The 72,089-nt window shown below is 26.3% G+C and overlaps 3 protein-coding genes and 2 long non-coding RNA genes across 6 annotated transcripts; 4 read left to right on the top strand and 1 right to left on the bottom strand.

The window, feature by feature from the left end:
* Positions 1 to 15,400: 15,400 nt before the first annotated feature.
* Positions 15,401 to 23,661, top strand: LOC126549995 (uncharacterized). Its single transcript, XR_007604021.1, has 2 exons — positions 15,401 to 15,728; positions 22,999 to 23,661. It is a non-coding gene; the product is annotated as an uncharacterized LOC126549995 (long non-coding RNA).
* LOC126549994 (uncharacterized) lies at positions 21,551 to 23,158 on the bottom strand. The gene is made up of 2 exons (XR_007604020.1): positions 23,060 to 23,158; positions 21,551 to 21,986 (listed from the first exon to the last, which is right to left on the bottom strand). It is a non-coding gene; the product is annotated as an uncharacterized LOC126549994 (long non-coding RNA).
* Positions 23,662 to 33,013: 9,352 nt separating the features above from the next.
* LOC126550364 (uncharacterized) lies at positions 33,014 to 39,634 on the top strand. 2 transcript variants are annotated; one of them, XM_050201747.1, is made up of 6 exons: positions 33,014 to 33,396; positions 33,559 to 33,672; positions 35,579 to 35,660; positions 36,747 to 36,868; positions 37,750 to 37,885; positions 37,983 to 39,634. In XM_050201747.1, the coding sequence occupies exons 2-6, from the start codon at positions 33,589 to 33,591 to the stop codon at positions 38,099 to 38,101; spliced, it is 543 nt and encodes a 180-aa protein (XP_050057704.1). In that variant the 5' UTR covers positions 33,014 to 33,396; positions 33,559 to 33,588; the 3' UTR covers positions 38,102 to 39,634. The 2 variants fall into 2 exon arrangements, with proteins under 2 accessions (XP_050057704.1, XP_050057703.1); XM_050201746.1 differs by having other exon boundaries at positions 33,455 to 33,672.
* A 5,619-nt stretch (positions 39,635 to 45,253) lies between these two features.
* Positions 45,254 to 50,392, top strand: LOC114123602 (uncharacterized). The gene is made up of 5 exons (XM_050201734.1): positions 45,254 to 45,499; positions 46,175 to 46,265; positions 47,169 to 47,317; positions 49,881 to 50,013; positions 50,082 to 50,392. Exons 1-5 carry the CDS (start codon positions 45,368 to 45,370, stop codon positions 50,177 to 50,179), a joined length of 603 nt encoding a protein of 200 aa, XP_050057691.1. The 5' UTR covers positions 45,254 to 45,367; the 3' UTR covers positions 50,180 to 50,392.
* A 10,907-nt stretch (positions 50,393 to 61,299) lies between these two features.
* LOC114123598 (uncharacterized) lies at positions 61,300 to 70,438 on the top strand. The gene is made up of 5 exons (XM_050200520.1): positions 61,300 to 62,204; positions 66,125 to 66,215; positions 68,269 to 68,420; positions 69,876 to 70,002; positions 70,076 to 70,438. Exons 1-5 carry the CDS (start codon positions 62,127 to 62,129, stop codon positions 70,177 to 70,179), a joined length of 552 nt encoding a protein of 183 aa, XP_050056477.1. The 5' UTR covers positions 61,300 to 62,126; the 3' UTR covers positions 70,180 to 70,438.
* Positions 70,439 to 72,089: the final 1,651 nt, after the last annotated feature.

Here is a 72,089-nt window from a genome sequence, read left to right as displayed (position 1 = left end):
TAATATTGTATAACACTATTATTATAACTATTATTCTTTTTACTAAAGCAGTGTAGTCATTTTTGTTCAGATCGATCTACATAATTCTTATATTCAATAGATTATGGGCCCAGACACTTGTGGGTATCATAATAATATTATGTTCATTTCCACTTTCAAGTGGTGGTCTTATCGTTCAGATCAAATATTGTTTAATTTATATTTATATTTTACTCTGAATTCAAGTAATTTCACGTCGACAAAATATTCGCATATTTTATTCCATCGTGAAATAATTAAATATAATTTAGTACAATAATAATTGTTTGTATTTAATATTAAATATATTTTTTGCTTATAATATTTATTTTATATTTTACCTCGAATAATAATTATATTTTTTAGTCTAAATATAAGCAATTCAACATTATTTATACATTTTCAACGTTAAATGCAATTTCTTTTTTTCTTTTATTATTATTCGATTTATTAAAGCGTAAAGCTGTAAGCGACGGCAAAGTTAATGATCAAATTTATTTAAATGAAATTATTGAACATTAAATTTTCTCTAAAATCATAAAATATAAATGCGTAGAAATCTTGACTTTAGTTTCGATGCTTTGTAGTGATACAATTCTCAATTATTACACGTTACATTTATTCGCTGCTCTGTTAAGTGTATTGAAATAAATATTAAAATATTTACATTTTTTAACAATCTTCTAAAATAAAATTCGATGAACCGACATATTTTTTGTGGATGACTAAAAACCAAAGATAGTACATTAACTTTTGTATTTATGATTGCTATGGCTTATGGATATAAATATATAATATACCTACTTTCTATCTTAGAATAAAATGTTGTGATAATATAAAAGATGTATCTATAGGAATCAAATATAATATTTTTATTGTATGATTATATTATCACGAATAACACAGTTTTGACAACAATTATATTAATAAAAAGCCATTAAATATATGTTTTGCTCGTTAGTTAATAGCAATAATGCTGCTAAATTTAAAGTTGGACTTTTAGTTAACTAATTAAAAAATACATAATATTATATTTTAATTACAAAATAATATTATCATTGATATATGAAGCCAGATAATATGAAGTCTTTACGTATTAAGCAGTAATATTTTTTTAAGAAATTCCCCTAATTTCTAAATTCAAATTTGGATTCATTGTATTTGTTATTTGAGTTGTTAAAGTTTAAAATATTTGAATATTATTAATTATTCGCATCAAGTTTTATATTTTGTATTACATTTTAGGCACCTCATTCGAGATTCACATCCTTGATTATAGGATTAACTGTTGACCAAATTTCAGAACCATTAGTGCCATGTATTTGGCAATGGATTACTTACACACACACACACACACTTACATTATTATAGATTTACTATATAAATATATATTTTTTATTGTTTGTCGATTATCATTTTCACGATACCCACAATCAATAATGTACCAGAACAAGGTACTTATTTAATTCGGAACACATTTTTATCAATAATAATTAATATTATAATAAAAATAGGTGTATATAGGAATACTATACAGTTTAAAACTTTATTATTACAGTGTAAACTAAATTAAGCTAAAATAACTACCTATAGCTATTATCTATTAATTATTATGATTTTTTCGATCATCTGTAAATTCTTAATATAGCCATAAATAACATTAAGTATATTTGCATATTATGGAATATACAGAATATACAATATGCTGAATATTATAAACATAGTTTAACATGTATATATTTTGATATTAACGCGTGGTATACAACAAGTACGGAATATGGAAATATTTAGGTAATAAAAAAAAACTAGGGGATAAGAAAATCTATGATAAAAATATATAATATGTTAGAATGTGGTACGACTACGTATATAATGTATTTACAAACATAATTTATAAAATAAGATTATTCTCCAAAGCCATATCGTTGCATTTTTAAAGAGCCTTAATGGGTGTTCATTAATGAATCTCCATGACTGTTAGCGGCTGACTCGGCGACGATGTGCGCGTCAGACAATGCGCACAGGTGTGCGAGAGAAAGATAGAGGGATATAATAACACAGAGGAAGAGACAGAAAAAGAGAGAGAGAATGTAAGTAAACAAGAAACTGTGAAAAAGCGATGAAAATTTGATTGGGTAAAAACAGATAACTTGATCACCGTATACTACATACTACGGAAATAAACCTCATAAAAAAACTTGTAAAATGAGAGGACGGGTACCTAATCTAAACTTTCAGGTTGTGGTATTGTGATAAATTTAATTTTCCAAAAAGCGATTTACTAAAAGATTTTTTAATTAAAATATGCTGGCTTTCTCTCAAAGTTAAATGTAATTTAAATATGCTTTCCATGTTTCAAATACAGTAGTTAAAAATGATAATTATTTTTCAAAGGAAGTAACTATATAATATATATATAATTTTTATATAAATGCCCATATTTATATTTTATATATATAATATATATATTTAATAAACATTTATCTTCTTTGAACTTTGTAGTATTAAACCATGTTATTTAAGCATTCAATTTCAAATAGAAAATAGTTTACTCCGTAGATTATGGCGGTAGAAACAACCTACAAAGAGCTTAGAAGGCGTAATATTATAACAACGCATATACATCAAAACAGAAAACAGTCACCTTGAAATTTGACTATTCATTTTTACTTGCACATATTTGTTCAATAAGTTTAAAAAATGTTATGGTAACTTAGGAAGGGCAATAAAAAAAAAACTAATAAGGTGAGAGCTGGCAAAATGTCACCCCAGCCCCGGATAAGAGATGTTTTAATGTTTTGCTTAATCGAATGGTCACGATTTTGTTTACGCAAATAAAATAGAAAGAGCAATTCACAATTACGTGAATATAGACATTGAAAATCATTATTTTTTCAAATTCTGTAAAAACAGCAAACGAGTGTTTATAATAATAATTAATAATATAATATCTAACTCTACCTAATATGCAGTTAATAATAAATATTTTCCGCCAAATCACGGCCATATTACGTTATTAAAGTATAATAAGTTTCACAGTGATATTGATTTTTTCCTCCCCATATAATAGCTAGGTACACATACACATATATATATAGGTAATCCAGTAAATTTACATTCACTTCTGTCAAACTCTAGATTAAATTTTGTATTTATAATGATATTATGTATTTTTTAAACTCGGCCTCTTGTGCATAAATACATAAATATATATATATATATATACATTATGTACATAAATATTATATTGCTATACCTTAGTTCCCCGAGGCGTTGTATATATAATATATATTATAGGTATACAAAAAAACCATAAGGTTGTATATACATAGAGCGAGAAAGTAATCGAGAGACGGGGTACAGGAGACCGTCTCGTGAGTCGTGAATACAATACTATATTAATTTCAAAAACTAAATTAAAATAATTAACGTCCATTTTAAAATACAAAATACATCTATATTATACATACATAATTAGTTTTGAATTTAAATAAAACAGTTGAAACTTTTTTTATAATTATTATTATTTTACTCACGATTATACGAATACTTTTTACGCAAATCCAACATTTTTTGCGATGCTGTTAAAATATTCATAAAACGTCAATAACATTAAATTATCAAAACGATTGTTTCGATTAGTTCCGATAAAGTTATCATCTAAACTTTAACACATTGATGGAATTTGATTAACGTTTAAAAATGTAGTACAAAATTCGTATTTTACTCAAAAAGTCATAAACGTACGTCATATTATACTTATTTCCACCCGTCGCTTTTAATTAATGTATAATAATTTATAGATACCTACTCGCAGTACTTTTCTGTCAATTTTCAGACTTATATAATGGCTATTGTGTACAATAAAGACTATCATAACATTAATGTTTTAAGTAGGTCCTTTTAAATATTAGTTCATTAAATACACGACGAATCATTTACGTTCGATCGAATGAATTCGTCAAAAAATTCATTGACTTTTGCGACGTCTTTTGTATAGTTAAGGTCCTAAAAATAAAACAAAAAAATAGTAAATAATAGACACCACTCTTGATCATATTTTCTTTCTATTTGAAATTTCCATGTTGCACACAATTCGTAATACATAATAGTATAATAATATATTATACTATAGCTGCATAGTGAAACTATTTTGTCTGTTATATTATTTTTAGCTTTATTTTTATTTTATCTTTATTCTGAGAAATTCGGGTATCTCCACCGACCACCACCTGTCGCGTTTGACTATTAAACCAAAGTTAAACTATAGAATGTAAACACTAAACATTCGTGCGACAGGTTCCATGTGACATTTTTCAACCGACGGCGGTAGACAATTGAAATATTGTACTAAAATAAAAAGGGAATGGTAAACAGAGTAGGTACCAAAATAAATATCTTCTATTTTTTAAAATATAATTTCATAATATGGTTAAATTATAATATTATAACGTATATGGCACGTACCTATGTATGTTTATAAATTATTTTAATTTTCACAAGTTATTTAATATTAGGTTTACTCGTACTATAATATTAAATATTATTATTTTTCGTTTTCGTTTTTACTATTGAATAGTTATACTAATAACATATTATTATTACGAAAATGCTATCGTATGCTGTTTGTATACAACTGCATATTTAGTTAAAAATAAATTATAAAGTTGTCGGTATAAAAAATTACTACTTTGTGAAATCGTGTGACAAACTGTGCAGTATTACGATTGTCTATATATATTAACCTACAATATTATAATATAGAGTAGGTATTATGAATATTTTATAATGTAATGTACCTATCTCTAATTTGAAATATTTGAAATGGGGTCGGTATAAACAGGAAATGAAACAGCAAATCAACTGACATCAAGACAAATGGTGCAGCTTCAGACGATGATGAAACCTATTTCAAAATACGTGACTTACAATGAACAACGCGAAAGAGCATAATACGCACGTTAATATTTTATTAAATTATTTTCTGAAACAACTAATAATAATTATCAGATTTAGGGTCGCCAAAGTATATTACAACATTTGAACACAACTCAAATATTTGTTATTATTGAGCAGTCAATGCTATATTTTGATCTTGGACACTGCATTAAGGTAATCTAATTACGAAAAAAAATGACAAAGGAAAGGGTGACACGTGTTAAGTGGATGTTATAATAATATGCTACTTATGAGGATACTCACCGACTTGTAAGGAAGGTACCTACATAATATAATATCATCAACAGCGAACTGCCATAAAATTACTCAGCACTCAAAAGCCTACAACGGGAGAATCTCATTTCAGAAACACGAGTAATTATTTAGGCACTCAATTCTAAAATTCATTCGTATAGCTAAAATATCCAACTTAGCATAATGTTAATAAAATCTGATTTAATATAGTTAATTTATTGTAACTTTTAATTAAAATTGTACGAATTCCAGTGTATCAATTTTCAGTGGCCTTGTTACTTGTAAGTATACAATTTAGCGATGAGACTTATTATTTTTAAAATAAAAAGATTAATAAGATATAATATACAAATACACTGTAAATTCGGATCATTATAATCAAGTAACTTATGTATTATTGTTCATACTAGAACTCACCACTCACACAAGTCTTAAAAATCGACACTATATTTTTTTTAAAGTTAGATACATATTTGTATTGAATTTTTCAGTGTCTTACAACTTTCAATATTGCAGTTTAAATCATGTGTACAAAAATACACCATAATTTTTACTAAATATTTATCTAATAATATAATTAATTCCATCGACTCAATATTACGTACTTATTGGTAAACTATAAGACTGGAGAAAGGTTATTACTTATTATCTTATTGCGGTAAGGATTGATAATATTCTATAGATAATAGACGTGTACAAGATAAGTTTTATTATTATTAATTTGCATAATATGGTTTTTATCAGTGTTTCCCAACTCGGGGGTATGTGCATATTGCTAGGAATGCTCAAGCTGTTACTACGAAATAAAATTTGTATTTATTTAATTACATATTATACGTTTGTTCTTTGATTATACTATATATATTACATATATATACTATACTATACTATACTATATTTTTTCAGTTTATAGGAGCATAGTACAATTTGTTATTCAATCACTTATGGCTGTTGATCGTAATTCGTAATGAAATAACTTGTTCACGTTTTTTCTATCACGTGTCTATAATGAGGTAGCTATAACTCTATATAATATATTATAACACTATGTATTAATATTTATATTTTATATACTAATGTGCTATATTATGCCTATATGTGCTATGTATTATATTATTTTAATATGGTTGGATTTCTTCCGGTTTCCGTAAAAAAAGTATTAAGAACATGATTTTATTTATTTATGGATTTTTATTTTCTCAGTTACTTTTCACTTCAAAGGGTTCGCTTTTATATACAAAAAAAAAAAATTAGAGTTATTCAGGTGGGCACCGTACGTGATGGTCTAACACTTTTGTAGAAAACCTCATCACAGTCATCACAAAATATACCTATGTGACTATATGTCTATATATAATATTATACCCAGGTCTCAGGCACACTCGCGTCTTTGATGTTTGCATTATACGTATAATTATTATTATTATTATTATTATTATAAGTATATTATGAAGATTTCCCACTAGACGACCAACTTAATCCGATACAGATAAAAACCACTAATAAATTTTCAATGTGCATGACATTATGCATATTATTATTTATTGTGTTACTCGATATCGTATCCATATTGGTAATAGGTTCTGTTGAATTGTTGAATTGATTAATTACCGTATGTACATTAGAAAAAAAAAGAATCATTTCCATACAAATTGTAACTGATTTTACATTGTAAATAGATACATCATGATAAAATCATTAATGTATTATATTATTAATTAAAGCACAATGTCAATATTAATTACCATTGATACTTTAAATTTCTAACCAAATGTTTAAGTTATTGTTTTTTATTATTAAAAAATTAAAACATTTCGACTATTTTTGAACTTTTTATAGGCATGACAATTTTTCTTTTTTTTACTATAATTGTTAATCAATAAAAATTGCAAACTATTTTGTAGTTAGAAATTCATAAACACTTTTTGTTTTATATCTTAATTTTGACAATTTAATATACGATTTCTCATAATTAGTTGTTTTTGAAACTATAAAATCTAAAAAATATGTAAAGGAAATTATTTTTCATACACATTTTAAGTTACAATATGGACGAAATTATTTATTTAAACAATAAATAATAATATGTAAGTATTACTCGATGTTATTTCAGATATTGGTCTGTGCTGAAGCAGCTCAATAAATATGGACCATAGGTGCCCATAGTCCATAGTATAAATATTTAATAATTTATAGAAGCACACTCGCAAGCATGTACCTATTATATATATATATCTAGAAATTCAAATTAGTTTTTTTTACTGCGCTTTTAAAATTAATTTTAATACGTCGGTACAATAGATAGTAAATATATATTACATTCCTAGAGATTATATTTAACTAAAAACCTCCAAAAATGTTATTGTTCTTATGTCTTACCTCCGTAGCTATTAAGTAATTAATAAGTAATACCTCTTAAAGAACAACAATATATTAGTTTTAAAAAAGACTATAGATTTTGTATAGCTAAGTTAGATTATATTAAATTTATAAGTTATACGAATATAATACCTGCCATGTACATAATACGTTATAGTAGTACAACAGAATTATACTGAAGAATAAAGCAAAAAAGTACCAATATCTTAGTATAAAAAATAAAAATAAATTAAAACTATTCCAAATTGGTACGTAATAGATTTATTATTTATTTTTTGATGTGAAACATCTAATGGCGCGGTATGGTAATGAGACCGACTATGGCGTGGCGACGCCCCACTCGTGGCTCATAGGCTCAATTCGCCGAATCTAAATGGAAATTTTAGTAATTTGATATTTTAGTTTGGTTGCTATTATCTATTATAGTTATAATATTAACAATAATATTTCCATTCTGTTCGATGAATCAATTTTAAAATTAAAAATTATTTATTTTAATGATTTAACAATACTATACCTATTGTACAATAATTGTTTGTTTTAAAGGCGATATACAAAATTACCTTTTGAATTAAATTTATAATTAATTTAAAGTGGGGATGTAATGTATAAGATAGGAATAAGGACCCCACTATTTACTTGCCCCTGGCCCCGCGAAACCTTGCGCCGGCACTTAGTACCTACTGGAATCTAGAAAAAAAAGCCCCGTAACAACTAAATACATTGTGGTCCTTTTTATTATAATTTACATAATTAAATATAATCATAATATAAATTATCATTTATTATGTATTGTAAAGTATACAACAAGTATAGCTGCAATCTTCATTTCACATTGTCGATAAATTGTCATTTGTCATTAGTACCTACATAATTTAATATAATTTAAGGGTAAAAAATTTAAAATAATTGTCATTTGTGTACAATTTAATATATATTGTGTACCTATATGGTTATAGATACCTATATGTAAAAAAAGTGTTGCATAATTATTAATTATATTTAAATAAAGATACCTCCATTGTAAAATTAAAAAAAAATGTATTATGTACATATTTATAGTTGGTACGAGGCTCTTTTTTTCCATATCCGGTGGTTTTTTTTCCGAATACCACTTACTGGCTACCATTACTATACCTTATAGACTTAATTACTTTGTTGTAATTTAAAAACATTATACTTGATGAAAACTTTTATATATTTTATATTATTATGAATTTTACCAAACGCAATAACGTTTTTGATATATTTTAATGTATTATTATTTGTTTATACTATGAATTTACTTTTACAGTTTTTCTGTACTTACAAAAAGGTGGTATATGTTACAGTATAAATACAGATTATTTTAGTAATCTAATATTAAAAATAAAATAAATAACTTTAATAGCTACCTATATTTAAAAACATAATATAACGAAATATACTTAGTGATATAGGCCTGCAACAGATGGTCTCCGCATTCCGCTCACAATCGTTTTTCGTATACAATGATATTATATCATTGAATTCAAATTTAACATAATTATATAGTAGTGATTCACTTGATACTTAATGTCCAGCAAAGCGATACCCACTTTCTTAACTTTTGTTTTTGTTGTATCGTATCGACAATCGACTTTGAATTTTTTTTTTTTTTTTAATCGAATGTTTTATTATGTTTTGAATAAATCCCAATGTCATTTCTAAATTTAATATATATTATGCTATTATATTTTATTCATTTAAACGTTTGCTCTAAAAAAACAGAATAATAGTTGTATTTCAAAATCTATTTGTTAGGTAATCATTTATCAAACCAAAGCGCGTATACCAAAGCAATTATTTACATACTTAAACGTGCTATATACTTTATGCAGTAACAAAACTTATTTATTCATGTTGTATTCTCAAATATAAGTAATTTAAAAACGCAAATTATTCTTGAATATTTGACTTTTAAATTAATTTTTCTTAATACAATTTTTATACTGCATCATATCAACATAATAATGTCGTTTTCAGCTCGAAAAATCGTGAAAAACGAACATAATATATTATATTTATACAGTAAAGTATTAAACGTTACTCAAATATAATTCTGATTAGATGTTATAAAACGCGATTGTCATGTAATATTTGTATTAAAAATTTGTGAACCACAATTGATGTCACGGTTTTTTATTTTATTTTTTTTTTCGATACTAAAAATGCAAAACCACAATAAATTCAACTGATCGTGTCACACGCGTCGTTCAATATTATATATTGGTACCTATTTTGTTATCCTTTTGATCCGTTTTGTTTTGTTTCGTTTACCCGTCTTTTTATTATTTTACGCAGACCATCCGAATCTCGTACTAGATTATAGTAATATATTTCTTGTCCTAAAAGTATATGTATCATAAAAAATTTCTGACGAGTTTACGGTGCCGGGTGCGCATCGTAAATTCAATGAAGTACCACATACGAAAGATGATTACATATGATTTGGAAAGATCACGTTGTACTTTTCCTTACTTGTTTTGATTATTTTTTTCCATAATTCACTATTGTTATACAATAATTAAACATATACATTTTTATGCATTATTATTTTCTTCTCTTATAGCGTTTTTTAAACATACTTAAAGTGTTTGTTTTATACTCTTATCAATAACTCGTTGTGCTTATTAAAAACCACGCTTGTACAAATAGGTAAGCCTACCTATACCTATTTACAAACTACTACAATTTTTTCATTGTTTTTGGGATTAAGCGCTAGTCTCTGACGTGGAGACCCTTGAAAAGTAAACCTTTATTTATCATAAGAAGAGAGAAGAAACGACATTTACATACATTTTATAGTTGATTGTACCTACTACCTATATGCCAAGTAAGCACAAAATATGTCAAGAATAATATGTTGACAACTTAATACAGATTTTTTCTTATTTTGAAGTTAGGATTTTTCTTAGTTTATTTTGTGTTTGTGGTTATATTCAAAGTAGTAAATAAATATGAATGTTTTTTAAAGTGTAATAAAAACTAAAACAAAAAAAAAACCATGCCATAATTAGCACAATAAGTGTTAAAATATTTTTTATGTATAAGATAAAAATTTGGTAAATATTTAAAATATCTACAGTTATTTGTTTTTGAATTACAACAAAATATCAAAAAATCAATTGAGGAAAAATAGTTGTTATACAGATGAATAGTTTGCAATATCGTAAAAATATTGACTTCAAACGCTCATAAAAAAATAATGTGACTTCCCAGTATTTTTTTATTTTTTATTTTTTTTTTGTTTTGTTATAAGTAGATAAATGTGTGAGAAATCTTATACGAAATTTCCAAATCTTAAATAACAAAATAAAAAAAAATGTTTATGCATTTCAAACTATTATAATATAAGTTGCAAATGTTTACAATTTTGACGATTTTGTCACAAAGAAATATTATGGGTAAGATTTTTCCCCAGTAAAATTTTCTACCAACGTTTATAAAAAAAAATATATATATAAATAACTTAAAAATAAATTTTAATATAAATATTTGTTGAAAATTCCAAGTATTTAAGCTCATTCATTTTGGAGTTTCAAACAAAACAATTAAATCGATTTTGTTAAAAAAAATTTTTTTTTTTTTGTTTTACCTATTATATTATTTTAAAAATACACATCCTTAATTAAAATAAATATATCCATCTCTCCACTCAAAGTATAAAACATTTGTTTTATGATTTGTTTATGATAATATTATACAACCAGCTCACTTGGAAGAATTAACACCGATGATTCATCTTTCATGAAATTTTAACCAGTAAGCGACGTTGACGCAGTCCTTACCTAACCATATAACGTAATATATATATATATATATATATTTTGATGTATGTACAAAACCTATAGTACCTACTGCCTAGCCTATGTAACATTATAGCTACTCACAGGTTTTAGTTAAGTTTAGCTCTGGTGCGGTGATTTCGACCGGATCTTATTTTATATATACTATGAAGATAGGTATACATTGTCAAAAGTAACGGAGGATACATAGGTATATAGAGCATATAATATCTATATTCTAGGTGTATATATTATATTATTAAACCTAATGGTTTAGTCGACTAATGTCGTTTTGGAAAACTTTTAATAGCCGGTTTGGCAAAACTTAGTTTCAAGTTATCTATACAATTTGTCCCCTCAAGTAATACTAGCTCTTTATACATAATTGATTAATTTGATTATTTTGTTAATATACATACCTAATGTATACTATAATGTTAATATGTTATATTAAAAGTGATAAAATATTTGTCACCATACCATAGTATATTATTATATTATTATACATTCTCTGTAAAACGTAATTTTTTTATTGAATTAAATTCCCTCGTATGTACAATATATAATATCCATACGAATGTACCTAATTTGCATCTTGTATTTCATACAAAATTAATAACTCATCTCACCAACCCTTTTTAATAATACAAAATATCCTCATCCTTCAAAAAAAAAAAAAAAATCACACCAAAATACGATGTTATATTATACAACATAATATAAAAAAATTAATCAGAGAACTTGCTCTACTATATTAGGTATATTAGGTGTCGAGTGTATAAGTACCTCGTCATTGGGTAGGTTACATATTGCAATAAATGTATTAAATTTGAATTCAATGATAAATCATTGAATGAGATGAAAAACGATTCTGAACGGATACGGTGTATAACCTTATATTTCTAAGCATATTGTATTATATACTATTTATAAAGCTATTTGCAATATTTTTTTTTATTAAAAATACATAAATGGAACTAATTTTGGCCCAAAACAAATGGCATATTATATTGAATAATCATTATTAATTATTATAATTTTGTTTGATAAATAATATAACTACTTACCTGTTATTAGCTTATAAATAAATACATCATACTGTAAAATTGTATGAATAGTTTCGTAGTATATAAATAGCTTAACATTTTTCTAAATACTTTTAAAATTGCATTATGTGTAAAAAAATGATAATTTAGTAATTTCCGAATGTTTAAAGTTTCGACCATAAAAAAATTTTGATTACGACAAAATAGTTAAAAATTTTTATACGTTAAAAAAAAGTATGCAACTTTACTGTTTGCTTTTTAGATTCTGAACGAAGTGATGAATGTATTGATTTTACAATGATGTGTGTTTTTTTTTTTTTTTTTTTGTGTCTGTGTACAGCATAACTAGTCGAAATAATGCTCCAATTTCAAACAATGGGGGTGGTTTCCGATGTAAAAGTGAATATCCTTGGTGCATTATAGAGGTAAAAAGTTAACATTTTCCAATAGTTTTCAAAAAAATCGAGAAAAACAAAAAAAAAATGACGGAAAAACGGCCATTTTTACGCAAAACCAGTTTTCGACCAAATCGATTTTTTTTTATGGTTGTAAATCAAAAACTAATCACTGAAATTACTTGAAATTTTCACCAAATGTTAATGTCAGTGGTATCCGTATATAGTTAAATTTTCAAAAATTTTGATTTTTTTTGAGTTATTTATAGACCACTGAAATCTTCGATTTTTTTGAGAAATTTTTTTTAAAGTGTCGATAAAAAATTTTTGGATGACCAAAAAGTTCTGAAAATTTGGTACAAGGTTCTCCATAAATTTTTCTTCAAATATCTGTAAAAAAAACTCTACCGGATTCAGACAAAAAATTTTTATGAGTGTTTGAAATTTAAATTTTTACAAAACCGCGTTAAATAACAGTTTAGCCTCAAACGATTTTTGATATTTGTTATTATTCAAAAAGTATAAGTCGTAGATACTTGAAAATTTTACCAGTTATTAAAATTCGCGTTTTCTTTACGTGATTTAATTTTCAAAATATTTTGACTTTTTTGAGCTATTTATAGACAACTGAAATTTTCAATTTTTCTGAAAATTATTTTTTTATGTGTCGAAAAAATCTTTTTGGCCCTATCAAAATACTTGAAAATTTAATGCAAAGTTCCCCATAAGTTTTTATTATAGTGATTAAAAAATTATAAGAATACATAGGCACAATTTTTTTTTATTAGCATTTGAAGTTCAAATATTGACAAAAATTCGTCAAAACTATGAATACTTGGAAATTATTTTGTAGGTATATTTCATAAAAATTTTTGTATAAGTAGCTAAGAGTTGAAAATTTAATACAAGGTTTTTCATTAGTTTAGCTTACAATTATTATAAAAGAACTTAAATTTTGTTGTATTCAGGCCATTAAAACATAAACCACCTTTTTCACCAACCACTAGAAATTATATCCTAGGCTGACAAATCATCTTCGTTCAGAATCGTTTTTCGTATACAATGATAACTATCATTGGATTCAAATTTAACACTCCTATAATATATAATAATGATCCATACGACACCTAATGTACAGCAGAGCGGTACTCACTTGCCCGCTTTTTAAAATTTATTTATGTAATAAAAGCATATATATACCTATGAGAAATCGTTATTTATTAAATTTTTTAACTTAAAGTATTAACATTAAAAATGTGTACGAATTGCCAGTACATTATAAGATGTATCTAACACTGCTATTTTTGAGTTACAATCAAAAACAAAAATGATTTTGTTGAAAACTTTTTTTAGTATATAGGTATTATTATAGGTACAAATCTGTTAAATGAATTTTTCTTCTTTTTCTCTACATACATGTAATAATATAAGGATGATTAAAATGTAAACAGTAATATAATATTGGTTAAGTTCATATAAATATAATATTATATTATGCTGCCACAAGACGCCTAGATCGTCTATTCCAGACTTGAAACGTCTTCCCCTCTGTTTTAGAGCTGTAGGTACCATAATTTATTTATGCGCTGTATTATTATATGGAGAACGTCAGGTGTAAATACTATAGGAATAGCTTTACTGTAACTCAGCTGTAGCCTAATGGTCGTACCCAAATTGGATAAGAAAACCCGAGTACCATTAAAAAATCGAATTGTAGATATATGTTGTCAACCTTGACTTTTTTTTTACTCGTACTTTTTTTATGCGCTGATGGTTTCAGGGTACCTATTCCAATTTTACGACACCTTGGCAAAGTACCTTTGTTCTGTTTTCGTTTTTTTTTTTCATTTCCCAGAATAGAGTAAAAACATTTTATTTTGTTGACCCAACGAAGTTAAAGTATAAACGAAAAAACGAGATCACCAACTTGGATATAATTCTGTCCCATCCTCACTGACAGAAATGTCTGCGCACGCCTATGGCGTTAAGGTACACATGATGATGCATTTTATGTACAGGACTCTGTAGCAATATTATGTGTGCATTGTATTATTATTTTTTTATAGAACGTGTTTAACTGGCGAGATAAATCTTAAAATGTTTATTATTATCTCAGAAATAATTAATAAAACCAAAAAAAAAAAATCAATAGAAGATGTCATTCCCCGCCGGGCCACCCTGACTGCATTCCGAACAATGAGAGTCGCTTATCCTAACGGATGGTTTTGTCGGGTAATTGATTGTATAATAATACAAAATAAACTCCAGCACCCGCACGTGATCATAATATCATTATCCATTGGTAATCGCTTAAAATAATATGTGCGTCCGATACAGTCGCGGGCCATTCACAGAAATCCATTCGTCACGTCGTCGACGGCCAAGAACGATCACAGAAAACCTGCGTATACGGTATAATTGATAATTTAATCAATTAACGGCCGTATTGATTTCTATACGACCTCGGCATAACACAATGAACAGCCTATATTCGTAATGGGCGAGCCGTATGTGCCTATGTACGTAATTGTGCTATGGACAGAACTCACTGTTCTACGGGATTCTATGGATTGCGGTTGTTGTTTATCAACAGAGTTAGCTCGTTAACCGAGCACCTCCATGCGTTAAATTAATTTTACTTACGAGTCATGTTGCTCAACTTTACGAGTATTTCGTCACGTACCATAATGTCGACAACGTTTGTATATTTTCATTTTTCATTCATTATAAATTTGTAGAACAACAAATTGAATCCAGAGAGTTACTATGTACAGTGGACAACAGCCAACTGCATATAATATCCTGTTCATCCACCGCCGATTTTAGTGACATAAATATTATTGGAGAGATTCAAATTGAAATAATGACAACACCGTGTTCAATCTCGAAAGGTATACATAAAAATATATCTCTATAAATCCGAAATGTTTGATCAAAAACGTATTCAAATTAAAATATTAAAATATGTAATTAATGTAAAATTCAGAAAATCGTGCGTTTTTACTAAATTATTACATTTCAAGGAAAATTTGCATTTTAAATTATTATGATGAGCTTAGCTATCCTAAGTATGTATATTATACATCACAATATTTTACCATTTTTTATCAGTTAAAGCATTAAATTAAAACGTTTTATTATTATCCACTGTTGAACTACAATATTATGAGATTGATAAAAATAATATATATATATATATATATATGAAAATAAATTAATTTTTACCCATAAAACATTTTTAAAATATTATTTTAGTTGATAAAAAGAACATCTATAATAAATTGTAGGTATTGTATTTTTTTTAAAGTTATCTAAGGATAAATTTGACAATAAGACTATTTTAGTACGCAGTCATGTCGTATTTAAGGGATTCTTAAGTTATATTCAACAACATATATTACAAGCAATTGTGTTCTAAGCAGATAAGTCGCTTGTAGATTCTATCCATATATACCTATTATATTATTAAAATTTAAATATTCTGTAGCAATAATATTAATGATTATTAAATAACGTAACAGAAGATAAATGGATTTTTTTTTTCGTATAACAGATTTATTATTCATTTACCGTCGTAGATAAATTATTATTAATATCCAAACAATCAGATTAGTTGATTAATTAGTAATTGCATGTATTAAATAGGACGAAAATTGAAGTTAGACATTAATAAGTTATAGGAATAATATATACCTATTATCATTTATCATTCTGTTACACTATACCCCGTATAGACCGGGGTGGCCAATTTTCGGCTCTCATCATAGTCAGATGTGGCTCACGTCTTATTTATAAAATCAAAATTGACTTAAAATTGTTATGAACTTTTAATTTTTTTGGTAAACATTTATGGACATTTATCGAATTAGCTATACAAAATGTATTTATCAACATTTTTTGCTCTTGGCATAATTGTATTATATGGCTCGCGAACTCGTTCGTGTTGGTCACCCTTAGTATAGACTATAGGTCAGTATAGGAGTTACCTGTTTTAAGGTACATATTTTATAATCCATAAGACAATAAATATGACTACGTTACCAATAAATTATATACGTACAATATATAAATGAAATCATGGCGTTACGGTTATTATTTTCAACCCGCTACAAGAGTCAAAGTTTTTCAAAAGGTATATTTATATATAATATATAATTATAATTTTCAACACGTCAACGTTAAGAATAAGCTAAGAAGGCCACGTAGTCGTTATGACGTTCTGTTTAATGTTACCTATATATAATATAGGTTTAATACCAAAAAGTGAGCAAAAGTTGTTATCACCGTCAATTTGAATGCATAGAACGTATAATATATGAAATAAAGTATATGTTGTTTTCCACTTTTCCATCTACAATGTAATTATTTTAATTGTAGGGTATACCTTTATGACTGGTGCTTACTGTTTAAGACCTACGAAGTTGTAAACAAGCCACTCAATTTCTACTGATATTTTGTTTTAATGTCATCTATAATATATTAAAAAAGTATGTGAAACACAACTTAAGAAATCAAAAAGTTTCTATGCAGTATTAGGATTTAATAGCAGATTATATATTTAACATTAATGTTGACGTGCTGTTTGTAGCAACTACTAAGTATTTTCAAAGCGTTTAGCATATTATTGTAAATAATATTCCATATTTTGACGAGAAAGTTATTCATTTGAATCAAGCTATCACACACTGTCTTTTTAGCTAAATTTTGTAATTAGTAGATTATTAAACTCATAGTGTTGATTATAATAGCTAATATTATAAATCGTAATTCGAAGATGATTGTATAAGAAACAAATAAAATGACTAATGGAAAATTGAATAAAATAACAGAAAATAGCAATGCAAAAACCATTATTATAAAAATAGTTTGAGTAGTTTTCAAAAAAATCGGGAGAAACAATAAAAAAGTGACGGAAAACGGGAATTTTCACGCAAAACCTATTTTCCACAAAATCGATGTTTTTATATAGTTGTAATTCAAAAAAAAAATAACACTCACAAGTAGTCAGTCCGAAAAAGTGTGCAGCGATTTTTCCAATTTGATAGCGAAACAATCTGGATCATTTCCCAATATTTCAGTGATGTGTGGTACAGGCGATTGTTGTAGAACCGACCGTTGTCTTCTGCATCGATGTAACGAATTTCTGAGGGACCGGCAAAACCAGACTTGGCGAGGTGCCACTTCACCGGTCCACCGAAGAAATTATGGTGTTCGATGCGGAACATTTACACGGCGTTTGGTGCAACCGATGCAACAAAATCTTAATGCATTCCGTTGCAGGTTTTGGTCAAAGACCTAAGTTGAAAATGCATCAACAAAACCGACCTATGCGCCCACTTGTTTAGATCCAATAATCAACCGCAGTACTGTAACTGATGAGCCTAAGGGAATCACGGTTGAAACCCTGCTGTTCGTTATGGAAACGAACAAAAAAATCCGTCTGTCGCATGTTTTGTTGTGCTTAACGTACTATAAACTAAAATATATAGTGTGTAATGTCCTAACTTATGACTAATAATAATAATATAGTATTATGATGGCTATTAAAAATAATATTGATTTACACATTTACAAATAAATGGTTTTCTTGTTTAACTTAACTGTTTTTTTTTCATTATTATTAGATAAGCAAGTCACGACACCACTGCTTTTTTAGACTTTTTTGAGAATTTCCTAGAATATATGCAAATGATAGTTAGACGATAAGAGGTTGGGGTGGTGAGTTAATTTGTTATTAAATCGCTTATACCGGAGCTTTGCTAATTCATTGACAGCGGGTATTTGAAGTCCTAATAAATGGTATTATTATATAATTGATAATTGGTACTGGGTATATTGTAGTAGTTTATATAATTTTTTATCTAACTCTTTACCTATTCAACAAATTTATAATTACTTTAATTATCAAAATAATGATACTAGAATAACGTATGTTGAATAAAATATATAATTACATATTATAGACATTTTATAAAAAAAAAACATTTCTGCGTTTAATATACAATGAAATTTTTAAAACTGTATGAAATAAAAAAAAAAATCAATAACAGATTATCAATATTCTGTACACGGCCCCAAAACTAGGCAATTAATTTAATCTGCGAAAATATCAAGTCGTCCAACAATAACCGTTCGAGTTACAGTCGTCGTACGTTGCGTACATATTATATGCGTTTAAATGAGAACAAAAACAGAGTTTACGGGCAAGGAGTTTATTTGCGACTTTCAACAAAACGGTTTCGCTGAACTCACAACGATCATAAATCCCCGCGTCCGGCCGTATTTCATTTCTTTAATCATATTAATATAATGCGGAGAACTTTTCAACTGCCGAATGATTGCCACTACAGCCGCCCACCGTGGTCCGCACTCGTTACGATTTATAATATATTATTATTATATAACAGTTGGTCTAACGTCATATATTTGTACATTATTATTTATTATACACGTCATTTGTACGCGTTTGAAAACATTATTACTGACGTATATTTCATAAACAAACTTTTAGCGAGCCCGTTTCAAATCCTCATTTAGACCGGCTTTATGCATAATATATATATTAAGCATAATAAATGTTTTCCAACAACACTAATTAAGCTATAATTGAAATTTAAAAGTAATAATAACAATATAACAATATTATATTTTATTTAAGTATCTTCAATTTTACCACCGTGCTGTCTAATTAGTCATAATTATTATAGTTTACTTTTTTTCTTTTCTTTTTTTTTATATAACGATTATACATAAGTAATTATACACATAACTAATAACTACCTACTAGAAGATATTGAAAAAATACAAAAAAAAATTTTATCTTTATTTGAAATCAATAAATTATACCTAATCTATATTTATAATATATTGTACTATAAGCTTAAATGTTAATAGAAAAAGGTCTGACAAAAGGCTTAATAGTAGAAACCGTCCACTAAATAGGTTAATATTTATATGAATTAGTTTATATTAATCAATTTATTTTTTAAAAAATGTATTATTTTATTAATTTTTATAATTCAGACTAATTCTACGACTTCATTTACATACTTGGTAGGATATATTGTTTTATTTTCTTTGTCTTTTGTGCTGACAAGACAAGATTCAATTAAAATACTTTTACGTTGTTTTTTTAATTTTTTGTTAATAACTGTATGATGTTCCATAAATTAAACATGTAAGAGATTCTGCTTTGAGTATTAAGTTAGTAAATAGTAATAATATGAAGTTAACTTTGTATAGCCAACTCTCAATCCACTTAATATAGTGTCATAATAAATGTTCGTTGTATTTTATTGACCACTTGTGGTACCTAACCTATCATTAGCGGAAAACGAGATTTTTAACTAAATACCGTCCCTCGTTCGCAGTGTACTGCACAGTAGTGACTAACACGAATCAACATTTTTTTATACACGATGAAGTACAAATTTTGCTCTTCTAAATAACTCGTCGTAGGTTCATATTATTATGATTATAGCAAAAATTTATATAGGTATGCCGACAACGACAAACTTATAATAATTCATTATGGCTATTATTCTTATAATTATAATTATTATATATATTTTATAATATATAATATCATATAATGACAATCAAATTCGTCAATGGATTGAGTATGTTACGATAAACGGGTGCAAAAATCATAATATTATTAAATACGTAATCTAGATTTATAGTTTATACACCTATATACCTATATACATACAGATATATACGTATAGTACCATAGTACTCGTATGAACATTGTATATTAAAAGAACACAATATGTTGGTTTGAGTATCGTATACTTATATCGTGTACGCGTGTTGTAAGTTATATATTATATTGTTGAGTGCCAATATCAATTTCGAATCCAGTAAATCCAGAGTGTTATTTTAAATGAAAATTACAACTTAAAAACAAATAATGTGTTTATTATGATGCATGAATGGAATACATATAAGTATATAACTAATACAAAAGTCGCTGAGTGTCGTGAAGGTGCTCAAGTCTCTGCAGCTATGGTACATCTACCGTTGCTGCTCTTTGGGCCCCCTTATATTATATGGTGCGACTCTTGTTTACATCGACCCATGGGCGCCCATTGGGGGAGGCAAGATGGGGCACTTGCCCCCCCCTGGACAAAAAATATTTAAAACTTGTAGCTCAATAAATATTACCATAATATTATTATTATCTTTATTACCTTACATTTGAGAATTTTTTTATTTTGACCCCCCTAAAATGTTTTTTATGGGCGCCCATGCATCGACCCGCAGCCTTCTGGGTGGAATCAGATGTCCTTGTACTTGTTATTGCAAATGAGTATCTGTATTTTATAATGTACTACAATACTATATTATAATTATTACCTATAATTGAAATGTGAAAATAAATTGTTGAAAAGTAAGTGACCACACTCGTAAATGCATTCTTATTGCAATGTAATGATTGGTGCGTCTACTTCTCGTAGCCCACAACACCTCCCCATAAAAAAAGTTTATGTCTCCAAGACAGAAATCTTTACAATTCATCTTATGACTTATATGCACTCAGTTACACGTACAATTGAAGGGTTCCGTGCAACAACGAGTCAAGTAGGTTAAGCGTGTTTTCATTGTGGAAAAAATAATCACAACTTCACAGATTGCAGGTACCGTAGCTATAAGTGTACAATTTGTAATAAAATAGGGTATTTAGCTGTAATTTGCAAATCAAACAAGAATGTAAATAATGTTGAAGTAGAGCAACTGTTTAATGAGTTTAATCTTTTAAATATTAAAAATGGTCAGGTTAATAATGATACAATTGTACAATTGATCAATTTTTTAAATTGTGTCTTGTCGCTGCTTTGTATGTAACGACGTAACGTGTAATAATGACCACTTTGACTTCGACGGATGCGATGGAGGTAGAGACTTCATCGATGACGCCGAGATCTACAACGGCAGAGGTAATCGAGTCAAATTCAAAAACAGCTGCAGACGGGTCAGCGTCCGCGTCGTCGTCTTCAGTGGCGGTGGTTTCCATTTCGGGGTAGACGTCCGACCCGGACGAAATCGTGACCATCTCCCGGCAGATTCGTCGCGCACTGGAATGTCCAATATGCCTGATGCTCATGTCGGCCATATCGTGCTACTGCCTCAACGGGCACGCAGTTAAACTGCAACAGAGCATATCTCAATATATGTAATTTTTCAGTTGACACAAAAAACACATTTTCAATGATTAACTTCCACTAAAATATAACTTGAAACATTTTTATTTCATGTAATTTGCATTAAAAAATATTTAAAAAATTAAAAATCCAATGTTTTTTTGAATATTTAGTATTTTACATGAGACACCTACGCTTTGTTTGACACTGATGTATCTGAGGTAGATCTTTTTACCTCATTGGTAATAAACCATTATTTTAACATACTTTTATAATGATAATTTTACTATATAGTTGTGATGTACGATTTACATATCAAATTACTTTTATATATAAAATATGTTGAATAATTTTTAATTTGACTATAATCATGGTTTAAAATAATTATTCCATAATAAACATAAAAACTGATTTTAACAGAATAATATTACAAGACCAAATAAAAATATTATAAATCACTTTATAGTTCCTTTTTATTTTCTTATAGTTGATTCTTTCAATTTTTTAGTACATATTATAAAATAGAATTATTCTATATTATGTTGATGAAATAATCAATGAAATGATACTAAGTCCAAGAAAATTGAAATTTGTAATATAAATGTTGTTTTATATGATTAAAAATAAATAATTAAAATCAAAATGGATTTCTGTTAATTCATTGTAATAAATTGGATTTCTACATAAAAATATGGTAAATTCATTTAATAAAGTGTATAGAGGGGTGTAGGGCTTTGCCTCCCACGGATTTGAATTATGAAAATTTTCTGGACCCTCCCCATGACAAATTCCTGAATACGTCACTGATTCCCCCCCTCGTATAACTGCCACAATGATACAGACCCGCCGAAATGCACCATCTCACTCTTTTAGTATACACACGCCCTCCAAGTATTACGTAAAACGCGCTACTGGCGTGAAAACAGTTTTTCGTTTTTTCTCATCGACCTTATAATAATAATACCATTGTAACTATATAATAAACAATTATTTTAAACGCACACTCTTGTGTTTTCAGAAAACCCAGCTGAAAGTGGACGATGTGAATAAAGAAAATAAAGAAACGACGCCAGACATACTTGGTCCAGTCGACGTACGGAATGACCTGGGTGATGATGTCCCGGATCGCTCAGTCGCGCATCAAGGCGGCACTGTTCATGATGAACTACCACCGTCGCGACAAGAATAACGTCAACCCGGCGACGCCCGACTTAAAGTACTGTATCACGTGTTTCGACTCGAACAACGAATTAAAGACCAAGAGCAGGACGACCGTTGGGGCAGTAGCACGATATGACCGACATGAACGTCAGGCATATGGGACATTCCAGCGCGCGACGGATCTGCCGGGAGATGGTCACGCTCTAGTCCGGGTCGGACGTCTTCCCCTGAACGGAAACCACCGCCACCGACGACGACGACGCTGACGCCGACCCGTCTGCAACCGTTTTCAAATTTAACGCGATTACCTCTGCCGTTGTAGATCTCGGCGTCGTCGACGAAGTCTCTACCTCCACCGCATCCGTCGAAGTCAAAGTGGTCGTTATTACACGTTACGTCGTTACACACAAAGCAGCGACAAGACACAATTTAAAAAATTGATTAGTTGGTTTTGTGTATTACCGATAATAATGTATTGTATTTATTGTTTACAATACAGTTGCCATGCGTTTTATTCGTATCATTGCATTAATATTTTTCTCGACCTTTATAAATATCATCATCGTTTTATTATAAATCAATAGGTGTATTATTATATAATAGTCCACTCATTTATTAAGATATAATAACAAAACATACCTAACGTATTATCATAATTTAAGATTCAAATCAACCACGAGATGTGTATTATTTTGTTATGCATAGGTACATATATAAATATTATAAATATTATATTAAAAATAAAAACATACTATCTAGATTTTTGGATTTTAGTGAGAAATACTTATAAGGAAACTTTTATTAAATTATAAACCAATGTCGTATTGGGGGTCGAAGGGAGCATTCACCCTCCCCCCCCCATCACTCGTATTTTTCAATATAATACATTAATTTAATAATTAAATTTGGTTCTCATATTTTTATTTATTTACACGAAATAAGAAAAATTAGTTTCACCCCCCTCCCCCACCTCCCCTAGTCTCGACTCAAATGCATCCTTGTTACAAACCCTTAGCTATACAAATTAAATATTTCATCAGTTTTTGACTAGATAAAAAAATAATTTAAAAATATTCGCGATTTTTAAATTCTAACTTTAAATAAATGCTCATTAAATATTAATGATACAATAAATGAAATGTTTTGGGCAAAAAATAAAACCTACTGTATTACTATAGTAGTGAAATAAATAATTATACATGGTTCTATATATAATACATACCTACATCATAAAATATATACTGACAGATCACCCTCGCTCAGAATTGTTTTCGTATGAAATAAAAAATGCATTTTTATTCATAACAATATTAAGTAACAGTACAAAATTATAAAAAAAAAAAAAAAAACAATCAAATTAGTTAATATTTTTAATGATTTTATTATACTATGTATACTACTGTTAAGTACATTATAGTTCTGTGAGATAAACTTTGATGAAAAGTAACCAAAGATTATGACATTAAAGGTAGTCTAAACATTATATTTTATCTAAACGTATAAACTAATGCCTAACTTAATTTTGCACAATCCGAATATTATATCTACTCTGATATATTATATGAAGTAAGTTACTTGTTATTGATCTAATATTTAGGTTAGGGTATTTAATCCTTGCCTTATTGTGGTATTAATCCACTGATTTTAAAGTAATTTTACTTTATTTAATAACATTGTTTTACACATAAATATATTTTCATTTTCTAATTTATTTTTCATTTTTTATGTATAACTTATTTGGAGAAACTTTGTGAAAAATAGATATTGATTAAAATTCTGAGTTAATAATATTAACTCTGAAATAATTATTTAGAAAAACAGTTGCTAAACTATAATTTATAAATTTTTTAAAACTTAATTATTTATATTTTATTGCTAAATATTTCCAAACTGTAATTTTCATAGTTGATATATTATGAAACGTAAGAAGTAAAACCTGTATATTAATGTTGTTATCATACGTTTTGTAATTTTTTGATATTACTGATGTCTTATTCGGTAAGCATTAAATTTGTTTGATCTAAAAGCATAACAACTTATTGTTGTACTCGAGCCACTGTCAGTTAGTACGAGCAAGTCGTTATCTTTTATCGTGTGTATAACATGGATGCGTATAACTATGTATATACATAAACAGTATGTATACCTAAAATGTTTCTAAAAGTTCTGGAGTTTTTAAGTTTATAATGATTACGAGTATCGTCAGTAGTGTGAAAACTTCCGATTATATCGTGTCATCAGTTTAGGTAGGTACGGTTTTTAATAGGTACCTATATTGACGGTGTTTTTTCTTTTGTGTGTTCTTCTTGATCTTTCCTTTTACAAAAATAACTTGTTCTAACTGTATACAACGAGTTAAATAGCGAAGAAAATTCAAGCCGATTTCAACTGTTTATAATTTTATAATATCTTGTACCTAATACCGAAAATCGGACTCCCCAGAGTGTACTCGAAAAGCGTGTACAGAATTCTACGTTCATTATTTTATTATTAAATATTTAAATATCAATGTTGTTTATATTATACTTAGATGATGTTAAAACAGAAAATAGAATCAAAAGTTTTTTTATAATTTTATATCAATGGTGTATCATATAATAAATCTATTCTATTATATTAATTAGTTCTATGCGTTATAAAATAAAATAATCATAACATATTTTGTTATAGTATCGATACATATACCTATAAATATTCAATAAAATATAATATCATTATAAAAGCGACAATGTGGTCACTGTCAACTGTTTTTTTAGGAATTAAATGATTTTAACGTCATTATACAAAAATTATGTTTAACTTGAATTTAGAAATTATTAAAATTTTTGAATAATGTTTTCATATTTTTGACGAAGGTGTTAATTTTATATCGAAATGTGTGCTTTTTATCGTTGTGTCTAGCTATCATAATGGAACCACTATTATATTCCATTTAAAAAGAGATTGTCCATAAACCAACCTCAAGAATTTTTATGTTTTACATGTTTTTAAAAAAAAGTAAACTCAAAAAAATAATCAAGTAGCTTTATTTTTCAGAAAATAAAATCCCTAATCCAAAGTGATTTTGATTTTGCATATAGCAATACCGAGAGATATTTTCAATTTAAATATGAATATACCTATTATACTAGTAAATATGAAAAAATAAATGAAAATAAATATATTATATTTTTGTACTAACAAATATCGAATATCCTTATTTTCTTGAATTTTAAATTATCACAATTCTTTAACCAAAATATCTACAATTATTTTAAACATCGTGATAAATATCTTCAAATAGTAAACATAATATTGTATTTTCATAAATAATAATCGTGAAAAATTATATAGGTGATGTATTGTAAATTATTTTCTCAAATTCAAGTATAATGATTAATATAAACAATATATATGTTTATGCGCTACTACAGTTTCCGCTATTCAATTTTTAATTCATGATTGAAATCAGTTTTCGAAACGTTTCAAAAAATTAAAGTTTAATAATAATCCATCATTTGCACATAATAATCTGTTGAATATGTTATTATAATTGTTAATTTAAGAAACAAGTGTTTAAATATTTACAATTAATTATGATGTATTAAAAAAATTTTATTTTTTTTAACACAAGAAATCACGTGACCACAAATTATTTTATACTGCATTACCTAAAGGCTAAATTTAATAAGTTTAAATCTTTGATAATTCAAGAAGACTTGCATCATTATCTACTTTGTTGTAAAAAACATTATTAAATGTATAAAGAAATTATTAATATGTTTAAGATCCACTAAAATTAAATTAAAAAGAACCACTATTTTAATAATAATAATTTATTTATTTTATTAATATTTATTATTTTTTTTTCTTACATTAAAGATATATTAATATATATTTATATATTAGTTTTTATTTTTTTTACAGAATACAGAAATTTAGAATATAAAACAACTTAAGTATATCCAAAACGTACTATTTTTTAGAAATAGGATATTATGATGTAATTCAATTGTTTAAAAATCATAATATTCTATAAAAAGTATAAAGTTGAAATAATACGTTTTGAAATGACACCACTCAATTACAATGAAATTTCTATTTGATTCAGAAATATAGTTTTTATACATCTGCATACGTTTTTATTATTTTAGTAAGCCGCATACTAAAAAACCTTTCTTTAAGGGAAATTAGTTGGAGTTTATAACACCTAGGGCACCCATTACATTTTTCAAAACCTGTCACCTTAAGTATATAGTATTATATATTTTAACAACGGTGTAGGAATGGCTATAGTGCTATGAAGTACGAGTATAATAGTTATTAAATAAACAAGATACATTCTACTACATTGCAGTATACCTAGATACATTGTATATTATATATAATTACTAAATATTGTGCTACATTACGTCTTGATCATTCCATCTTAATAATTCTAAATATATTATTACTACGAAATCCACATTCAAATTTAAAGCACGAAAGTATTTGAAACATTATATTGTATTCATAATTTAATATCATTTCATATTTTCATTGGCAAACGGAAAAAAAGGTTAAGCGTCATGGCGTATCTATAGTCTATATTATACATCTATACGACCTTTTACAACTGCCGGTCAACTCATATACGTATTATATTATAATATAATATTAATGTTTCAGAGTTTTTTTTCCAAATGAATACTCTTTTTTACAAGTCTTTGATCTGTTATGAAAACCAAGTACCGCTGGTAATGTACAAATAATTATTGTTAACGCACGTAGGTAGGTACTATCCTATAAGCTATTTTAATCTTCGTAATTACATCGATATGTATCGAGTGTAGGATAATTTATTTTATTATTAAATTATTCTATACCAGATTATTATTTAGAATCCAATAGTTATAAGGCTCAAAACCTTGTTGCAGCAAGATCATTGTCCGTCATATTTATTTTCCAATAAAAATGTAAAAACCTAGGTAAATCATAGGTACTGATAAATAATGGACAGTACAAATTAAAAGTAAGTAATAAAATATACATATATTATGGAATAAATGTACTCGTTTAGATAAATAATATATATATATATATATATATATATATATATAAATGTACATTATAACAAAAAACTATAATAGTGTGTTTCCTCATTTCTATTTTTGCGTGGTATACGGTACAGCGGTCGATTAGAATGTGGAGGAGTAACATGATTATGTGTTATTTTTTAACCAACTACATGAACGACTTCAAACCTGCTTTCTTCCTTTTGCAGCTTTTCTATTAAAAATCGAATATCCGCTACATTACTAAACCCTGATCCTCTTAATTCTTAATATTCTCACGCTAGCTTCCCATCATATTACCTCGAACTATGCATCCATCTCATTCATTCTGAATAGCTCTTTAGACTACTCCAATTTGTTTGTTTTGGTAAGTTTTCATGTTCTTTCATACTCTACAAGACACTATTTTTTATTTTCCATTCCGATCCATCTCATGGTTAAAATTAACCACGTCATACAAAGTTATAGTTTGTCTTCGCCAAACTTAGTCACAGACCTTAAAATTTATCTAAATATATATATTGTTAAATTGTATATTAACTCTATGTCCAACAAAACCTTTAGTTATAAAATAAATTAATAATTCCTATTTTTTATACGATGTCATTGAAGCATGTCACTTGCGCTATACTTGACCACACACTACTGAACTAGTGGAACGATACAAATTCTGTATTTAAATTATTGTTTAAATACTATACTACCTGACAACTATAATACTAAGTTCCAATAATATTCTGAAATATGATGTTTACTGCCTAAAAAATTCAAATAAAGAATAAGTTTATTGGTGATTTCATACAATAACATTTTTTATTTATTAAAAATTAATAATGTAGTCATAAATAAATATTTTACTAATATATAATATTATATATTTATGGTTTTAAACTGAAGGGGGCAATTTACTCAAATTGCATATTGATCTTGTACTTGATAGTTAGCATAATATATTTTTATTTTCCTCAAAATATTACATTTATTTAAATTTAACATTAAAATGTTAGCATAGGCGGAAGTGGGTGTGTTGGGGCCCCCCGCTTGGCCCAACAAAATTTTTCCAGGTCTCATGTGAAAATATATGATATATATATAGTTAATTTAGCCCCCCGGAAATTTTTATGGATTTCCGCCTTTGAATGTTAGACTACCTATTGTAAGAATTTTAAATTATATAACTATGTAAATGTTTATAATTGTTTGTATATTTTAAATCAAATGCTTACCGATGTAAACATTTCCAAATTGACTATAGATTTTGGTGAAAATTGCATAACCCTCATGTAGGCGGATTTCGTGTTCATAGCCAAAAACACGGTTTTTTAAATTTTAAATCCATTGTAGTCCAGTTACTACTATATAGTCCAAAATTCAACGTACATTTCTAATAGTAAAAATAGACAAATTCAGTCAGTACATATAAAATTCCTGTATTTATCAGTGTCGTTTCTAGTAATAATAAGATGCCATTTAATTTCTCAATTTATTACTCCACTTCACATAACACATATACATGAAAAATAATAATCATTAAAAAAATAAAAATGTATATGGATTCCTATATTTTTATTGAAAATCCGTTGATAAAAAAATATAATCCATAACTAATCCGTAACTGTCACCCCGTTATCGAAAACCTCGCGAGTTTAAAGTTCACCTATATCCTGTTGTATCAAAATTCCCTATAGACACACCTGCTGTCCAATGAATATATAATATTAAAAAACCTAAAATGTTATTATTAAAAAAAGAACAGTAGGAGATGAATGTACCTCGTTATTGAATAGATTACAATTTACAGTATTAAATTTGAATTCAATTAATGGTATGCTAATTTTATCATTTAATAAAATTAATCATTACATATACGAAAAACGAAGATTATCTATCAACATATAAATATATTTCTATTAATTATATCAGTAATTTTTTTTTAGTAAAAATCATAAATATGCAATACCATAAAATTAAAACCATTTAAATATTAAACTCCGTCTAAGTGTGTACACTATATTATACAAAATTTATACTTATTCAATATAAATTTCAAAAAATGAATTAAATTTAAATATTTTGTAGTTCCAGTATAAACAACACATGAGAAACCTTGTATTATACTTTTTAATTGTTTGAATAAGTGAAAATTGTTCTTTCGATATTATAATATCATATTTCATTAATAATACCATTTTTCGATAGAATATGATATGAAATAAATTTAGTCAATGTTCTTAATACAATATATTATTGACTTATAAACTTAAAAATTAAAAATGAATAAAACAGAAAATCAAAAAATTATTAATCATTCTTAATTAAATAAAATAAATAAAATGTTATTAGATATAATATAATATTATATTAATACAGTCAATTAATTGTATTTAACTTAAATACGCGATTTTATAAAGTGTATATGTTACACGGGGTATCAAATGATACTACAGCGTACATTTGAAATAACTAGAACTTATAAAGTGTTAAAAAAATGTAATAGTTTTTTAAGCTTTAACGTATTTTCTTGTTACTGATTGTATATTATAAAAATATATAATCAATATTTTATTTATTTTATAGTTATTAATTTGTAATGTAATATTCATATAAGAAACTAAGAATTTTTTTTTTATTACCTAATACACTATAGTTACTCTACAAATAAACAGACCAGCTGTATGACAAAATATTACGATAAAAAACTACAAGTATTACAAATATTATATACAATAGAATAATATGTAAATATGTAATACAAAATTTAAAAACTAAGATGTTTTCTTATGTATATAACGCTTTCAATACTTGAAATTTTAAAAATCGTCTCTGTTCGACTATTCAAACCTAGTAAACTTGTTTCACGGTCATAATCCGTTTTCAAAATTAAAATCCGTCAAACCAAATTCTTTTAATTTTTTGTTCTAAAAACCACTTTTTTTCATTGACTGCAGTCCCCTTAATAAAATATTAATTTTCAATCATAAGATATTTTTATCATTATTCCACACCAAACAATGTTGTAATTAGTGGTCACCATAAATTATAGAGTAAGAATAAAAAAAAAAAAAACGTAATTATTAGAAAAGGCCTTTAAAATTAAAATTAATATATAAATCGTGTATGACAGCGCTATCTATCGGTAAAAGTTTACATCATTGACGCTGACACGATTTTTCGTGCACTCAGAATGGTTCTAAAAAAAGCCGATAGATGCCATTACAGTTATCGTTCAATTCGTCGATCGTACATCATTAATCATAGTTGACCATTGACAATGTTTCTTTTTGTTTATTTCTCGTTAGCAAAACATGTTTATTATATTAATATCGTAGTTGAATTAAATTTTTAAAGCATAAATAAAAAACCGTTAAATCCAAAATACAAAATATTACTATCGTCTTACACTGTTTGCTTATAATTTAAAACTTTATATTAGACGAGTACCCGATACGTATAATATTTTACGACTAATTTATTAGATAAAATCATTTTAGTTTCCTTCCTATCACCGATTTTCAAAATTATATTATATTATTTTAATGTGTATATTAATCACCAATTTCCACATGGTAAAAACAAAATATCACTAGATTTTAGTATAATAGATAGGTTTAACAGAAAATCAAATAATTTACATTATAATTAATAGATATAAGTCATATAACTTTAGTATATAATATGTGTGTACTATACTATATGTATAATATTTAAATTAATAATTATGGCTAAAATGAACGACTACATGACGTGTAAACGCACGATTTGACATTAACATTTCGACGTTTGACAAAACGAACAGTTATTTCATTATTTGTAAGTTATTAAACTGTTAATAATCAGAATATAATGTAGAAAATATTATGGTGATGATAATATTTTATATAATCGTGAATAAATTTTTTCCTTCACGTTAACCGTTTTATATTTCGTGTTCAGTGTTTATTTGTTTTATATCCAGATAAAATTACCAAGAAAATTGCCAACTGATATTCACCGGTATATAAATTATTTTGATGATGTTCTCTGTTTCGAGAACGTCATTATGAGGACGCAATACCCTCATGTATAGTCTCCGTCTTACAAGTGTGTAACATAGAAAATTTACGCACAACAGATCATTTTTAGCTCAATTCGTTTAAAAATTTAAGTGAATCGACCTATTATGAAACTTGATGGTAAGAACATTATCTGCGTATTCGATTGTTGGTTTTTTACGATAATTCAATTTTTTAACAAGTCATGCATAATGTATAATATAGCATAAATTAAAAATGCTCATAACTCGCTTAAAAACTGAATAATTGCAAGAGTGACTAGCTACTGTACACGCTGTACGTCTGTATAATTACGCAAAGTGATTTTTGGTTTTATCATGACCAGGAAAAATATCTTATAGGAAACACAAAGTATAGCATTTTTTTTTTAAAAAAAAACCTTTAAAAACGAACTATCATACAATTTATTGCCAATAACAATAATTGTTATTTAAATTAAAAAAAAAATACTTCAAAAAAATCATTTTGATTTACGATACTTAATTCACGATATAAATAATAAAACTTGTTTAAATAATTGAGATAGAACTTCAAAATGACAAAATCCTTGAATATGTTATATGTATAACACTTAATAGTAACTACATATTTAGGAATCTATAGGTAGGTATACATAATATTTGTTTTACGCCATAAATTATTATAATAAAATTATTATTTACGACGCTGTTACAATGTTTGTACTTTACTTCAAAAACACGAATGTATACAAATACATGCGTTTCCATAGTCTCCACCACTTAGCAACTTGTGAAAGTACAAACACCTTAGTCTTCTTTATATTTTTGAGCGATCGAGTGAATACAACAATTATAATATTGTGGAAATATATAACAAATTGGACGGCAAGAAACGCCCATAACGAGTGTTACAACGCGCCTAATATTTTATTATTAGGCAGCCGTTTAAAATAAAACTACATTAACTTTAAAAATATTGTGTAACTACGTACACATTTACATTGTACTACGTTATAATATGCGACTAATGTAATTTCGATCGTTCCGATGATAATATTTAATTTATTATTACTCGTATGATTCGCTTGCCAAACCGTGAACGTCATTAAAGTTTATATTTTCATCGAGCATTTGACGTCGGTGAATTGTATTCCCGGTGGGCGTAAATGCCTAATAAAATAATACACATATAGGCATAAGTCACCTATAGGTATACTGGTATACGTTTAACTATTTGAATCACTATACTTTATAAAAATGTGTCGTAGTACGTTGACGTCGTTTTGAATCTCAGCACGCGAGGGCGGTGTACATTTTTAAAGCCATCATATTATATTATTCAGCCCTCGGAATTAAACTATTATCTGTGTAGGTAATTGTTATTTTTTCAATCAAAATTACAATGTCAGTAGAGGTCTCGAGGAAATATTGTTTCGGTCTCGTCGACATACGCTGTGGTATCAAAATTATAGCTATACTGAACATAGTAAGTAGATATACATGATATTATGTAGTTGTATTACTTGTATCATTGATTAAATATACAAATAATAGTATTATAGTATATACTTAGTCAATGTGTGTATTACACATTAGATTTATTGTAAAAATCTAAATTAATAAAATAATTAACCAAATTATGTATATAGTAGGTGTAAATATAATTTGATTACTTAACAAAATGTATAATATTATAAACAATTGTAATCCTTCGGTGTTCGGTCTGTTACATATATAGATATTTGTGTAGGACGTAGGTACTGAAGTAGTCACGTATCATCTCTTGCACCATATTATATTATACGCCATACACATAATCGGTAAAGTAAAATATATTATAACATACTTATATTTTACTTCAATATACGTTAAATTGTACTAAGTATAAGTTACTATAAGCGTTCTGTATTTAATATTATTAACACTAAATATTCTCATATTCCTTTGTGAAGTATTAGTCTATCGCTGTTAAACCAAAAAATGATATTTTGGAAGTTTTTTTTTTAATTTTAACGAATATTATAAAAAAATAAAATAAAATATTTCTTTCTGATCACAATAAAACAAAAAAAAAGGTACTTTGTAGGTACTAGGTACTGTGAATATACAGTGTATAATATATAATATCTAGACATCTAGAAAGTAAACTGAAAAGTTGGATATTATACGAATACGACAAAACATTCTCCCTAGTTTTAGTATGACAAATGGCGATATAATATTATAATAATATATATAGTTATTTGAAATCATAGAATGATGGAATTGAGTCTATTTATGTAGGAAGGCGAGATTTTATGTAACGATTGGTTTCAATTATAAACATATCGCGGATAAACCAGCAAAACGCTTTTGATGTGGAAACTTATTTTCGTAACAACGAATGTGTAGCCGCTGTCCAACATACATTCCGTACTCAGTTTAAGATTCATTTATGTTAAGTTCAGGACTGAAAATCAATTATTTTGTGGGTAAAAAACCTGAGAACAGGATCTGTATTAAAAAATTGAGGTAGACGACTCGAATTACTTGAACTGCAGCTGAACACATCGAAGGAGTCGGGCAATCATTTTTATTTTTTTAATATCAACAAAATGTTCCACCCAAAAATATATGACCGCACTTCAGCTCTCTGACTGAAACTAAATTAAATTCAAAACTACACAAATTAAAATTTGCATATTAAAATATATATATGTAAAAAAAAAATGCATAACTAAAATTGTTCTTATTTTATTGCCTTTGAAAACTAGGAAAGGAATTTGGTACCTATTCAAATACATTCGTAAATTAACATTCGTAACTTTTACTAATAGAGCATGCTATAATTATGTGCAAACGGCACAAACTATACTATACAACGTTTGTTATCTCAGTGAAATATAGACTATTCCGATTATAAATTCCGCTCCACTATAGCAACCACGATACTAATTAGTAATCATCCAGAGTATAATCATTCAATTATTGCACCTCATCAATTATTTGAATTATTTACGTTCGATTGTATATCATGATGTACGCATATATATATATAATATATGACAATTTTAAAGTAAAACCTATTTTGTAATATTTAATCTTGAGATAAATGTATACCACTATAAGTCTATAAATTATAAAATATGATAAATGAGCAACCCCATACTTCGGAATCAGCTTTCACCACTGAACTACCTTGGATCGTCGAACGTCATAATAATATTTCATTATCATCACACTATTACAGTTCAAAGATACATACATTTAGAGTTCCTTTTTACAGACATTGATCATAATGTTGATGTATAATGTCGATTGTTAGTGGCAAACAATATAGTATTGTCCAGCAATATAGTTAACTATTATATAACTATATTTGATTTGATTTATATCTTATTTTATTGTTTCAGTGTGTTTGGTTGTTAGCCATCATATTGAATTTATTTTTTTTGATAGTCATACTTGAATCAAAGGTTCATTTATTTTCCTCAGGTAAGCGTACACGATTTTTTTTTATAATTATTTCTGTATTTTAATGTTGTAAGCATTTTTAGCTCATGATTGTATCGAAAAAATTTAATTAATAACGTGACCTAGTTATTATATTTTAAAGTTAAAATAATTTCACTTAAAAAAAAATGGGTGAGTAGAAACCGTTTCGTTATACAATAAGTATCGAGTTGGTTACAACTTTACAAGGAATAATTTTTATAAACATAGTTTTTTTTTTTTGTTTGATGAATAAAAAATAATGAGGAATCTTTAATTAATCGTTCAAATCTTAGATTAAAAAAGAACATTTTTATGAATTTCTAATTAAAAAATAAATTGTACATTTTTGGGATTTCCACAAATATTGTCAAAATTCTAACTTTGAACGCTAATAAAAAGAAATATTGTAAAATACAATTTTGATATTTTTTATTTGGTAAATAAACAATATACTGGGAGTTTTGTATTAAGTTTTCAAGCATTTTAAACTAATTATAAATTTCTTATTGATAAAAATATATGTAATTATTTAAATCGTATATACCAACTCATAAGTTATGAGTTTGTTACATGTGTCATGAGTTTTGACAAACTTTTTACTAAAAGTTATCAAGCCTTAGCTATAAAAATTTAACGTTTTATAATTTTTTAAATACAAAATAATTTTCAAATATTCATGATTTTGACAATTTTTTGAATGCTTGTAAAAAAAATTGTATTGATAAATGTGTTTTTTATATTCTTTTATTAGCATAAGAAAAATTCATGTCAGCTGTTGCATTTAATTTCAAGAAATAATTTTTTATTCACATTTATAGAAAAATTACTAAAGAAATATCGAAAATCAAAGGACATTAAAAAAAAGATTATGAACCACAGAATTAGGAAATCGTTTAGTATAAGCTAACATAAATCAAATTAAAATATACTTTATACGTCAAAATCAAATGTCAAAATGTTTCATTGAAAAAAATTAATTGTTGGACTAAATTATTAATATTTATTTTATTTTATTGTCGTAGCTTATTATACCTATAATATTATAATAATATATATACCTGTATTTTATAAACCTACTGTTTCTAGATAATGGAGTCGAAGAAAACACAAACAATGGAATACAAGGCATATATGGTGTATTAAGTTCATCATTTATGGAAGTTGTTCTTCTTTACTTCAACCTTTGTCTGAAGAAATCAGTGTATGAAGTAAGTTAAACATACCGTTGTAACAATTTAATTAATAAACAAAATAAAAATTAACACATATTTATGATATTTCAATAACCCTACCCTAACCTTAAGATCGATTGGTATTATTTGGTTAATATTAAAAATAATTAGTTTGTCCCGATTCCTCTTAATTAATATAATAATGTGTAAAGCTGCGTCTTAACTATGTTTGCAAATGAAAATTATATCAAATTATGTGAAATAATTTTCACTAGTCCCAACTATTTTTTCATATTCTTTAATATTGACAGTTTATTATTCTGTTATTTTAAAATAATAGATACAATTTTAGCAGATATGTTATGGAACAACTCATATTTTATATAAATAAGTTTATTAAATATAATTACAAACACTAAAGATAAATAAAGTATTATAATTTGGACCATATCAGTAAACTCTGAAAAATATCAGAGCCAGGAAAACTATTTTACTGGTCTTCGAATTTGATTCGTCCTGATCCCTATATATAATTAACGATTTTTCAAGGTATAAATACATGATTATAGACTAGTGTTTTATAAAACATGTTGATTCCAAATTAGTAATTATTATTAAATTAAATAAATTATATTTTGTACTTAATAAAAACAGAATTTAATATTAATATAATTGATATTGTATTTTTAACAATGATAATAATATCTTCGACATCGATAATATTATTATTCAATATATTTTTATCTACAGACATAAAACATTGAATGTCCTCTAATATTGATGTTGTGGATTATAAATTATAATTAATACCTAATAGGCCACTACCAGCCGTTACTCACCAGTAAAAGTTCCGATAGCTCGACATCCACCGGTTCTAATAAAAGAACTAACTGTAAAAACTTAAATTTTCTTTTCAGAAAAATGTTCAAAATATCAAGCATTGGTTGGTTATGTATTCAATGGTTTTAATACATATACTCATTTACTATATTTGTGCAGCATTCGTATCTAATGAACCACTGTTTTTGTTGGGTATTGGACTTATCTCCAGTCGTATGTATCAACATATTTATCGAAAAGTCGTTAATCCACTAACCTAATCGTCTTATAATTTTTATGTATCCATTATTATTGCCATAATCGCTTGTAGTGATCGTTTTGTTCATGTTGTACATTGTGAGACGTTTTTACTATGACGAACTTGGACATTCGGTGGTCCAAGACAATACTACAAATGGCAACATAATGATTCCACCACAATCCACATGAATACGATATTTCACGTGTTTACGGATTTACAATGGAACCAACAACTAGAGTCCAGATGTAGTTAGACCATTAATATGCATGCTGCTAGATACACAAAATAAGTAATACTTATTATTACAAATGTCACACAATATTTGTACTTTATAGTGATTATTTTAATTCGGTATTTTTAATAATTAATAAATCGTATAAAATATAAATAGGTAGTATATAAAAAGATTCACTTTTTTTTAATTGTTATATACAAGTTCACATAAAACTATAATAATTACTGTCTTATATTATACTTAAATAGTATTTATAAATAGGTAATAAATAATAATAAATAACAAAGCACACGAGGAAAACATTCATTGTAGAATAATACCTCAATATAATATTATAATAGATTCATAAAAATTACCTTGATTAAAAAAAGCTAATAATATTATAGTTGTATACATACGCAACTATACAAATACACATAAAAGTTACACATTTTAGCTGTAAATTAGTGCAGTGATTTTTAGAAATATCTGTCAATTATGATTTTACGATTGGGATGATTTATCCGTGACGAATCCAAATCTAATTAAAAAAAATTAATTATTCAAATCATTTTTAAAGTAATTCTGATAAAGCCTATAGTTGGTGGTATACCAAGTAGGTACTTAATATTTTTGGTTAATTTTTAGCATTAATGTTAAATACTAGTATTATAATTTATTTTGTTCCACTAACATAGGAAAATCTAAAATGACACTAGTGCCACACCACTAAGAAAGATTTCGTAATTATTTAGCTTCTTGCGTGTTTTTGCAATGAAATTAGGATATTTTTAGCAAGAATAATATAAATTTATATAAGTTGGACATTATACTGAGATGACAATTGAAATAAAGTATAGCTTATAAACGAAGTGGTTGGTTTTTTCAATTTATATGATCTAACTGTATGGACATATGGTTGATTAAAACTTTTGATTCTTACATAGTACTATATAATACTATTATATTAAAAACTGAAATCACGCCATTGACTATTGTACCTACTTAATATTATTTCATATTGTGGTGATTGGTTCATCAACCATGAACCAAGTCGTGTGAAGGAATCATCGATGAAGTAATTCAGGTAAATACTAAGCACGATAGTAAATGATCATAAACTAATATTATACCATTACCACATACGTGTATTATTATAATAGATACTATTATGTCAAAAAATACTAAAATGTATACTATGGCAGAATAGTACAATATGTTTATAAATTCATATAAGTCATATTATTATGACTAAGTTTAAATTTTATTTTAATCAAAAATAATCATTAAGTATGTGGTGTCAAAAGCACAATATATACTGACAACAAGTGGCTAAAATAAAATGTATCGAAGTATACCATATAATATGCAGTAAAAATCATAAAAATATGCTTTAAATATGCAAGATATTTTTTTTATTTTTAATTATATAGAATTCACAAATTAAACATCTTACACAACAATAATTAATTACTTAAATAAACTAAGTAGGTACATAAAAAATTTTCGTTTTAATACCTATGCAATATATGCCGAATTTTGTAAAAAATATTCAGAAATATACAAATAAAATTTCACTTATATAGATAATAGGTTCAAATTATTGTGATTCGTGAAGATAACTGACAAAAATCTCAAAAAGTAAAAAGGAAAAATATATGGAATTTCATAGTTATCCGTGCTCTAGTAATAGGTAACAGTGGGAATTTGTATTTTTTGAACCTTAATCAGTCGGTAAACGAGATATTTAAACTTTATTAAACATCGTTGCGAAACGTTATCTTTGTAAAATATTACAATTTTTTTTTTATTTGCTTGTATAATACAAGCAAATCATATGACAATGAAAGTGAATACCTACAATCACAGTACTTAACTATAAAATAATAAGCAAAATTAGACAACTGGATAAAAATGATTACAAAACAATTATTAATCTACTCGTGTATGGCGTTATTATGATCAGTGCCGGCGCTAGATTTTTCGCTACCCTGTAATGATTACCTATAAAAGGCCGCTCTTTTATAATTTATTTATTTTTATTTATAAACAATGCCACCCCTTAAATCTCCCAAAAAAAATTGCCACCCTGTGCAGTCGCGAAGGTCGCACATGCCTTCCGCCGGCACTGGCGGCAACGATGCGCGGCCTTGCGTCCCCAGATAAAATGGATTGACGGTGAGTCCGGGACGGAGAGTCCGGGACGGTGAGTCTGCTACAATACTGCTTCCCGAGTTCGCGCGTGCCCAGTACTCCAGTTTCATATTATTTTATCGATCGTATTCGAACGAAAATGTTAATAGTACGGTGTTAGTATACCCGATATCGTATACATTAAATACTTATACACTTTATACTCAAACAATCAAAGACTACAATACGATATTATTTTTTGTACATACGATAAGAATATGCGTAACAAAATTAATTAAGGCGCAGACGAAACGAAAAGTCGAACTTCAGGGTTGTTAATATTCTATTTGTAATATTTAAATCATAAAATACTATCGTCGTCAATACAATACACGATCATCTATTACTATACTTTTATGGCTTTATAATTTACATATTATTTTGTAGTAAAAACTAGATTAACCGTCGCTATCTGTTATCCGGCATCGGTTACCGCCGAAAAAAAAAAGTTAGGTACGAAATATTGCAGCTAAAAAAGCTAGAAAATAATAAAAAAAAAAAACAAAAAAAAATGGCAAATTATTTTATATAATATGTTTTAGTTTAATATTGTTTAGTGTAGTATATATATAATATGTAATAAGTATGATTTTTATTTTAAAAATACACACATAAAATATATATATATTCTTTTTTTGCAAAATTTCTATTAACCATCTATTCGATTAACCGTCATAGTCCTGTTCCCGACTGTGACGGTTAATCGAGTTTTTACTGTATATTGTTATAACTAATAATAAATAACATATTAACACTACTATTAAAAGAATTTCCACTCATTAAAACACAATAATATTATTACCTATACTTGTTTTTAAAATTAGCTGGGTGCCTATAGATAACCTAATTTAAAATAACTTAAAGTGTAAATTATGATTACTGTTCAGTAGTAGTTCATATTTAAATAAAGGACATCGTTAAATTGTATGTTTAATTTTTATTTAATTTTAATAATTATTATGCCAACATGCTAACCGAACTACATACATGTATTATATTGTATTAGCAGTACACGAATTCATCTAAATATATTTCTTTTTTATCGTACACACAACATACTGTAATTTATATTTGTTGTAATACTTTTGAAACTAATAATATTATAATGTTATATTTATATTTAGTATTATACAAATAAAATGTCAATACTGGCAAAAAAGTAAATTATGAATTGTGATGATCTAGTAGAGACATGTCAAACTCAAAGTATAAAGTGAGCCAAATATATTGGATAGTTTACTACGAGAGCCACACATAAAAGTTTAACGAAAAAATAATATTTTATACAATAATTTTCTATTTTATTCTTTACGTTTACGAAAACAGCAGGTACAATAAGAAAACAATAAATACAAAAAAATTTACACTAACATTTAAAAAACCATTTTATTTATTTAAGAGTTAGGTGACATCTCTTTTCTCCCACCAACTTTTCAATTTCAAGAGAAATATTATTAGACAGTCAGTTTAAACACTGAATTTAGACGTGTGTCAGTTAATCTAGATCTAATGGGTGATTAATTACTGATCATTAATGAAAATAGTTGCTCACAATGGTACATTGATAAGTACCTACTACTAAACATAGAAATAATTTTACATGTGAATTTAAAAGTTTCAGCATATTGTATTGGCATAAATTTGTAAAAATCTGCAGGTACACCACCTCAATGAATTTGTTTTTTAAATTTGAATCATTTTAATTCTCGATATTTTATTAATGTTAATTTTTTTATCCCATTAATATTAGTAGCCGTGGGCCGCAAAAAATGAGCCGCGAGCCGCGTGTTTGACATGCCTGATCTAGTATATACCGTAAAAATAATATTGTAGATCAATAAACAAGAACCAACAAAATATTCTACAATTTAGGATAATAATATTATATGTCAACATGAAAAACAATAATAATTAGTCTATTAATATTACATGTACAATTAGTAGTTTATTTTATACAATGTACATGCGGCGTACCTATTCATTATCAACCGTGTTTAAGATGAACAAGGACGGTCAGGTACGTCGCATGTATACATTATAAAAACTACAGGTAATTAATAGACTAATTATTAACGTTTTTCATGTTGACACATAATATTATTGGTTGATGCTGAGTGACGGTCGGTATTAAAACAGGTAAAAAAAGAATTCCAGTTGCGGTCGGGTCGGGATCAAAACAGGTAAAAAACAAAATTCTAGTTGTGGTCGGGTCGTCGGGACTCGGGAAAAATGATTAATAATATTATTATTAGTATTACCTACATAATATTATCATTCTACGGTTACATTAAATATACAAATTTATGGTTACACTTACACATTCAATTAAAATATAATTATTAATTACATTTATAAAATACCGAATGTCAAACATACATTTATTGAATAAAAAGAATGTCGTTCTGGAAAACACGGTTCTTCGCCGATAGTGTATAGATTTGCATTACAACTAATTGTTGAGTGACTGGAATTTGAATAAGAGCTTATCGGATAATTAATAACCGAACACGGACCGTAATTAAGACGGTAGGTAATTTTACCTTCAATATTATTACGACCACAATTCGTCTATTGCGACCGCAATTCGGACGTTGCGTTAAACACACGTCGTGACAATATGTCACGTATATAATATCACACCAAAAACACTTCGTTATTACTCCGTATAAAAAGAAAGCGAAGTTAAAAAAAAAATTTAGTACCTAATGATTAAATCTTTAGAAGACGTGATATAATATGGAAATTAAATAAAATGCCATTTTATAATATTACAAATACCTATGATGACAAATAAGATCAATTGTAATGTTAAATACTTAGTCAACATATTGTTGCTACTTTATTAATTAATGTAAATACTGTAGTGGTTACTTAATTGTATTTATTTAAGTATACTTCTACGTCCTGCCAAATAGTTAAATTTAATATTATGTTGACTAAGTATTTAACATTACAATTGATCTTATTTGTCATCATAGCCCATAGGTATTTGTAATATTATAAAATGGCATTTTACTTAATTTCCATATTATATCACGTCCAGTGGCGTAGTTATGGGGGGGGATATGGAGATAGATCCCCCCAGAGCCTTTTTTTAATGTTTAAATCATTGACTTATTGAGCCCCCCACTTTATGTTTAACCAATAAATTATATATCCCCCCCCCCAGAACAAAATCATAACTACGCCACTGATCACGTCTTCTAAAGATTTAATCATTACTAAATTTTTTTTTTTAACTTAGGTTTTTTTTATACGGAGTTATAACGAAGTGTTTTTGGTGTGATATCAACTATTTTTAATGTTGATGTGTTAATTATCTGGTATTCTATAACAATAATAATAATAATCTTTAATAACCGCTGGCCTTCTGACTAATTTTTTTTTTCTATAATAATAATGTAGACATCTTTTCTACCTCGAGGCCAGCGTTCAATATTTGTTGGCATATCATTGCATCTAATCCATTGCTTATTGTGTTTAATAATTGATGTATAATGGGCTTGAGACATAGATGGACCATGATGGCAAATCACAGAATTTAGATTAAATATGATTGGCCATCGACCCTAATAGTTGCAACTAATAGTCACGAAACGGATTGTTTTTGCAATATTGTCAGTAGTCACCGTAGAGTAATAATATCGTCTGTGCGTCGTCGTAGTACATCGTCGCTGCCGCCGCCGCCGCGATGAGTGTAGTGGGAATAGATAAGCGGCGGGTCGGAGAATATTTACGATATTTTCGTTCCCCGACCCACCGCTTATCCATCCCCACTGTTCCATACGAAAAATCGGTCTTAAAAGTACTTGAACATTTTTGCTTATAACTTACAAATTATCTAACCTATCTGCTAGCGAATATTCCTCTGTTCCCACCTGCACAATATTTCTGATCGATTGATACCTCATACTACTTAATATGTTCAGCCGTTTGCCCTGTAGAGCTTGGCAAAGAATTGACATAAATTAAGACGATTTTTCAATGTAAAAACTCGATGTCCTGTTATTATACGTTAGTGGCTACTCCGCTAATTTTTTTTACTTAGTTTCGCGCCACTACCGTCGCGCTGGATGTCTGCTGTCAAATTTATAAGTGCATTATTCCTGATTCTTCACTTGGTATTTAACCACACCGAATAAGTGTAAATTTTTTAAAACTATTCGATTAAACGTCATGCAAATATTACTGTAGGTATAATATGATGTTAAATTTTTTAAATATAAATGTACATGTAATATAAATTGAAATTTGCAGAAGGTAACGTTTTTAATAATTATAAAAAACGCGAAAACTGCAACACTTTTTAGTTTGTTTTTGTTTTGTTTTTTAACATTTAAAGTTATATAGTTCATATTATACATGTGCATGTATATTTTCAAAAAACGTACTTAACTAGTGCGAAATGATAATTTGTAATATAAAATAATAATTACAATTTTGGTTATGATAACGTGAGATGTAAAAAAAGGCATTCGAAAATATTGATAAGGGCGTCCGCGATGTCTAAAATTTCTACAAAAGGTTAGGGAACCATTGATTTATATTATGAATTATACTATACTATTATTCTCTAGGAAATAACGGAGAACAAACTATTGTTAATGATTTTACATTATAGTACGTAGTATGTAGTAAACTAATAAGTAATAACTAATTAAAAACGAATATACCAATATATACGGGGCGTTAATGCCAATCTAAAATATGAATAATATGAGAAAAATAATAGTCATAATAACATCAACAACATTGTTATGTATAATTAGTTTTTATCGTTCATCTCTACGGTGTTTTTTCAACACGGGTGATCGTCAACTTTTAACACTGATTCATGGCAAGGAAGGTTTTTCGGGTAAAGAACCTAAGACCGCCACTATGGCAACGTAAACTGAAATCAATAAAATAGTAATAAATTATCCCCAGCTGCAGCTCCGCGAGCACTGGGCACGCATTCTATACCAGACAGCGGTTGTCAACGATCAGCGGTTGACGACGGACGGTTATAATAAGTATCGCCCACCACCGTTCATCACCCAGCAGAAAGATGGTTTATTGGTTAGGAAAACTCTATCGCGACTACAAAATTAAAACTATTAACAGTGCTACTGTTGACTATTTGTGCTATGCGTTTCATTTCCCGCGCCCGATTTGCAAGATTATGGCTTTGCTATGTATGGTTAGTATTACATTACTACAATTATTTTAAATTAAGATTGTTCATAGTTCATTACTATTATAAATTATAATAATATATGTTATAATATTCGGAATTGTATGTGTAACAGTTAACTATTCATTCGGTTCCCCGATCGATATATATTTTCGTTTTCAATTTTCCCACCCAGTCCACACACCACCATGCAAACGGGGGGTACCGCCGTGCCGGGGAGGTCAGCAACCTCAATCGTGCAACAGGGCTTCATTGAAAAGGGAGTTATTTTTTATGAGATCCGTTATCGATAAAAGAGGAAGCGTCGATTAATATATTAATGTACCTAGGTATCAGTCGAGTTAATGGCGGATCCGGAGCTTGATTTGAGATGGTGAGTTGGGTGATGGTTAAGGGGTTAAGGTGCAAATACTATGCATATCACGTAAGATATCCCATTTTTAACACAATGTTTATAACGTATAATTCTTACGTTTGTGTTGAAGCACAATAATCTTACATCATACCTAACTTATATTTGATGTGTATGTGTACCCATATAATAAAAGTATTAGATTTTACATAATATATTGTATTAACTACTTTAATAATAAATCAATTATTATAAAACAATGAATTGATTAAAAATGATTGTTAGTAAGTGTGTTTACTTGATTATTTATACATACTCGTATTATTTAGGTATTTTTATTCTCGGGTATCACATCTCACATAATCAACTTGATATACGTCATAGCATTCAAACTGAAAATAAACTTCATGTCCAGCCAAAGTAAGTCTAACTTGTTTACCTACTATTATGTTACTATTATATAAACTACTATTATTATTGTATTATGTTTTCAAACTCAAAAGTTATTATTTTTAATAAATTTTGTTTATTAGGATAAATGCTAAAATGTTTTATATTTCTAATCATATAAGTAAAGCACAATCGATACATTATCATGGCAATTTATTATTTCCAGTGCGATTTAAGATTATACAGGTTATACTAAATACATCATTATATTTTATGTCCAGTATTTATTTTCAATAATTATGGAGTGTGAGAAACACCTAGCTCCCAAGCGGTAATTTCGTGACAATATTTTCAAGTTTTTATTTTACCAGGAATTTTATAACTTTAACTTCTAATAACCGTATATCGTATCACAATCACAATCACAAAGATATAATTTAGATTACATACACTGTGAACGTTAGTTGTCCTTTTTGATCATAGATATTAAAGAATGGATAGGCCATCAAACTATAATTTATGATAAGACCTCTGCTGAATGAGAGGCATTGATAAAATCTCTTTCTAATAAAAGTCTTTTTCTCTTCCCCATTCCGGCACACTTCCTTCTATTTGGTTAATATAGCAATGGCCTATCCATTCTTTATTATCTATGTTCTTGATATGCTGCACAGTTGATATTTGGTAACAATTTATTAACAAATTGTACTCTTTACCAACAATTATCAAAGTTAATAACGAGTGAAACAAACATTTAATAGTTGTTTGAAAATAACGATATATAAAAATTTCAAACTAATTAACCCACAATGTTTAGGCTTTTATAGAGAAAATATTTTTTAGTTTTAAATTTTACAGATGAATAATTTATTTAAATTTTGAATAATAGTGTTATTTTGTTTCAAATGTTAATATGTATATTTTACTTTATAGATTTCAAATTTTATGGAGAAATGAATTTAATACATTACAAGTTGACCGATGAAAATGTAGATAAAACGATATATATGTTAGTGTACCGATTGTTTTTTCTGTGTGTATTCTTAATTGTCAACTTTTCCCTGTTAATGGCAACGAACAAGGTAAACTATTGCAGGCTTATAATAATGATATTTTTTTTTCTCATAAAAATGTGTACATTTGAGTAGTACAATCATGCCTCAGTATAGTCAGTAATCAGTACCTACCGTATGCAGATAGTAATTTAGATCTTAGAACCAATTAAGCTTATTATGTAGCATGTAGGTATATTAATATCTTCGATACTGAATGTATACAAATATTTGATAACTAAAAAATATATCCAATAAAATGGCATATTATTTTATGGTCCATGTTTATATTAAATAAATAAAATATTACAATTAATACAGATAATTTAAATATTTTAAAATAGGTGTGTATATAATTTATAGCGATATTCTCGCGTATTGCCCGATTTCGTTCGGATTAAAAATAATCTATCTCTCTATTATTTTCTGTTTTGCTTCAGTTAAAATAAAATATAATATAATTAATACTACAATTACAAAGATTTAATTTCATGATTTTAATGTATTATTACTCTTTATAATCTTTCTTAACGGATACCTCAACGTTACGAACACATTTTTTGGTCCCGTCACAGCCCCATTGAAATTATAGAATTGCGCTACTCTAAATAACTAATAATATCACATCATAGTCGGCAACATTAAACCATTGATTATAAACAATAGGTAGTAATAATTAGTATCATTGGTAAAACATACATAATGTAATTATTATTATAGTGATGTGCGGCGACGGCGACGTCGTCGCCTAAATAAGTACCTACAATTTCACCTGTTACAACCAGTTTGTTGTCAAATATAATGTTTATTTATATTTTATAATATCTACAATATTATAATTATACAAAATTATAAGTATAATTTATTATTAATATTTGTATACAAGTGTCGAGAACACCACGACATTCATAGTGTAGTCGTAGTGAAGTAGTGGTTTAATTTAAAATTAACTATGGCTTAATAATTTGTTTTCAAAATACCAAAAAGACTATGCGTTTTCACTCAATATTTAAAATTAAAATTTCCTTTTTTTAAAAGATGCTGACGAAGCAGGAAAAATATTATACCAATACTATTATACAGCACATATTTAATTTTTTTTTTCATATTAATAATATATTCAATCAGCATTCAGGTAACTAAAGTGTCCCATATTTTTATTTTGTTTTTATGATTACCCTACTCTAAATAATGGACAATTATACCGAGCAACAAAACATACTCGTATCGTATCGTATATACACATACCTATGTACTGTATTTTTATATTTCCAATAAAACATTTATTTTTATGATATAATGAATACGATTAGGTACCCAAATATAATAAATAAAACGACCGATAGAATAGATAATGGCGAAATTATTATTGTACAAAAAGTGATGGTTCCTAACTTGATATTGTGTACTGTTTTAGTACCTATCGCATTTACTGCGGTTTTAGTACGATCTCGTTTGACGAGAAGAGTAAAATATTATAATATACATACTCGTATATATACATTATACATAGGTACATATAACAATAACAGATATATATATTGTATGTACTCCTTAATAATTAATAATTGTAAAAAAAAAAAATTGTAATAATACACCTTAAATATTTTTTTAAGTCAGTAAAACTAAACTTATATATTTGTATTCATTTTTCCCTATAGTGGACAATTTTGATGGTCCCTTGAGTGTTCGCTATTTAAAGGTTTGACTGTAGTTTGTTTTACTATTACTAGACAAAGAACAATATTATTTTTAAATAATTATTATCATCGATAATATCTATCTAAAATTTCACAACTAACATTGGGCACGATGCCGATTTTTTTTTAAATTGTTGTCTAAAACTTGTATAATTACAATTTATACTTAATGTAAGTATTTTTTACATATTTTATATTAGTATGAAAATAAACACATTTAAAAAAAAAATAATTTAATAGGTACCTACTTTATTTATTTATATACGTAAACAAATGTTTACATAAGTTATGTAAAATAGAGGAAAATGTATTAGGGCGTCCCAAGTAAAATTTTTTTGATTTAACGAAAAAAAATTCTCAAGATTTTTGTACGGGCTATACAAAAATCTGACCCGGGCCCCACAAAATCAGCCAGTGATGCTCACATGAATGTAGTGTCCGTACAACTAATGTAGTATTTCATATCATAATACAACAAATTTATAATACCTACCTATAAAACAAATTTTACGTCCAGAATAATTCATTGTATTCGTTTGTCTCCATATTAAAACAATTTGACGTGTTGTAACATTTAAAAGACTTAAACTAATTGATTATATAGTTTCAATGACATGCCACTAAATTAAAAAATTTATATTATATTATTAAGTATTTAGGTGTATTCAAGCGGTGTACTATAAAATTGTATCTGTTATTCTGTTATATGTAACAGATATCAACTATGTATAAATATAAATATTGAAAACATCATACATTTCAATGATTGATGAATTATTATAAGATATTTAAACTTTAAATATATTATCATATAAATTTTTGATCAATATATTTTATATACCTATTTAGGTACTAATGATCATTATTACATTTTTAAACCTTTTTTTATTCAGAGAAACATTAAGAGTATCGTTATTTGGTTATTGGCACACACAACACACATGTTTTATACATTATCTTTCAACATTTGGATTGGAATTTATACGCATACAATTCCTATTATACTTATTTCAATTTTCAATACTAGTAAGTATAGTAGTTTATTTTTAATGTCGTTAAATAATAATAATTATTATTATTTCCATTACTTTTAGCGCTTTATCTTATGTTCATATTCATGGTGACATTATTTTGGTTGAATGAACGCTACTCTGCCTGTCAACATTATAGAGTTGCTATTAAAATGATTTAATAAAAAAAAAAGTCAAAATCTTTAGTCAATACGTAGAATACACGGAATAATCGATCATATAATAAATAGAAACACAGAAACCTGGTACCTGTATTATTTGAGTATTAAGCCATTAAGTCATAAAGTGAGAAGCACCATTGTCCATTTTATAAAATTATACACTATAAAATAAACAACTCGATTTTGAAATCAATAAAAAAAACTTTCAAAGTATTCAGATGTTGTTAAATCAACTGTTAAATTAACATCCAACAATGACTGATCTACAAGGAATTTCAAAAATTATCATAAAACCCCTAACAAATAACTTTGGTATATTTTTAAAAAAAAAAACAAGAAATAGTGTCTAATTTATTAAAAGTAAAAAAAAAAAATTCAGTACATTTAATACAAAAACAATTATTATTAGAGTTCAGTTATCGAAAAATTAACCTCAATCTATAAGATATTTTTTCCTACATAAAACGTAATAATTAAACACATAAACTAACATAAAAAATGATTTTATTTGTAAATGCATTCCTTTGTCACAATTTATTTTTAATAAATCACTGAAAATTACACAGACATAAAAAATTATAAACGAAATTCCTTAAAAATCAATAATAAAGTGGTGTTTAAAATTTGATGCTGTTCATAAGTTTTTCAAGGGGTTCTCACAATCCAACAATTTATATAATATTTAAATGTATTTGTCATATTAGGTATATTATAGACATTAACTAACTAAACATATCGGTTGCTCTATTGATTTTTAATTTTTATGGTGATTATAAATGTACATATTATGTATGAACTACTTTATCGTTCTCGGTATAAAATTATTTCATTATTTTAAAAAACAAAAAGTTATCACTATGTATAAATTTAGTCTAACAGTAAATACACAATGACATTATAATATTATGCTGTATTGTTTTACTAAACAAATAAAATTTAATAATTAAACGTTCAAATAATCAATAGAAAATTCTATTTGATAATATAATATTATTTCTCCATCAAAATTCCTTATTGATAAATCACTCAAAATGAATAAACAATACAGTTATAATTTAGCGGAACCTCCTGAAAAATCAATAAACTTGATGCTAATTAAATACCTTAATAATTTTTCAAAGGGTTTTCACAGTCAATTAAATTATATATTCAAAATTTAAATACATTTATGGTCATCAACAAAAAGTTATCGGTAAAAAATTTTAAATCATTTTTAGTATTTTTGGAATTTAACACATAAAATGCAATAGTTAATTTCATCATGCATTGTTTAAATTAAAATAAGTACTTATATAATAAATAATTGATCTACCTCCTAGTAATAAAAGTTTCTTTTTGACTAGTATTGAACATATTTGAGTGTTGTCTAAAATATAACTACTATGAACTATTAAAGATTTTTTCAATATCTATTACATTTTATCACATAATATGACCCTTCGCACTCAACAAATTAAGACTGAATGTTCTAATTGCGTTTGTACTATTATACCTACTAGTTAATCAAAACTAAAACATAATTAAAAAAAAACTGCAATCATATATTTACTATTTAGTATAATATAGTACAAAAATTACTTATTGATTATTAATAATATGTCAATGCAACTGTATTGAAATAGCAACAACTGTGACACTAAAAATTATTGATAGTTCAGATATACATATTAAATTAAATTTGCAATTTTTAACTTCAATATAAAATACCTACCAATATGTTGTTTTACATTTCTAAAAATTTTCACACATAATTTTAAAGGTATTTGCCATTTGGGTTAACTTAAATGATGTATGACCTATCATTATATTATAAACTTACAACAGTTGTTATTAATAAATATAATAAACATTTTATAAATAACGGTAAAAGTGCTCGATTGGTGAATCATCTATTTAAAAAGATGATTATAAATTTATAAAAATTAAATGCAGTTTGTGCATTTTTCATCTACTCATATAATATAATAATTCCTAAGAATTGTGAGAACTCGACAGCTGTTTATATAATATTTAAAATATATTTAAAAGGTCATATTAAGAGTGTCTGTAGTTCAAGACTCTAGATACATTTAACAGTTATATATAATTTTATGTTTTATTATTTTTCTTTTTGTTTAAATATATATTAATCATTTTTCAATGTTATATAATTTGAAAAATTAAAATGTATTATTATTTATTATACAATATTTTTTTTTTTAATTTTGTATTTTCATCACTTTAGAAATTAAATATTTTCTTTAGATAAATTTCTGGAAATGTTTAAAACTTTTAAGTTTTAGATAATATTTATATTATTGTTATTATATTGTGTGTATTCCAAAATGAGTGTTTAAAAAATTATTATCATATTTAGTCAATTTATATTACATTTTAAAGATTAAATAAAATAAACTACTTATATTTAAAAATGTAAAAAATCTTATACTTTACGAATAGGTTTTTAATTATTTACTATTTGTTTATAGTATTGTACAAAACATAAGTATTTATAACATGCTTGTATTTAATACTTATAACTGAATTGATTCATGATATATAATATATGTTTTTAATATTCTAGAAGAAGTGATGAGTGAACCTCATAATTTAAAAGGTCACTGTAATGAATATGTTAAATTCGAGTTCAATGAGTAATGAGCAAGGCTAGGACAGTATAGGATTTTGTATTTTTTTTTTAGAATATATATTTTCTAAAAAAAAAAAATAAAATAAAATAGTATACTATTGGATATAGATAGCTTTTCAAGCACAAAATATGATTTGGTCATCTACGAGTTCAAATATTATATAGTTTTTATTTTGCATTTTTTTGTATTTTTGTATTTTTGTTTGAAATTGGGGTCATTTTTTAAATTTTAGTGGAATTTTTTTACTTTATTGAAATCTGGGTAATATTTTTATAAATGTTTAAACAATTTTTTTAAATGGTCATTATATAATATAATAATATAAATTATTGTGCAATTATATAAAGATACAACATTAAAATAAAACCGTAAATATTTATTTTTAAGATAGTTAATATTTCAAAATACCAATCGTTTATACCTAAACAAAAATAAAATATTCTCGTTGAACTAAAACAACCGATAATAACCGTTAATAATGTTCAATTACGTGTTATCTTCATTAATTTATATTTTTATTTATTTATTATTTATTAATGTATTAATATTATTTTTATTTTTATTTTTATTTTTATTTTTATTTTTTTTTTGGGGGGGGGCATTACATGAGGTCATTTTTTCATATTGAGTCATTTTTTTTTATATTCTTTAAGTTGTTAAGTCACTTTTTAGGTTTTATATGTTGCGCCGTGGAAGTAATGCGCAAGCGGTTCCCACGGCGTCGTCGATTCCAACCGAAAAAAAAAAATTTTAGTTATATGTTATTAAAATCCTAGCCCTTGTAATGAGTAATGACATATAAAAAACGATTCTGAGCGGAAATAAACTTTAAGCCTATATTTCGTAGATTATTTATTATTTATATTGTATTATAGTAATTTATTTTTCTATTAGTAATATAGAAGATTGAACTAATTTTTACAATAAACTAAACGCACGTGTTGTATAGTAATTATACTACAACTTTATTTCATCCAACGACCCGGCAGGGTCGCTCTAAGTATAAAAAAAAAAACGCCTTAAAATGAACGCATCGGCAATCACAACGCGCGACAACTGCCGGGTATAATTACAGGAAGCATCTGAAATCACGAAAAAAAATAGTTGACAATGCATACCTAATTTCTTGTACAATAATTTAGTTTGACAATGCACCAATCTTATTGGAAATGTTCCGTAGAAGTGCATGCTGCACTTTTTAATCCGATCTGAACATTATAAATGGAGTTATAGCCAAATATATTATGAATTTTTATGGCAAAAAAAGAAAATGTTATTCGATAATATTCCCTGCAGCCCGCATGAAGTTCCCCGCCTACTGAGGAGATCACACACACACTTACCGTACGCGCGTGCTTTGTCACAGCGCTTGCGGTGGCGGTGTTTTCAGGAAAAAAATAATTAAAAACTTAAATGTTTGATATATAATAATACATATATGACATTATAATATTTAATAATAATGATTACAACAACAACAATAATAATAATAATAATAACATAAAAAAATTAGTGATATCCCAACAAAAACACTACCTACGCCAAACTCCGTGTAAAAAAACGCTCAGTATAAAAAAAATCCACCTCAAAAAGTTGTGATATCATTTTATAGCTATGTATTTAAACTATATAGGAATAGATATATTATTATAATTTATGTTAAAATTCATTGCTTATAAATTGAACTTAGCTGGTGACTTTAAAATTATAACACTTAATTAGTATCACTCATTTTCAAAGATAACATGTATACTCAATACGAAATGAATTCTCATGAGTTTTAAATAATGTCACCAGCTAAGTTCAATTTATAAGCAATGAATTTTAACATAAATTATAATAATATATCTATTCCTATATAGTTTAAATACATAGCTATAAAATTATATCACAACTTTTTGAGGTGGATTTTTTTTATACTGAGCGTTTTTTTACACGGAGTTTGGCGTAGTGTTTTTGTTGGGATACAACTAACATATTATATAATATTACTACATAACTTTATAGCTATTATAACTTAATAGTAAATACTCGAATGTACTTACTGTAGAAGTGTAGAACGATATGACTATTGACTAGGTTCGTTTATAACACATAAATATAATATAAAAATCATCTAAATAATTTGAATTTGTTACCGTGAAGTTCCATCAATGGATAACTGGATAGATTATGCTTACTTCAAGACTACAATATTGTATAAATATTAAATATATATAAGTAATATGTATATATATTTAATTATTCAAAGTAAATAATAATAAACGAACAATGTGGTGAAAATTTTAAAAGAACGCTGTTTCTGTTTAAAGAATTACAACTTAAATCTTTATTTTTTGTAAAAATATTCAATTTTGTCAAAATATAAACTTGAAATGTATTTAAAAAAAAATGTGTAGACATATTTTAAAATTATTACTTATAAAACTGATACGGAAAACTTATGAGAAATTTTATATTAATGTTTCAAGCATTGCTATTAAAATTTAAAAAAAGTATACATTTTTATAATAATATTTTGCAAACCTCGATCATTTGATATTTTTAAATAACTATAACTAATTACTTATGACTGTATGAAGTATGAGAGACCTTTTATTACATTATTTCTAATTTTCTTCTCCTATAAAATTCTTTGTCTACACAAAAATTACTTATTTCAAATGCCTATACATACCTTTTCTCATAATCACCACCTAAATAAAAACTTAAGATTCAATTTATTACTAGAAATCATCTTCAATATTAAATAAAAATGTATACTATAATACTGATAGTACTACTACAGTGCTAAATATCATGATATTATATCATATTCTAACTACTCTTACTCTACTATAAATCATTTACTATTATATATAACATAATTTAATTTTCAAAATATTTCATTTTTTTAAGGCTATAGATATTAGAAATATTCGTATTTTAGCTATTTTTTTTTTTTAAATACATTTCTATAATTTTTTTAGGGGAGTCAAAATACTTGAAAATTGAATAAAAAGTTCTTCGTAAGTTTTTCTTATTCGTTATGCGGAATTTTTTTTTATTATCATTTGAAGTTCAAATATTGACAAAATTCGTCAAAATCGTAAATATTTGCAAGTTATTTTGTAGTTAAAAATGTATAAAAAAATGTTGTGTGAGTAGCTAAGAATTGAAAATCGAATACAAGATTACCCATAAGTTTAGTTTTTATTAATTAAAAAAGAAATTAAATGTTGGCCAATTAAAAAAATTGTATTTAAATTTTAAACTTTTACGATATCAAAAATGCACTCGTAAAATAACGATTTTCTATCAAATAATTTTAGAAATTTGCTATAGTTAAAAATTACTAGTCATAGAAACTTGAAACACATATGAGTTGTTTAAATTAAAATTGTCTGTACATAATTTAATTTTAGGGTATTCAGGTCATTAAAACGTAAACCACCTTTTTCACCATCCATTGCAGTGGAAAATATATACTAGACTACCTATCAAATCATTCCCGTTCAGAATCAATTTTCGTATACAATGATACCTATCATTGTATTCAAATTTAACACACCCTTTATAGTGACCTACTCTATGGATGAGGTCCACTCGATACCTATTGTACCGTTACCTACTTAACCACCCTTATTAATTATTTAATATGTTATTTGATGTACTTTATTTTTTTCGGCGATTGTAAACTGCGCTCAAAATACAGGTAAACACAAAATCACACATGTAAACTGTGTCCGATTTTTTATCAAGTGTAAAAAGGTGACATGTTAACTGTGCCCCGGGTAAAATTTTAAAAATCAATTTTTGCAAAATTATCTTTAGTCAATACTTAAAATATTACAGCCACATATATGAATAATTAAAAATAAAATATAATTAGGAATTTTAAAAAATATATAATTTTAAAAAGTAAAATAATTACAAATGTTACAAACAATGACATATTGTGGATACTTATTCATCAATTGGAGTTTAACCACTATCATATTTATTAATTCAATTTTTTAACTTTTCGCGTTTTTTTTTTTTAAATTTTGGTACGTATTTAAAGGGTTTATTTATACTATTTAGTTTGATGTACCTATACTTCTATTTAAATTTCTTTTAACTTTTCTACGAAAACATGAAAATGTTTGGATGAGTTGTATAAAAGCTGGAATTAAAGTAAGAATGAAAAGAATCGCATGCATAAATAATTAATATATAGCTATATAATTATAAAATCATAATTTAATAAGTTAAAAAGTCGAGCGCAGTTTACATTATACCTTTTAAACATAGATAAAATTTCGGGTGCAGTTTACGTATGCCCATTTTTTTAATTAAAAATTTACATTAATATGGTTCAACGTATAAATTAATATACTTATAATTTTATATTCATACTTATTCTACTCGTCCAAACGGTATTTTTAGTGAATGGAATAAGCATTCGTTCAAACGGTTTTTAACTTTCTATTCAACCCAACAGCCAACAGGTTATATTTTGTTTCGATTTGCTCAAACATTCTACGTCCTTAAATATTTTAACGGTTTCCACCTGTTTTCCCCGAGAGAAATTTTCGGAATCGATAAACTGTTGCAGTATTTCTCGTTTTTAGAACGCTTCAACATGGGGGTAGTGTGCAAAGCAAAACCTATTCAATATTCATGCAACAGTATGTATATATATTATATTATTATACATTAGTGCTTTTTACTACGCGCTGAACTAACATAAAGGTTTGTTATTTTAATATAACATTTTTAAAACGAAACAATTATTTTTATCATTTATAATACCTATAGTAGTAATGAATTAATTACTAATAAATTATCAATCATACAAATATACAATGATTTTATAGTTGGACAAATTAAAAATTAAAAATGTATAAAAATATATAAAATATAAAAATTATATAATTAATAACTTACTTGTTAATTAATAAAATGTATTCAGGTATTAATACAATATTTCCATTTTTTGTTACAATTTTCACAATATTATATTTTATAAAATACATAATATAGGTATATATAATTCCTAATATATATTTTTATATGTTAATATTAGTATTTTCATCAAATTATATTATTATTAAATTGACCACTTTTATCAGGCTGAGTAAGTGTTACATATTTGCATACATCATTATGGTATAAATTATATAGGTAGGTAGTAGGTACTAGGTGTCATAGCGAATAGGTTATTATTACTCATTAGGTGATGTGTCTAGTCGTGTATGTGTTGCATTGAGTTTATTATTTGTTTCGACATTTTTTTTATTTATTAGTTTTGATATTAAATATGCGACCTATTTGAATTAGTTTCAATCCTTTAGGTAAGTTCAGCTCTATTTAATATAGTAATATCTTAATGTTAATTACAGTTGATTTTATTAAGACAACTCACAGGAATTTATACAGCTATTGGTAATTAATTTATAATTATTATTATTGATAATAGAGACAATAATTTTTTCGTGTATAATGCTAAATCAATAATTATATTATGATCGATAAAATTGCATATGTACAATAACATTAATATCATACGTAGAATTTTGCTTGGTCCCTTGCGCTGATCTATGAACACTATATTACTGTTGCTGTAATATACAAGGAAAAAACATCACAATAATCGGATGGCTTTTAATTTAATAATATATTGGGAACTACTATAAATGTGAAGGAAGTTTTTTTTAAAGATTTTCATTGGTTGTTTCTATTAATTATGTGCTTTTTATAGTTGTTGGACGAATTTATATGATTTAATTTTTGAGGAGGAAAATAAAGATAAAATGTAAAGTCGTAGAAAGAATAAAAAAAATTAATAGATATCACGTTTTGGAATCATATAGTATTATCTTGTTAAAACTACTCGCGAGTAATTTATCATATTTATATATTTCTCAAAAACAAGTTAAGAACCACTGCACTATAGGTAGGTAGTAAAACAAATTATAATATTCGATTGTACAATACGAGTTCGGTCTTGCGCTTGTCTGGCTTTCACCTCGACGAGCGGAGGTCACCGACATTCGCGTCTCTCACTGCACACAATAACGTTAAACGTTATTAACAATTATTTTACCACGCAACCACAACCTATATGGGCAACTATCACACTCCTCAATATAGTCCGTAACGCAAACGTCCACGGATGCGTCGCCCGGAGCAACCAGGAAAAAAATCAATAAATTATTAAAAATTGGCATACGACATACAGCCAAGCGATAGCACGCGGTCGCACGTTTCTTTTTATTACCTTTCAATCCGGACGTAGTTTATTTGTAAACGATATTATTATTATTCCCGTTTTATTATCATCATTCTGAAATAAAATGTTATTTATGATATCCATGATGATGAAAGATAAATCTCGAGGGAAAAACGATGATTCCATATGACATATTACATGAACCTTTTTTTTATTATTGCTATTATTATTAAGTATTCCTGACCATAACTCTATATAGTATAACTTTCTATTTACAGTTAATATTTACAATTCGCATAAAAATACAAATATATTATCAATGTTATTATTTTTTGTATACATGTGTACTCCGTACACCGTACACCGTACACGGATAAGTAGTAAAAAAATGTTTTAATTTTTAACGTTAAGAGTAATTTCAAATGACAAATTAGAATTAGTTTGTAATTAAGCGAGGTCAGAAAAATATAATTCAAAATAATAAAGAAAAATAAAAAAAAAAAGTTTACTAGAATTTGTACACAAAATCGATTAATTTTTTTTTTTTTTTTTTGAGTGTAACTTGAAAACGAATAACTGAGATACTTGAAATGTTCACAAAATATGATGAACCATGATAATTATTAATTATTACATTATATGATAATTTTCTGTACTTATCATTTTTATATTTATTACTAAGAAAAATGTTCACTAAATAAAAATATTTAAAAATAAAATACAAGTTTTTATAAGTTTTTAAACCAATATTAAAAACAAAAATGAACAGAAAGTCAAATTAATTTTTTATGTGCGTTTGAAGTTTAAATTTTTATGACATGTTCATTCGCCCGTAAAATAATTATTTCTCACCCAGTGATTTTTGATGTTTTTATAATTAAAAAACGACTAACCATATAAATACATTAGACATAGAATATTTACTAAATTTTTATACATAAGTACATTTTCTATACATAACAAAATGTTGAAAACCGTTTCTCTTTTGGAGTTATTTATGAACATTTTAAATTTTAAATTTTGTTAGTTTTATTCTGTAAATATTGACAAAAAAAAAAAATTAAACTCAATAAAAAAGTTGAAAAATATAATATTAAATTCCAAATAAATTATTCTTTAAGACCTAAAATTTAAAATACATAAATGCAATTTATTTATATAAGTATATGAAATTTTCTCTATGATAAAATTCGTCAAAATCACGAAATTTTTCATATCGTTCTTAGTTGAAAATGTATAAATAATTAAATTTTTATAGCTACCTAAAGCTTGAACATTCAACTTTTTTTTAAGTAGTTCATACTGAAACCAACAAAACTATAACACATATAAGCATAATTATTAATTTTGTTTTGACATTTTAAATCTAAATTTGGTCGGAATTGTATTTTTAAACTATAAATAACGATATTCATTATTTTGTTAGAATTCAAAAAAATTATTTGTCGAAACATAGAAATTTTAAGTACATAATTATATTTTAATATTTTATAAACAGAGCATTAATATATTGCATATTAGCGTAGTGAGTACCAATCGTAAAAAGTATCTATTAATACATTCTAAAATATTTATATTTTTAGATACCTACCTACATTATATGTCATTGCTTTACTCATACCTATGCAGAAGAATGTGGCAATAGTAAATATTCATATATACCATTAAATAAATATGTAATATTTAAAAAAAGTAAGTTAAAACGTATTTTGTTTTTAACTCAATTTTCAGGATCTTATATCTTAATCGTGTACTACACCAATGTATTAATTAAACTTTAATAGGGTATCCATATAGTTTACTTAAATTTCAATTTTCAAGAGATAACTAGTAATATTTTCTTCAAAATTTAAAATAGGGTTCATTTTAACTTATTCTTTTTTTTTTAATTCTCACTACTGCGGAATTTTTTTAACCAATATTTTATTATTATTTATTACTATACATTATAATAAGTAGATATACAGACATACAGTATACATTTTGAGCCACGTTTATTGTATTTTTTTGTGATCACATACACATTACACATATATTGTGTACAAATTTCGCTCAGCAGATAAAATGTATAAAAATGACTATTTTCACTATAATAATATATTCATAGTATCTTTAACGTGCTATTTACTATTTAGATACTAGAAAAATGAAAATTTTACGTCATTATATGTGTGTGAAATATGTGAATGTGACCATAATATTTTCATGAATATACGTCGATACAAATGCCATATAAATATATAATATTATTATTATAGTCTATTTTTAGTAACTGTATTTTCATACAACTTAATGACTACACTATAATCATATTATAATATTATACTACAGAATATAGAATGCTGCTGCAAAAACTAGACCTCTTGGGAAATCGTTATTTTTTTGATATGGTGAATCTGTCCCCACGTACTCCCACATAATATTATAATAGTACGTAAACTTAATTCAAAGTCAGTCGTGGTGAACTGGCGGAGAAAGAAAATAAACATTTCAAACGATATGACGGATACCCTAAATCCGAATTTATATAATAATATTATAAGTTCTTGAAAACTAACATATATTTGACGACAAAAATATGAAATTGTATACGTGATAAAAATAAATAAGAAATAGCGAAAAATATTATACCTACGTGGTGACGGTGGCGGGTTATAGCAGGGTCTTCGGTCGTTTTGCGTTGATCAATCAACGTTTCTCGGAGCATGTTTACAGATACACAAAATAACAATGACGGTGATAATAATAATAACGTAGTAATAATAATGTAACATTATTACTATGGGTCTCTGGGCCGTCCTTTTCTCCAACCCACCTCCTCTTTCTCGGAATACATAGGTTAGGCGATGCAGACTTTTGCATCTCCTACCGGACCACTGACGTCTATCGAGGTATGTTCTGACGTATTATTCGTCCTTGAACACAGCGAGGCTGCGGCGAGCATCCCAACAGAGGGTGGAAATTTCGCCGGACCGAGGCACGGACGGCGCCTGTATTTCACTTTCTACTTAGATCGTGTTGTGTAGGTACCTATCCTCTTTCGACGACGAACGACTTAATATTTACACGATATCCCATAAAGATATTTTGGTAATATATTTTAAATATAACAGGATTACAAGATATGCCTCTCTTCCAATTGTTTTTCAACGGTATCAGTGTTCAGCGAATGTTCACTAGATGTATGGCCTTCATACATGTTGTAAGTATACGATTACATTCACTTAATAATAATATTATAAACGTTATATTTAAACATATAGCTAGTTTTATTTTATATTTTAATCTATAAATAATAATATATAATAATAACAATACATAGTTTTGATAAATAGTCGATAATATTTTATATTATACTCCAATCGAGTATACGATCACATCTTCAATAGTGAATTTATTCAAGTTCTTATTATTTTTGAATTCTTAAATATAAGTTATAACTTAATTATTTTCAACTGTGTTTTTAAATTTTTCTACATCATTAAAGGAATATCATGTGAAAACTTATATTTTTCAATTGAGAACCAACCTTTTTTACTAAATAGTTCTCTTACATCCTCTAAAATCTAAATCAATCTTTTTCATTTTTAATGGTAAATACGTAAATATAAATATTTAACAGATAATGCAAAATGTTTGTAGTGTATAGAGCTGTGGTTACAGTTGAGGCTGTTAAAAGCGATCCATTTTTAAAGGGTCGTATTTAAGTAATATTCGATATCCTTCGTAAGTTAAGTGTAACTGTGTGTGTTGTGACTGATCATTAGTGTGAGAGAGTTCCCCAAACGCTTTATGTAATTAAAGATAGACGGACTACCGGGAATTGGGCCACATTTTAACTACCTGTTTTGTATAAAATATTTGTTAACATTTTTCTACCCGGAGATTGGGCCACAAATTAAATCTATATTTTTAAAGTGTACCCGGAAATTGGGCCATAAAAGTAAAGCACACAAATATACTATTAATACGAATATAATATAATGTTTATTAACTGATTATTATTTTTTTAACATATTATAAAAATACAATTCGTCAAATATATATATGTTTTTTAAATACTTCCATACAGATTTAACTAATTTAATATACAACAAGGTCCATAAAATTAGTCAAATATGAAATAATTTTTATAAAGAATGCCAATACTCATTTTACAAATATAATATAAGGACCATAAAGTTAGTCAAAAAATAAAAAAATTGAAAAAAACATTTTCTAATAGGTACAAAAAAATATAATACAATACATTTAGATCCATAAAGTCAGTCAAATAATCAATAATATGAATAATTTTTTCTAATATAATTATTTTTTTTAAATAACATAAACAGATTGTACATATTCAAATCGTGTTTTTTCTCCTTCTTCATATTTTTTAATTTCATTAAGAATAAAATTTTTTCGAACTAAAGTTCGTTTTCTTGTTTTTATTGTTCCTATACTTCTAATCTTAATATAAACTTCTGATTGAAGTTGCAATAAAACATTTAAAAAATTATGTATATTTGAATGTGACATATAGAAATTATTTTTGAAATGTGAATGAAAAGATTCGATGGCATTTGTAGTTCGAATTAGGTTTCATAATCTTTGCACACTACGCGTATGATTATTTTTATCCGTTTCATTTCATGACAATTGATAATTCTATATCATAAGATATTGGATAATTTATTACCTTTTGATAAGGCATACGCAGTCGCTTCGAGTAAAGTTTCGTGTGCGCTGCAGTATTAGCCATTAGAATTGTATCAATTTATATAAAACGATATATTATATTAAATATTATTTTATTACAATTTAAAATATAATAGTGGTCCAATCACCGGGTCTGCCGATTATAAATATAAAATTTTAGTGGCCCAATTACTGTATACCTTTGGAAAAAAGGTGAATTGTGGCTCAATTCCCAGGCGCCCAGATAGACTACGCAAAGATTCTTGGAAATCAGGGATGTACATACGCGCAGTACATACACGTCACTAAATTTTATGATAAAAAAAGTTTTTACATGAAAATTCCAAAAAGCGGAAGAAAAATTCACCTAGTATCTAAAGTCCGATTTTAATTTTAAAAACATAAGAATTCATTATTCTTTTAAAAAATTAAAAAGTTTTCTATTTTCTTAAAAAAAAAACTCGATGAAAAAACGACCCGCTTTCAACAGCATTATTAATAAGGTTTTAGTAATATTAAAAAAAATATACTTTTTAAAAATACCTATATGTTATAAATTATAATACAATTTTATTTATAATAAACAACTTGTGGAGGAGTAAACCCCACTTACCTAGTAATCCCAAATTTCACTTATGCGCAGGAAATTCCTTAAATGGTAGGTATATATAAATTTTAACTATGTGTTTGAAAATGTGGTCCTCAGGAACGCCCGGAAGGGGGGGCCAGTAGGAGCAATTGCCCCCCCTGAGATTTTTCGTGTTAGTTACAAAAATGGAAATTTTTTACTTAAAGCTGGTCTTAGGTATTTAGCGACTATTGGACAATCCTTGTATCTAACAAGTCATAAAGGAGGTATTCAATTGTAAAAAAAAACATTACGATCGTCGACGGAAATTGAAACTTTTTGACAGATATTATTACATTATTATTTTTATAGGTACATTTATCGTTAATTTTTAAATCAATTAAAAAATTGATTCAAAATACAATTTTTTAATCAACAAATTGATGATTCATTTAATTTATTTGCTTCAAACAAAAGAAGATTGTCATTACTTTTTGAATAAAATAATAAAATATGATGTAATATGTAAATTCATTCACAAAAATTTGTTTTTAGTTTAAACTTTATTTTATATTTTCTAATAAATATAAGAACTAATAGTGTAATTTTATATAAACTGAAATTAGTTAAGCTTTTTAAACAATTATTAATGATACTGTAATATTGATACTATAACAAGGTATTAGTAGATGAAAGATGAAGCAGTAAATCTTCCCACAAGTACCTATTTAGGTACTTGCAATTTTTTTGCCGCCCCTGAGTTACATTTCTGCGGGCGTCCCTGGTGGTCCTTAATTATTAAGTACAAATATAAGGTTAAAAATTCAAATCATCAGAATTTATACTGACTGTTAAACTATTATTATGATTTGAACATTGTGTATGCTTGGTGATAACCTTGTGTATACATATATATATTCACATCTACGATAGGACCCTTGTCAAACAGAAAAAATCATCAAAAAAGTAGCTTTAACCCATTATAAACAATTTCGTTTAATTTTTCGATCACAGTACGTCACTAGAATTTTATTTTCATTTTAAAAATATCAAGTTATATTCCTATATTTAAAAAAAAAAACTTGGCTTATACACATATCTTAACCTTCGTCCCAACCTTGCTCGTAAACAATGAAGATCGGTTATAATAAACTCGTAGAGTAATATTGTTATAGGTGTTGATTTGTGTATTTTAAAAATGTGAAGTATATTATGTATACTTACAATACATTAAACAAGAGTCAGTCATCATCGGTATTGATCCATATAGTTATCATATTAAATTTATACCACTCAAGATTTTTAATTATTCTTCCCATTCCTATAATAGTATATTAAAGAGATAGCCGCTGGTCGGCGGTCGGACACTTTAATTTCGCAACAGGTATAATGACAAAGAGTACCTATTTAATGTCTATTGTCTTAGTAACATTGAGCAGCTATAGTCGAAGAGGGAAACACTATTTATTTACACTATCTATAATATAAGTATAATACATATTATATTAGCATTTGCATTCTTTAACAAAACGACACAAATATGACAGTTGAAATATTTTTTTTTCCAGTATTTACTATAGGTATTATTTTAAGAACTTACAATATTCTAATTTTTGTTCTGTTTTGTAAAATCATCATTTTGATATTGAAATAAGTATTGAAAAATATCGATCATAATTTCAAAGTTTTACGCATGATCATCTGGTGGTGGATCGGTGGGACAAAAATTGTTTTGAGACGACGACTAAATAACAAGTACCTACCCTGATCGATCTGATCCCTAATCATAATACTACCTTATCAATACTTATAATTTATTGGCTAAAAAAAATTATTTTTATTAATATATATATATATGTATTTATTTGTTTTAGTGTTATCTAGGAACATTTGTCCTAATCAAAGTATTTAAGATAATACATATTTTGTACTTTCTATCGATTTTTGGATTGGCTGCCAGTTTTAGTAAGTTTACTGTTCTTATAAATAAACATACGAATTAATTATCGTAATACTATTTCATTCTAAATAGGTTATTTCTCAACACATATTACATAGTTTTAACAGCCTATAGTATAATATTCATAGTGTTGTATTTCAATTAAATAACCAATGAATTCTTAAATGTAATATTTATAGGTACAATTAAGATTAGCTTTCATTTTATTTGTACATCTTTAATTATTAATTATTCTTTTAAATAATTAGTGACATGTTTGCTAGTTGTGAAGAAAATAGATTAACCTATTTAAAAATCAATGATTTAGTCAAAATGTTTTTTCCATCCCAAACGATTTTGTTCATAATGAAATAAAAACTGATTTTTGTCTATAATCAGACAAAATAAGCACTTAGTGCTTTTAAACTTTTAAATTAATTTAATTATTTTTACAAAGCCTTTATAAGCGTTAAGAATATAAATATTTAATACATAATAATTAGTATAGTGTGTATTACATTTTTTATTTAATTTATTTTTACTTGTATTTTTATTAAATAATAGTAATAGCAGTAAGTACTAAAAGTTCATAATTTACTAATAATTAAAATATGACAAAAAAAAAATATACATCGATCAATATATTAATTGACAATGTAAATATGTTGGTGTTTCGTAAATATGAATGTGTGGATATAAATTAGCATATAGAATATAGATTATAAAGATTAAACAAGTTTGAAAATTATTGATTTTAAATGTTGTAAATTTTCTAGAAAATGTATTTTTTAGTTAACTTAACTAACTAAAGATTCCGACGATTCCGTTATAAAAATTTAGCTTTTTCTTGATATTTTTGAAAATAATGTCAAGTCAAAACCATATTAATAGTATAAGTTTGTTTATTTACTGTTTATTGGTTTTAATTACAAATAAACAAAAACATTTAGTCAAGTGGATATCGCTCTGATGTACAATTGGTCGCTATTATTTATGAGTTAAATTTGAATCCAATGATAGGTATCATAGTATACGAAAAACGATTCTGAACAGAGATGATTTGTCAGCCTAGAATATCTTTTACAATGGGTGGTAAAAAAGGTGGTTTATAGTCATTTGGTGAACATTTCAAGTATTTACAGTTATTAGTTTTTGCAGAGTTAAAACTATATAAAAAAATCAATATTTTTGAAAACTGGGTTTGCGTGAAAATTCCCGTTTTTCCGTCCCTTTTTGTTTGTTTTCGGGAAAAACAATATCGAAAACTATTTCGAAATGTTAACTTTTGACCTGTATAATACACCAAGAATATTCACTATGCTATTTAAAACCACCCTCAAAGTTTAAAATTGAAGCATTATTTTGACAAGTTATGTTATCACAGACACAAAAACACACATCATTGTAAAATCAATACATTCATCACTTCGTTCAGAATCTAAAATTAAAATAGTCAATATTACTCTTAGGGACTCTAATATTTCTGAAGAGAAATTAACATTATTAGCTCATCGAATAAGAAGTACCTGATGTAAAAAAAAAATTAAACTCATACTTTATGATAACTTATTTTTTATTTTATTTTTTAAATTATATTAAAATTTTTAATTCACTTAGTTCAGAATTTAAAACAAATAAATAATTCTTGATTTGATAATTTAATTGATACAAACGTGTAATTGCCTAATCACTGGTCTACAGCCACTATATACAATAAAAAAGAAAAGAATATCTATATTCTATACTTCTATAGTATAAGATGTATAATGTATAATATTCATTTAAATGTTTAGTCAAGAAGTATTTTTTAAAAAAAATTGAAAGTTGCAAAATCGTCAATCACCTGTGATACCTGTATACCTGTAATCAGTATGACTGAATATAAATAAGAAATAATTTAGGTATTTCTTTTTAACTGAAATAAGTTAAAATTTTTCTCCATATTAACACAAAACCTTTAAGGTTAAATATATTGATTATTCTATTAACTTACAATTAAAACGTTAATCAACAATTTATTAGCTAATGTAAGCTGACTTAATTAACTCATATTTTTATTCCACCTTTGTATATTTATAGATTGGTCTTTAAAATATTTCCAAATTGAAGCTAACGATTTGTTTCTCCAAAATTCGGATGACATAGCTATTATGTTATTTAGTTTTAGACATTCATTTATTATTGATTTGCTTCTAATCATCAATTTTTATCTACTAAAAGCAACATTTAAGGTAAGTACCTACATACAATACTCGTACTTTTAGATAAAAACGTATGATTTAAGTGCCCAAACACATTTTAAGTTTAACGAATATTTATCCTATAAACGTCTTTATTTTATTATGAAGTATAAAATTATATTATACACCTAGTTAATTTCCTATGGAAAAACTTATGGAATTTATTATATTCAATAATTGTTCAATACCTACTATTTTTCTGTAATCAATTTATTCATATATTCTAAATATTTAATCTTTGTTATAAATTAATAATCGTTATTAATTATATAACAAGTACATTAAGATTATACATTTAAAACCAACTTACCTTTATTGCATTTTTGATAAAAATAAGCCCGTGAATAGAAAAAATATACTTAATAATAACTCAACATACATATTATTATATAATATACCAATACCAGAGACGGTTTAACTTATTTTGGCAAGAATCTATTGAGAACATATTTTTCCTTTGAGAATTTGAGAATTAACTTCCATATTTTTTTTTAATACGTTAATCTATTAACCAACATTATTGAATGTATGTATGTATATAATATTATAATGTATTATACAATTAATTTCTAAGATCTAAATAAATTTATTTATTATAATCCAAACAGCAAAAAAACATTGCTATAAGATTATATATTTTATTATGTAAATTATTCAACTATGAGATTATATAAATATTGAATGTGAATTATATATTTATTTGTGAATTTTCTATTTGTTGATTTTATAATCAAATAATTAACATAATACCTATCTTGATAATGTGGGTGTGTAACTTTGCATTTTACTGACAAGTTGATCCGGCTGTTAAATAAAGACACTGCTCTAAATACCTAATCATTAGAAAGTGTAGCTCGATATTCATATTAATTACTTTTATGAGAGAAAACTCTATTTCACACAAATATGTTTACTTAGAATATAAATGGTATGTGTAACTGCAACGTTATAATTCTCAAACAAGAATATTTTTTTTCACTCAATAGATTTCAAAAATTATTTTTAGAACCTTGAGTTTCAAGAAGTACCTATATCTAATTTTATTTTTATAATCGTAGATTCGATTTTTATAGAATTTGTGTCAAATAAATTAGGTAGATTCTTATTTGGGTAGAAGTATTTTCTATATTATTTTCTTTAAACTTTAATAGATAACTCATAAATGTGGAAATCGGCTACAATTTTTGAATATTTTCAAATTGTCTCTTAAATTCATCGTATACTTTCTATCTCATAGTAACACATTACTATAGATATTTTCAATTTTTTATTCATCGCCGGTTATAGTTTTCCCAATGTAAAACATTTGATAAAATTAACTGAAAATAAATTCTGACATGATCGACTTTGAAATCCCTGAAATTTTTGAAAGTGCCCCTGCTATATGTTACACAATTAATGACAATATTACAATATTATCATTCATTAAACGTTTTTATTTTTCAGAAAGATATTTTTAGTATCGATGTATGGTTGGTGGTTCATGGAATGTTTTTTCTATACATACTATGGAATATCATTAGTATCGATGTCTTTAATATTACTTATTGTATTTTTATACTGAGCTATGTTTGTAAGTATATTGAGTAATAATTAAATCATTGTTAACTAGATCATTTCATGATATTACTCCCAATCGGTTTTAGGTGTTTATTGTATTTACCTGTTATTGGTGGTATCATTTCGTATGGAAGAACGTAACAACAACATTTTTCATAGAATGTTTTTTTACTTTTATCGTACATTGTAAGCATACGTATAAACATTATTTTATCCATAATAAAAATAAATTAATTTAAATTGGTCAAACCACTCAGATCAGAGAGGCAACATGTGTTGAGACAACACTAAAATATTACTGTTACTAAATATTGCTGTTGTAAAACTCGGCTGCAATTCTGCAAGCGCATGTATATCTACGACTAAAGCGCGGGCTAAGTATATTATTTGATGTTTGATTTTAAACTAATAAAAGTGTTTATGACCAAAAATTGTGCTTGATGTATTATAATAAAACTGTAATCGCTTGACATTCTTACCTTATATAAATGAGACGTTGCTGGGACATGTCGTACTTTGGTTATGAAAGACGAAAGTTGCATGAAGTACATGAAATATTGAGTCATTCTGCTTTAGAAGTAACGAGCATAAGTTACACTAGCATATATCATCGTCGTACCTCGTTAAAGCTAACAACACTAATTCGATTTATTTTGGAGAAAGTCATTAGCTCAGAACAGAGCTACTGAGGTAAAACAATCAAAGCTGGTTTAGCATGTTTATTGTTTACTCAAATACAAGTAATACGTACAACGCTTATAAAAATCTTATTATAATTTATAATGATTAATGAGATAAATATTGGTATATATTTAATAAAAAAATAAAATAAATTATTATCTCCATAGTCAATTTAATAAGAAGGTTAGAAATAGGAATTAGATTATTAGAATGATCCGTAGTTTTTAAACATAACTTATTATTTGGTATTCATTGCAAAAATTTTAGTATTTACGTTTGTTTTTTTGACGTTATTAGAATTTTATATTTTTGTGTATTGTATATTCGTGCCATGTGACATCTAGTCTATAGCAGTGGTTCCCAAACGTTTTCATTCTACACCCCCCTAGTAAATTTACTAAAATCGCACCCCTCTCCTCCCCCCTTAAATTAGAGTTGAGGCGATTTTTTTTTATTTTGTGAGTCGTACAAATAAATCATATACAAAATATTATATATTATACAAATATACAATATACAACAATTTACTTTTATTATTTTTATCATTTAAAAAATGTATTATAAATCAACGTACGAAGTTATAATATTAGGTATGAGAAAAAAATAAAAATTATTAAATATATAAACAAACATATTAATATATCTAAAATATACATAACAATGGTATTAAAAGTGCGATTCGACTGACGTGTAGGTATAAACTGTATATTTACATAGTTAATCATTATTTAATCAACAATAATAGGTATGCACCATTATTATTTGTATATTAAAATGTTTATAGTCAGTTAGTCATACTGTTATAAGCTTATAAATGTTTATTTCATTACCAGTATATTTAGATTGTTGAACTTATTTTATATTATTGTATATTTCTAAATGATTATCAGGAGCTTCCCTTAAAGGTTAATTATTACTATTCTGCTTATGAGTAATTATTTAATGTAGTGTTATAGACTATAGTCAAAGATCTTAGACCTTTTCATAAATTACTTGTTCCCACTCACTACCAAAAAATACTAAATTTAAATTTATTTATATATTAAAACAAAAACATTATTAAAATGCAATACAATATTTTCATAAGACATAGGTAGTAATTTTTATATTGAAACCAAAAAAATTGTAAGCAAAATTTTTTTGTCATAGACATTTGAGTTTAAATTTTTAAATAAAATTATGTATTTAAACTATGAATAACTATATTCATTACAATTTAAAAAAATTATTTGTAGTGACAGAATTTTTACATATTATATTAGTATATTACTATTTAATTTTATACATGTAATAACATTTTCAAATAAAATGTTTTTGGTAAAAATTAATTCAACCGACTCTTAATACCAATCGCAAAATAAATTACTTTGATAGTAATATCAAAAAGCATACTTAGTAATATAGGCTGGCAGACTATCT

Source organism: Aphis gossypii, chromosome 2 (genome assembly GCF_020184175.1).
Source record: "Aphis gossypii isolate Hap1 chromosome 2, ASM2018417v2, whole genome shotgun sequence".
Lineage (NCBI taxonomy): Eukaryota > Metazoa > Arthropoda > Insecta > Hemiptera > Aphididae > Aphis > Aphis gossypii.
The sequence above is the reverse complement of the archived record's forward strand: the minus strand, read 5'-3'. Positions and strand labels throughout refer to the sequence as shown.

Bases quoted from the DNA above. Each gene is read 5' to 3' on its own strand.
- LOC114123598 (XM_050200520.1), top strand. From the start codon at position 62,127: ATGCCTCTCTTCCAATTGTTTTTCAACGGTATCAGTGTTCAGCGAATG. The intron at 62,205-66,124 runs GTAAGTATACGA...TATTTGTTTTAG, and splicing joins GTATGGCCTTCATACATGTT to TGTTATCTAGGAACATTTGT. The intron at 66,216-68,268 runs GTAAGTTTACTG...GTATATTTATAG, and splicing joins TGGATTGGCTGCCAGTTTTA to ATTGGTCTTTAAAATATTTC.
- LOC126550364 (XM_050201747.1), top strand. From the start codon at position 33,589: ATGTCAGTAGAGGTCTCGAGGAAATATTGTTTCGGTCTCGTCGACATA. The intron at 36,869-37,749 runs GTAAGTTAAACA...TTTTCTTTTCAG, and splicing joins TGAAGAAATCAGTGTATGAA to AAAAATGTTCAAAATATCAA. The intron at 37,886-37,982 runs GTATGTATCAAC...AATCGCTTGTAG, and splicing joins TATTGGACTTATCTCCAGTC to TGATCGTTTTGTTCATGTTG.
- LOC114123602 (XM_050201734.1), top strand. From the start codon at position 45,368: ATGGTTTATTGGTTAGGAAAACTCTATCGCGACTACAAAATTAAAACT. The intron at 46,266-47,168 runs GTAAGTCTAACT...TTTACTTTATAG, and splicing joins AAACTTCATGTCCAGCCAAA to ATTTCAAATTTTATGGAGAA. The intron at 47,318-49,880 runs GTAAACTATTGC...TTTTTTATTCAG, and splicing joins TGTTAATGGCAACGAACAAG to AGAAACATTAAGAGTATCGT.